This window comes from Cibotium barometz, chromosome 24 (genome assembly GCF_041138505.1).
Source record: "Cibotium barometz isolate CiBa-2024 chromosome 24, ASM4113850v1, whole genome shotgun sequence".
Lineage (NCBI taxonomy): Eukaryota > Viridiplantae > Streptophyta > Polypodiopsida > Cyatheales > Cibotiaceae > Cibotium > Cibotium barometz.
Genome location: NC_141069.1, coordinates 50058111 through 50130199, shown reverse-complemented (window position 1 = coordinate 50130199; position 72089 = coordinate 50058111). Strand labels below are relative to the sequence as shown.

The 72089-nt window shown below is 41.8% G+C and overlaps 3 protein-coding genes and 1 pseudogene across 5 annotated transcripts; 3 read left to right on the top strand and 1 right to left on the bottom strand.

The window, feature by feature from the left end:
* Window positions 1-2626: 2626 nt before the first annotated feature.
* LOC147625410 (uncharacterized) lies at window positions 2627-7384 on the bottom strand. Its single transcript, XM_086817975.1, has 3 exons — window positions 7257-7384; window positions 6241-6566; window positions 2627-6123 (listed from the first exon to the last, which is right to left on the bottom strand). Exons 1-3 carry the CDS (start codon window positions 7382-7384, stop codon window positions 5774-5776), a joined length of 804 nt encoding a protein of 267 aa, XP_086674101.1. The 3' UTR covers window positions 2627-5773.
* A 7664-nt stretch (window positions 7385-15048) lies between these two features.
* LOC147625409 (uncharacterized) lies at window positions 15049-21710 on the top strand. The gene is made up of 5 exons (XM_086819013.1): window positions 15049-15123; window positions 20866-20916; window positions 21003-21075; window positions 21170-21426; window positions 21529-21710. The coding sequence occupies exons 2-5, from the start codon at window positions 20868-20870 to the stop codon at window positions 21669-21671; spliced, it is 522 nt and encodes a 173-aa protein (XP_086675139.1). The 5' UTR covers window positions 15049-15123; window positions 20866-20867; the 3' UTR covers window positions 21672-21710.
* A 39361-nt stretch (window positions 21711-61071) lies between these two features.
* Window positions 61072-62517, top strand: LOC147625408 (endoglucanase 17-like; annotated as a pseudogene).
* A 1360-nt stretch (window positions 62518-63877) lies between these two features.
* Window positions 63878-67115, top strand: LOC147625407 (uncharacterized). Of its 3 annotated transcripts, none has more exons than XR_015268967.1 (4): window positions 63878-65401; window positions 65484-65642; window positions 65785-66234; window positions 66364-67115. XR_015268967.1 is itself a non-coding variant. In XM_086818750.1 (4 exons), exons 1-4 carry the CDS (start codon window positions 64075-64077, stop codon window positions 66022-66024), a joined length of 1539 nt encoding a protein of 512 aa, XP_086674876.1. In that variant the 5' UTR covers window positions 63878-64074; the 3' UTR covers window positions 66025-67115. The 3 variants fall into 3 exon arrangements, 2 of the variants coding, with proteins under 2 accessions (XP_086674876.1, XP_086674875.1); XM_086818750.1 differs by having other exon boundaries at window positions 65785-65833; window positions 66021-67115; XM_086818749.1 differs by having other exon boundaries at window positions 65785-67115.
* The last annotated feature ends 4974 nt before the right edge of the window (window positions 67116-72089 follow it).

Sequence of the window (72089 nt, the reverse complement as noted above, 5' to 3'; positions counted from 1 at the left end):
TTTTTTGAACTACTTCTTTGTCCATAAAAGTTGTAAAAGACATTGGTCTTTTACCTTCATTTTTCATTAATCTCTGGTGTTTGGTCGCACTCCTCATGTACATACACACTAGTAGTGGAAGGGCAACTTCCATCACGATCACTCTCATAGAGATGAAATATTGCAGCTATTAGACTAAGTTACCACAACCACTCCATTCCATGAACCTGTTTCCATGCTTCTATGCTTCCATGCTGGAAACTGGATTAAAATTCATGTTGAGCATGGATGGAAGTTGACAACCACATTTCAGTTCATATGCACTAATTTTGAAGCACTAGTTGAAATTAGGAAAGTGCAGTCAAGGATGTGGCAGAATTTTACAGCATTGTGGCAGGAAGTAATAGCGCAATCATCAAGAATGGCCCCAAATTTTAGCCCTATGATGGTTTTCAAGGTGGAAGTTTAATATTCTTACTCCTAAAACTAGAAACCAGGTTTCCAACTTTTCCATCCACGGTGAAAACCACTATCACGAGCATGTGGACTGAAATTGACTGTTGAGTGGCCATTGATTTCATCTAATAGGGACAACTGTATGTCATGCTGAAAGAAGCCCCATCATGCTAAGTTACCAAACACTCCTTGCTATACATTTCATCTGATTCAAGTAGGGCACAGTATGACCGTTGGAGAGCTAAATGATCACTTGGTTATTATATGTATGGAAGTACATCATATTTAGTTGAACATGTTGGCAATGGTCTAGTGGATATGAATGCCAAATGTGGCTCACTTGTAGAAGCTTCGGAAGCATTTGAGGAGCTGCCAGTTCGAGATGTAGTCTCGTGGAATGCTCTAATCTCAGGTTTTGCTGAAGGCAACATTGATGACGATGCACTTGGTATATACTCTTGTAAGCAGAGAATGCAACAATTCATCTTACATAAGCCCAACCCCTTTGCAAGGCAGAGGGAAGGTCCTCATTTGCATGGCCAACATTTTCACTAGCTTGTTTGAATGATTTTGTTCATGCTTATGGTTAAGGCTAGTTACATATATGTCTCCTTTCCCATGTGACTTGCAAACTAGCGAATATTTTCCGTCCATAGCTATGGGTTGCCAAGATTTCTCCCCTTGATAGGTTGTAGAGACAACTTAAGCTTAACCCCAACTCATGAGAAGAATTAGCTTCTCTTAGCCTGTTTTGGTATTTGGGTCGATGGAATAACAAGTCCACAAAAAAACTGTGAAATCACTGGCCCTTTCTAGATTAAAAGGCAGCCAAAAGAAGCTATGGTGTTGTTAACAGAGCTGCAGATACCTATCCCTGAAGATGACCTGAAGAGCTCAAGCCATGGAAGTGTGAGCAAAGGGCCAAAAAACTGAAACCAAAGATAGCCATAAGAAAACAAAGAAACCACAAAAACGCAAGAAAACCGGAAAAAAGGCCCTAAAGATCAACAAACAGAAACTGTTTCCCTCCCTCAAGAATCTCAAAGTGAGGGAAAGGAAGCGGGAGAGAACAACAAAGCTTGTGCTCCAAGGAGGCAGTAGAGACAGAAGATGTTCTAGAGCCACCCATCCAAATAACCCTTGAGGAAGAGAAATACTCTGAGTATCCTCCAGATGTGGTGCTAATGGAACAAAAGGACAAACTCCTAGAGATGGCCATGAAAGCTGTCAAAGGACGCTAAAAACCATAATGAAAGCCAGGAGAGCCCCTTCCTAAGAACTTGAGTGACTATCCTAATGCTAGGGAAGAAACCAAAAGATTGAAGGAAGCCCAAAAGCTGATAAAAGAAACTCAAAGGGAAATTGAAAGGCCAAATGGATCTATGTCCAAGAGGATAAGACCAGCCAGGCTTGTACCAATGGATCCTATCCCAGAAACCCAAGAACTGGGCAGAAACAAAGAAATATCAGAGACTAGTGTTCCAGACCTCCAAGAGCCTAACAATGAAACACGGCTTCACAACCCACTCAGAAGAAATAGAAGACAGTATATTCAATTATGAGGATGAGGCTAACTTGATTTGCCTTACGAGAGCACATCCTTAGAGAAAGAGAAGCCCATGCCAAGCTCATGGAAAGAAACAACTCTCTGATGACCTTTGGGATGGAGGAAAATCCTGAAGAGCAAGACAATCCAAAATTCCGATGGATAGTGGGCCAGCCTGCCATCCTTGAGAGCAGTGAAGTAGAAAGATATGGTAACCCTCCATGCCATATTGTCAGCCCAGCCCCAGTGACACTGACTATGGGTGAACTATTAGCTTGCAAACCAGATGCATGGAGAGAGGTCGGTCAATGGCTTCGCCGCCAAGAGCTCAAAACATTGGGAACCATTCATGAAAAGGAACTCATGGAGGAAAACATTGGGTGTCGGTGTGAGCATTGCTACCGAGCACTTGTGGCTGAGATACAGAAAGAGACCCTCATCAACAAAGCTTATCTTGAAACTAGCTGATAAAAGCCTTGATGTTCCATTTCAGTTCAATGGGGAACAAATATGTTAACCTACTCTTAATACTTCTCATGTAACACGCGGAAGCTCTGGGGGTCTTCATTCAGCCCTAAACACCACTGGCAACATGCTGATGCAAAACGCAAACATGAAGAGAGAGTAGAGAGAGAGAGATATATATATGCTGGAAATTCAGTATATTAATATGGTACAAAAAGATACCCAATCTCCAGCCCTCGGCTGTCTTCATACAAAAGGTGAACATCACCAAAATCTAGTCTCTACTTGGACCCTAAGGACCCATCCCCATAATGGAATGAATGACTAACACAATGAGCTCATGTGCCCTTTTATAGGCCCTTTGGACACAAGGAGAGCTGGCCAACTGCTGGTCGGCCAGCCGACCTCCTTATTTTATTCATAAAATTCAGCACATGCAGTCGCCCTGTCTTCTGGTACAGCCGACATTTGTTTGTCCCAGTCGATAGCACCCTGGTCCTCCTCCAAGTCCAAACTTGCCTCTTTTGCACCTGATGCCCCTAAATTTTGGTTCTAACTGTCTTTTCTGGCTGCCTCTTCTGGATACTCTCTGAGAATGTCCATGGCATATTCATGCACATGACATCCCCCTCTGCTAAACTTGATGACGGGATTCCAACGTGTCCTTGGATGACTGTCATCATCTCACTCAAATCCCAGAGTCCCTTTGTCATCCATCCATCCTTGGCAACCCTTTTCTCTGAAAACCCGGCCCGGTCTCCAAAACCACTCTGTCTCATATCAAGATCTACGCATCTGTTCCTTCTAGTCCTCAATCCATTCCTGCCTTGACTCTGAACACTATCTTGGTCTTCATTCCTGAGAAATGAGTCTGGCACTCTCACATCACCCCTTGGAGGATAATCCTCCCTTGGGACCGTTGCCTGAGAACCTATCTCGCTCACAGGACTACCATCCCCTCTGGCTCTGCAGAACACCACCAACAAACCTCCCTGGAGATCTTCCCGTTCCTGTGTTCCTTGCCTTGGGCTTCGTATCCATGTACTTTCCTGTACCTTGGACCTGTACACCTTCATATGGGACTGAATCAGTGTTTAGCTTTGCTGAGCCTAATGCTCTGATACAAATGTAACATGCGGAAGCTCTGGGGATCTTCTTTCAGCCCTAAACACCACTGGCAACATGCTGATGCAAAAAGTAAGGCCCCTCTAATATAGAAAGTGCTGTGTACATATCTACGATGCGTACATATACACGAAAGCAATGCCAACAGTAGACCGTAAACATAAAGCTCATCAAGCACTTGTAAAGCTTTTGTAAGTGCACCACATTTAGCATACAAACCCATCAAAACAGTGCTAAGTATTGGCGTGCAGCCCCAAACATGAAGCTCGTCAAGCACTTGTTAAACACCTCTTCATACTTGTGATTGTCTACCCCTGTCAACCACTAATGTGCAACCCCAAACATGAAGCTTGTAAAGCACTAGCTGAAAACCTCTTCTCACTGGAGTGCATCCCCAAACATGAAGCTCGTCAAGCACTTGTTAAACACCTCTTCATTCTTGCAATTGTCTACCCCTGTCAACCACTGGTGTGCAGCCCCAAACATGAAACTCGTAAAGCACTAGCTGAAAACCTCTTCTCGCTGGAGTGCAGCCCCAAACATGAAGCTCATTGATGTACCTATTGAGCTTTTACATGTGCTAACAAGTCTAGCCGATCATGTAAAACAAACCCATCAAAATAGTGCTAAGTACTGGTGTGCAGCCCATCAAAACAGTGTAAGTACTTGTTAAACACCTCTTCATACTTGCAATTGTCTGCCCCTGTCAACCACTAGTGTGCAGCCCCAAACATGAAGCACGTAAAGCACTAGCTCTAAAAGCCTCTTCTCACTGGAGTGTAGCCCCAAACATGAAGCTCATTGATGTACCTATTGATCTTTTACATGTGCTAACAAGTCTACCCGATCATGTAATTATCTGAAATTCAAAGTAAGCCTTTTCCAAAGGGTGAAGAAATTTTGCTAGCGTGTCTCTCATGGCTTCAGCATCTGATGTTGGTTCTTCCATGATGATGTCATCAAATTGATCAAAACATGGTGCCATCTCCTCTATATCCTCCTCATAGTCCAAACACATGTTGTGTAACATGCAACAGACAACAATAGCCCTTGCCAACTGACATGGATATGGTTTCATCACTTTGCCATGCAAATATCTCCACTTCATTTTAAGCCAACCAAATGCACGTTCCACCACAATTCTTGTAGATGAAACCTTATAGTTAAAAAGCTTTTCAATTGGAGTGGAGGGGGTCCCGTAAGGTCTCATAAGCCATGGAAGCAAAGGATAGCCAACCACCATCTGCCACAATGTACTCTCTTATGGAGAAAGAACCATGTACATACTTGGGACCACTCAAAACCAAACCAAGATTTGCACAATAATAAAATGCTCAGTTCTTAAGTAATCTAGAATCGTTGACAGACCCTGGGAAGCCAGCAAATACATCCAAGAACCGCATCTCACTGTCCACCACAGCTTGGACCAACATGGAGTAGTTCTTGTTTCGATCATACCAATCCAAGCCCAACTCACCTAGCGGCCTCTCCTTCACAATGTGTAGCATCCATAGCTCCACATACATTAGGCAAGCCTTGTTTAACAAAAAAGCCTGCCTTGATCTTTTCGATTTCGATTGTGCTTTTCAGCCAAGATATAAACTGGCGTCGATGCACCAATAAGGCTGCCATAAATCTGTTAACAGTCTCCACAACAGTCGACTTTCCAACACCAAACAGCTCACTTATAGCCAACATTGTACCTGTTGCCAAACGAAACAACCCCATTGCCACTTGCTTCTCAACAGGAAGAATTCTCCCCTTCATACTTGCAAATGACCCCGGTATGTTTCCATGTTCTCACAAGTTCCACGATGTTGTGAAAGAGGGGCAAAGTGTTCCACCATGAAGCATCCGTGGTTGAAGGCTTCCATGCAAAAGTGCTCAATATACGCATGCAACAAAGGAATTAAGAGATTGCACTCGTTGTTTTGTGCACAGACTAGTCTCCTTTGACCATAACGAACAAGCACTTGTGATACATCATGAAGGCTTTTCAGTTGTTGCCTATGCCGAAGTATGAGTAAAAGTGTGAAAATCGAACGACACATGATTGGAAATGACATCTGCTCCTACCAAATCAACCTGCAAATGGCAATTGCAAATCAGCACCAAGCAGTGCCAAGTGCTGCCCCAATCAACCCCACTTGGGCATATCCGCCGGTTAGTGCATTCAACTTGTCGAGTACCTGCTGAGCTATTTTAGGTGCTCCCCACTACATCCCAAACAAGAAACATCTGGCATACATTTTCAACAAAGCATTCCCAAGTGCAGTACCTTGGCTCAACAATCCCAGCATGTGGCATATCATTGTCAAGCACCAGTAAAAAATCCCGAGCCTGAACTGCATCAAACACCTGCCAAGCTTTTGCATGCACACCACATTTGCAAATTAACATATCCATTTGCATCATTTTTGCAAGCAACATATCCACCGGAGCATGCCAATTGCTGCCCTGTCCTGCGATGAGTGCATTCCAAGAGACCACATCCAACATAACCAGCCCGCCCAGCACTCCTTGACTTTTGCGAATGCACCACAATGTGCTATCTGTGTTGGGCATAACCTGCAATCAGGGAATTCACTCCAGACTGCATAAGCTCGTCCAGTATGCCAAGAAAGAGATCTCAGAGAAAGAGACCTACTTTGTGCTGAAGAGAAAGAGACCTGCACTCCTTGACCTTTTGCGAATGCACCACAATGTGCTATCTGCTATCTCCAGTATGGCGTAGGCGGAAGGGCCGAAGGAAGCTACCTGCCCTGCATAGCTCCACGTGCCACCTGTCTGAGGATGCGATCGCCGGTGATCTGCAGCACACAAGGGGGAGAAGCAGGTTACGGGTGCTCTGTGTTTCAGGCTCTCGAGTCTCTCCTCTGTTTTTTTTTCAGGATTTAAAAAAAAAACTTCAAAACAAAAAACGTGGTCTACGCGACCACTCTTTATGCCCTGCCCACCCTGCCCGGCTGGGCGGGCGGTCCCACGCGACCAGGCTCTATCTCAATGGGGGGCACGGTGCACCCAAACAGGTGGCTTATGATGCCCTTGTTGTCTATCTAACCTTGAGGAAATTCCTTTTGGGGCTATTGAGAACAGGGTTGTCATGTTACTGTGGTGAGAGAGAAGGGTAAGTCCCTGTACTCAGAGGCCTGTGATACCACCCCCAGGTAATGGTGCAAGCAATCAATGGGGTGCAGATACAGAGGATCCGTCACGCCAGACCTACTGTGCCTTGGGGCAATGACACTCTTAACTCCTCTGGGTGGCCACACCTAGAATAGAGGGTCGGCTGGCCACGAACTGCCAGCAACAACCAGACACTGCTACAGAGGCCTGTGCTACCACCCCCAGGTAATGGTGTGGGCGGGTGCAGATACAGAGGATCCGTCACGCCAGACCTACTGTGCCTTGGGGCAATGACACACTAAGAAGCTCCTCTGAGCTATATGCTTCCATGGCTGGCGGTTGTCACATAGTTATTTCCAAAAGTCACCAAGGACATGTGCAGGGATGTCCTGAGCTTGCCAATGAATAATCATCTATACAAGATTAAGGGAGACTGGCCCTCCCTCCACGTGGGCAACGGAGGGGGGCCTATTTCAAAGTGGCCAATTCTCCTACAAGCGTGAAGTTCACGCTTCACGCTTCACGCTTCACGCGAGGTGACGTGACGTGAGTCGCCTACTGTTCCAGGCGTTCTGCTGTTGCAGTCCTTTCATCACCTCCGGCTGTTCCAATCGTCTCATCACGTTCGGGTCGCGTCGAGCTCTCACAGGTATCTTCGTACTGCCAGTTTCTCTCTGACAAGTGCATTTCACTTCCTAGGCGGTGTCCGTCCTGGTGTCAAGGGTGCCAGACTGCGTGGGGGGGAGGCCGGGGATTCCAGTGGGTGTTGCGCACCTAGGACACCGAGGCCCTGGGCGCGGACAGGTAGCCATGCAGCCCGAACAGAGCAAGGTGGCGGACACCGCCCCCAGTTTCCCACCTTCTTGCTGCCAAATGTTGAGCGTGCCATCGACAGAGGCCGAGAGGAGGCCATGACAGGGCCTGTGTGGGCGCAACGGCCGGTGGTGAGGTCCCAGAGCCTGATGCTCCCGTCAGCTGAGCCCGAGAACAAGAGTTTTCTGTCGTGGGGGGGAGGCCGGGGATTCCAGTGGGTGTTACGCACCTAGGACACCGAGGCCCTGGGCGCGGACAGGTAGCCATGCAGCCCGAACAGAGCAAGGTGGCGGACACCGCCCCCAGTTTCCCACCTTCTTGCTGCCAAATGTTGAGCGTGCCATCGACAGAGGCCGAGAGGAGGCCATGACAGGGCCTGTGTGGGCGGCAAGGAGACTGTGTAGGCTTTTCACTGCAGGTGAGCGTAGGCATAGGCCGGCTGAGCAGGTATCGCGGAACAGAGACCGACGACGACGATGCGCACGATAGGGAGGGCGCAACAGAGGTGAGTAGCTGTACGCCAGTGTTGACAGGGCCTGTGTGGGCGGCAAGGAGACTGTGTAGGCTTTTCACTGCAGGTGAGCGTAGGCATAGGCCGCCTCAGCATGTATAGCGGAACAGAGACCGACGACGACGACGATGCGCATGATAGGGAGGGCGCAACAGACTGGACGTCGCGGCCGTTTGCATGAAGATCTGGCGTTTGCATGGGAGATCTACTAGACGATTGGACCTGCATGAAGATATGCCGTGTGCTACCGTTGGATAGGAGATCCGACTGTGCAGCTGAGCCAGAGAACTACAGTTTTCTGAATTCGAGCCATTCCACGTTTCAAGCCATTCCACGTTTCAAAACAAATGATTTTTTATTTAAAAAATCTAAAATTATATACACATGTGTGTGTGTGTGTATAAGATTTAAATAAAAAAGATTTCGATTGTTCGGAGAGCCCCCCGCGATGGATACCACGCGAATAGGACTACAGCCGTGCAGCTCCGGGGAGAGCCCCCCTCCGCGATGGATACCCACCACACCCACGAGCTCTGGGCATGACCTTCTTGGCTCTCTTCAGAAGACGTATCAATTAAATGGAGAGCGCCCCACCCACCACACCCACGTGCTGATTGCAAAGCTGGCTTTAGAGCCATGCAGCTGGGAGAGCCTCTGGACCTTTTTGGCTCTCTTCAGAAGACGTATCAATTAAATAAGCCGCAATATATATATTTCTAAAAACAAGTATAAAAGTATTTCATATACACATGTGTGTGTGTGTGTGTGTGTGTGTGTGTGTGTGTGTATAAGATTTAAATAAAAAAGATTTGGATTGTTCGGAGAGCCCCCCGCGATGGATACCACGCGAATAGGACTATAGCCGTGCAGCTCCGGGGAGAGCCCCCCTCCGCGATGGATACCCACCACACCCACGAGCTCTGGGCATGACCTTCTTGGCTCTCTTCAGAAGACATATCAATTAAATGGAGAGCGCCCCACCCACCACACCCACGTGCTGATTGCAAAGCTGGCTTTAGAGCCATGCAGCTGGGAGAGCCTCTGGACCTTTTTGGCTCTCTTCAGAAGACGTATCAATTAAATAAGCCGCAATATATATATTTCTAAAAACAAGTATAAAAGTATTTCATATACACGTGTGTGTGTGTGTGTGTGTGTGTGTGTGTGTGTGTGTGTGTATAAGATTTAAATAAAAAAGATTTGGATTGTTCGGAGAGCCCCCCGCGATGGATACCACGCGAATAGGACTATAGCCGTGCAGCTCCGAGGAGAGCCCCCCTCCGCGATGGATACCCACCACACCCACGAGCTCTGGGTGATAGGAGATCCGACGGTGCTAGATTGTTGCGTATTTTCCACGTTTCAAAACAAATCATTTTTTATTTAAAAAATCTAAAATCATACACGTGTGTGTGTGTGTGTGTGTGTGTGTATAAGATTTAAATAAAAAAGATTTCGATTGTTCGGAGAGCCCCCCGCGATGGATACCACGCGAATAGGACTATAGCCGTGCAGCTCCGGGGAGAGCCCCCCTCCGCGATGGATACCCACCACACCCACGAGCTCTGGGCATGACCTTTTTGGCTCTCTTCAGAAGACGTATCAATTAAATGGAGAGCGCCCCACCCACCACACCCACGTGCTGATTGCAAAGCTGGCTTTAGAGCCATGCAGCTGGGAGAGCCTCTGGACCTTTTTGGCTCTCTTCAGAAGACGTATCAATTAAATAAGCCGCAATATATATATTTCTAAAAACAAGTATAAAAGTATTTCATATACACGTGTGTGTGTGTGTGTGTGTGTGTGTGTGTGTGTGTGTGTGTGTGTGTATAAGATTTAAATAAAAAAGATTTGGATTGTTCGGAGAGCCCCCCGCGATGGATACCACGCGAATAGGACTATAGCCGTGCAGCTCCGGGGAGAGCCCCCCTCCGCGATGGATACCCACCACACCCACGAGCTCTGGGCATGACCTTTTTGGCTCTCTTCAGAAGACGTATCAATTAAAGGGAGAGCGCCCCACCCACCACACCCACGTGCTGATTGCAAAGCTGGCTTTAGAGCCATGCAGCTGGGAGAGCCTCTGGACCTTTTTGGCTCTCTTTAGAAGACGTATCAATTAAATAAGCCGCAATATATATATCTCTAAAAACAAGTATAAAAGTATTTCTTTGCATTAATTAATTGCTCTTCTCAATTTTAAATTTTGACGTACTCATACCCCCCCCCCCAAAAAAAAGGAACAGCGGATTGATGTGGCCTTGGGCCGGATAAGGAATGGTGAGGACATGAAAATCTATACAAGATTAACCACATCCCCACCTCTTTCCACGTGACCGGTTGAACACCGGTTGAAAAGATATTATTTTATTTTATATAGTTAATAAAAAGGCCCTAACATTGGCACCTTTGACCGCTGGGTCGTCATCTATCTATACAGGATTAAGGAGAACCCCACCTCAGACTTATTTTCATCCATCTTTTTAAATTAGTTCCCTAAGAGTTCTAAAAGTGTATTTTGTAAAATGATTTTGGACTTTTTAAATAAAAAATGATTTGTTTTGTTATATATATATATATATATATATATATATATATATATAGAGAGAGAGAGAGAGAGAGAGAGAGAGAGAGAGAGAGAGAGAGAGAGAGAGAGAAAGTGTAGAATAATTCAGGTTTTTTAATTAAAAAATGATTGAGAAAAAGTGGTTGCATTTTGGCTAGCCTTCAAATTTTTAAAAATTTTGGTTATTCTATGTATGCCAGGCACCTCAGTCTGCTAGCTTTGAGCTCCACGTGGTCGTGCCTTCGCCTCCTCGAGCTCCTCGACCGCCTTTGCCTCCTCCAAGTGCAAACCAGAACTGGTACTGCGCTGTTACCTTGAACTCGATGCAATTGTATACATGAGTGTTGTAATGAATTGTTTTATAATTAATGATTCAACCTAATATAAACATCAATTCAAAACCTTCCTAAAAAGTCGAAGATTGATGACTTTTGATTAATGTTTGATAAAGATTTGGATTGTTTTGTTTTAAATAAAAGATTTATTTATATAGAATATATATATATATAGAGGACTACCTAAAGATTTCAAACAAAATGTATTATATATATTTATCTATACCTTGAACTCGATGCATTCATGGATGGGAGAGGAGGCTATTCACATGAACGGCTTGATGTCAACGGTGTGGCCAACGGCAGCCCCTTCGCCATGGCAGAAGGAAACGATCGATCACTGTCTTGGTTTTTGTTGTGATACCTGAGAAGCCCATGGGACCAAATCCCTTCTGCATTGCATTGCCCCTCTGCTCGAATTATTGACATGCACGCCTTCAAGAACATATTTCTTTATGAAAGTTGGCACAGTATGTGTCCTCTACATGGGGAACACCCACGTGCTGACTGGCTTTAGAGCCATGCAGCTGAGAGAGCCTCTGGACCTTTTTGGCTCTCTTTAGAAGACGTATCAATTAAATAAGCCGCAATATATATATCTCTAAAAACAAGTATAAAAGTATTTCTTTGCATTAATTAATTGCTCTTCTCAATTTTAAATTTTGACGTACTCATACCCCCCCCCAAAAAAAGGAACAGCGGATTGATGTGGCCTTGGGCCGGATAAGGAATGGTGAGGACATGAAAATCTATACAAGATTAACCACATCCCCACCTCTTTCCACGTGGGCAAAGGAGGTGCGCAACCCCTATGCTATCGATAGAGAGCAGCTGAGGCAAAACCTAATCTCACCAAAATCCTAGCCTATTCAAACCCTAGGTTGTCCAAGCCCTAATCTGTTGATCCTTGGAGGTCGATGAGAAGAGCTGCGGACAGCGACGATGATAATGTAGAGAAAAAGACGACAAGGAGGGCCAGTAAAACTAAAACTAGGAATTGAAGGGCATTTTGGTTCCCCAAAGAAAAACATAGAATAGCATTGGAAATGTCATGACGCCTTTGACCGGTTGAACACCGGTTGAAAAGATATTATTTTATTTTATATAGTTAATAAAAAGGCCCTAACATTGGCACCTTTGACCGCTGGGTCGTCATCTATCTATGAAAGTTGACATAGTATGTCTCCTCTACATGGGGAACATACATGTTGTTCAAACAATATGTGTCCTCTACATGGGGAACATGCATGTTGTTGAGACAAAGAGAGTGGTTCTCACGATAAGTGTAAGGGAGTTCACTAAAGGAGTAGTTTAAAACTCTTTGATCTATGAAGCTTGATGTTTTAAATATACCCATTTTGTTAACTTCAAGGTAATAAACTACGGTTAAGCTTAGAACTTTCTTCATTCTTTGTATTTAAAAAATCGAGGATGTATGTAAAACTTTATGTAAGTCGATGAAATTGTAAGCGCCTTTTGTTTAACTCACATGATATTTTACATATTCCTAGGTGAATCCCTTGGGCCCGCACTCTCAGCCATCTTTTTCAATGAGTTTCCCAAAAGCTAAAATTAGGTGAACCGCCTTCAGACATATATAGATATATATACAAATACATATACATATATATATGTATGTATATGCATATACATATATATATACATATACAAATACATATACAACCATATATGTATGTATATGCATATGCATATACATATACATATACATATACATATACATATACATATACATATACATATACATATACATATACATCATGTGGATACCTTTTTACCATTCATTCACTTGAGCGTAGTTGGGTCTTAATCTATTCTACGTACGTGTGATTTAGTTTGTGATTCACCGTTTCGATTATTTTCATAATCCATAATTTCTTCTAGATTAAAAAAAATTTAAAAAATATTTCATTAATATATTTCTTAATGATGTACAGTATGGATAACGAGGGGGAAATTGTGAGGTGTTCCATGGACGTTCAGGATAGAAGCCATTGTGCAGAGTATTCAAGACCTCAACAATCTGAGGTAAGAGAAGATAATGAGAAGACTCAACGAATAATGCATGCTTTTAAGCAATGCCGGAGGAAACTAAAAACCTCTACTAAGTGGGTGCGACGTAACCATGGTAAGAAGACTCGAAATGGAAAGAAGACAATAAATGTAACATCAGAGAATATACTCGATTTGGTCAACGACACAAACTCCCATGTGTTAAATGTGGAGAGCTTGATTGCTGGTCTTGGTCAGTGCATAAGAAATCATGGAAGTGGGGAGAGCAGTTCAACTCGAGAATCAGTTTCTGCCATTATAAGTGGCAATCACGAGATCAAGGATATTGTCGAAGCTACCTACCTCCGCATAATGGATACATGTGGTGCTTTCGGAGCACACCTTTGTGATATTGGTTGTCGAAAGACAATTGATGCTATAAAAGAGCAACAAGACAAGTTAAGTGCCCATGTTGATAGGCTTGGAATGGAAGTATCAAGCCTTAAAGTAACATTGAATAGGTTTGGGGCTTTACTTACCCAAATGAGTCGTAGATTGCAAACACGTGGAATGTAATTACTCAATTGGTTCACCAATTAGGAGTTGATCTTATGATCCTTTTGTAATGCTTATGACACTATTATCTTTTTGAAAGTTTGGGCTCTAAGTACTCTAATGATAATGATTACCAAAATGAGTTATAGATTGCAAACACGTGGAATGTAATTATTCATTTGGTTCACCGATTGGAAGTTGATGTTATGATCCTTTTGTAATGCTTATGACAGTATTTTCTTTTTGTAACTTTGGGCTCTAAGTACTCGAATGATAAGTATGGTTCTTTTTGTCTCTCAGATATCATTGTTGTGAGAGAGAGAGAGAGAGAGAGAGAGAGAGAGAGAGATTGATTTATATATGTGGATATAATCTCTTAGTATTTATATGGAGATTATAGAGAATGTCTCTTTTAATGGTTTTTTTATAGAAAATTCTCTTTTTATGGCTTTTTGTCTCTTATATGTACATGGGGGGAAGAGAGAGAGAGATTTCTAAGCTTGGTTTGGTCATTGGAAGACATTGGATGTTGATTTTATAATGTTTTTGTAATATTTGTGACATTGTTATTGTCTTTTTATAAGTATATATGTAATGTTTTAGGATTATAGATTTTGTCTGTTATTTTTATATATGTAAGTTTTAAGGAAAAATGTGAAATGAAGTTAAGGGGATGGAAAGAGCTCTCATCTATTCTACTTTGTGGATCAATGTAGGTACATTAGCTTTTCATAGGGCTGCCATATTGTTGATTTGTCATATAGTTTGGGTCTTCCTTAGTCTTTTGAGGTAAGCTACCAAAACTTTGCTTTATTTTTGTTTTTCTTCTTAATTGTATGTTTATTTTTAGAATTTATGATTTTTAAATACGAATAGTTCGATATAGTTTGATAAGAGCATAAGGATTTTAATGCTCATGAGAAAAGATGAAACTTGGCAAAGATCAAATAAGTTTATGACATTTACTTGCCTGCATATAAGCACAATCTAGCTTGAGTCAAAGGGATGGATATATATATAGATATATATATATGTATATATATATATATACATGTACATATATATATACATGTATATATATATATATATATATTCATGTATATACATGTATATATTCATGTATATACATATATATATATACATGTATATATAGATGTATATATACATGTATATACACATGAATATATAGATGTATATATATATATATGTGTGTGTGTGTGTGTATATATATATATATACATGTAAATATATATGTATAGATATATATATACATGTATATATATATATATATATATATATATATATACATATATATACATGTATATACACATGCATATATAGATGTATATATTCTACTTTGTGGATCAATGTAGGTACATTAGCTTTTCATAGGGCTGCCATATTGTTGATTTGTCATATAGTTTGGGTCTTCCTTAGTGTAATGTTTTAGGATAATAGATTTTGTCTGTTATTTTTATATATGTAAGTTTTAAGGAAAAATGTGAAATGAAGTTAAGGGGATGGAAAGAGCTCTCATCTATTCTACTTTGTGGATCAATGTAGGTACATTAGCTTTTCATAGGGCTGCCATATTGTTGATTTGTCATATAGTTTGGGTCTTCCTTAGTCTTTTGAGGTAAGCTACCAAAACTTTGCTTTATTTTTGTTTTTCTTCTTAATTGTATGTTTATTTTTAGAATTTATGATTTTTAAATACGAATAGTTCGATATAGTTTGATAAGAGCATAAGGATTTTAATGCTCATGAGAAAAGATGAAACTTGGCAAAGATCAAATAAGTTTATGACATTTACTTACCTGCATATAAGCACAATCTAGCTTGAGTCAAAGGGATGGATATATATATAGATATATATATATGTATATATATATATATACATGTACATATATATATATATATATATTCATGTATATACATGTATATATTCATGTATATACATATATATATATACATGTATATATACATGTAAATATATATGTATAGATATATATATACATGTATATATATATATATATATATATATATATATATATATATATATATATATATATACATATATATGTATATATATATATACATATATATATATATATACATCCCAAGAGAGAGAGAGAGAGAGAGAGAGAGAGAGAGAGAGAGAGAGAGAGAGAGAGCTTTATAATCTTTTAGTATGTATGTGAAGATTGGAGAAAATCTCATGAGGGATTTGTATATTATGTGTATACACAAATATCATAGAAAAAATATTGTTATTTTTATTCAATGTTTACTATTTTATAATAAAGAAAATGACTTTACTATTTTATGATGGAATTAGGTTTATAGCAAGAATGGTAGAGACACGTAGTTTGAGGTGTCCTCTTCAGACCATTTCCTTGAATGCTCCAAGGAAAAGAAGAAGAAATGAAAAAATAAAATGTGCACAGGAGTCAAGGGATAGTGAACCTCATTGTTGTGATGCAAGGATGCATAATGTTACCTGTAATACCGGTGATGTATTGATGCAAGAGACTCATAGGATTCTTGCAGAAAACGATACCTTTTGTGCACAAAGACAAGTAGCAAAAGAAACTTTGATGTGTTTACCTCAATCTAGCACTAAGAGGTCTCAAATTGCCTTGGGTGGAGATAAAAGGATATCTAACAAGAGTGCTAGAAGTGTTCGCCGTGAAATTGCTAGGAATAGGACTCTTTTGAAAGAAATAACAAGGGAAATGGCAAGTGGAGTTTATTCAGGGATATCACTGGTTCAAAGTTTGAGACTTACAAGAAGGTACCGTCGCTTCATCGCTAGAAATAGGACCTCTTATAATGCAGCTAGAAGAGTAAATGAGGGTAATGCAATTACAATGTCTTCCTTTTTTTCCCATGAAGAGAGAGAAGTACCATTTGCTAATACAATAAGAAGGGAGAGTATCGAAGAAATTACCTCTTATGTATTTGAAAAAAGAAAGGGAGGGATTTTGTCTATCCTCCATGAACTCCCGCCCGTACAAGGTACACATGCAGCTACTTGGCCTTTGGTATATTCGTGCACTTTAAGTCACTCATTAGGAGGGATGACACATGAGTGTCGGTTTTGTGGAGCACAGTTATGGGCAAGTGAAAAGAAGATGAGTTGTGGACAGGTTCTTGGCAAATATTGTTGTAAACATGGGCGTGTGTCTGTTCCTTCACTTGCTGAACCACCTGAGCCATTAAGGTCTCTTTTGATTGGTAGTGACACTACAAGTAAAAAATTTCGAGAAAACATCAGGGCTTATAATAGTGTGTTGGCTTTTTCATCATTGGGTGCACAAATAGATGACTCTCTCTTTCACAATAGTAGTGTCTATACTTTCAAGGTGCATGGGACTGTTTATCATCGGATTGGGTCCTTGGTCCCCAATAATATGTACAATCCTAAGCCACAGTTTGCACAGTTGTATGTGTTTGATACTGAGCACGAATTACAAAATCGACTAGGTGTCATGAATGGATTGGAATCCACAACCCTAGAAGCACTTCAATCGATGATGCACACTTCTAATCCATTTGCACAAGCTTTTAAGTATGTGGGAAGAATGTTGAGTGACAATCCAAGTTTGGATTTGAAAATGACTATATGTGAGACGAAATCCACATCTAGGCAGTACTCAATGCCAATAGCTTCCGAGATTGCTGGTATCATGATTGGTCAAGGTGATGATCATAATGTTGGTCGTCGTGATATTTTATTGCATACTCGAGAAGGCACATGCAAACACATCTCTAATTTGCATAGGTGCTATATGCCTCTTTTGTACGTCATGTTATTTCCAAGAGGGGAGGATGGATGGCACTTGAGAATCCCTTATGCTGATGCACAAGTGAGTGCATTGAGAAATGGTCATTGTGTGACTCAACGACAATACTATGCTTATCGATTGCAAATTCGCCCAGATACAAATGCATGCTTGCTACGTGGTGGAAGGTTGTTGCAACAGTTTATGGTTGATGCCTATTGCAGTGTTGAAGAGTCACGATTATCTTGGCTACGCCATAATCAAAAAAGTTTGCGTTCAGAGGTTTATAGTGGTTTAGCAGACATGCTTCATGTGGAAGGAAGTGGAAGTGGTATTGCAGGAAGGACAGTGGGAAGTAGAATAGTGTTACCTTCCAGTTTTACTGGTGGGCCACGACAAATGTATCAACTTTATCAGGATGCCATGGCAATTGTTCGTTCAAAGGGCAAGCCCGATTTATTCATTACTTTCACCTGTAACCCAAAGTGGCCAGAGGTATTAGATGCTTTACTCCCGGGGCAAAGTGCATGTGACCGGCCTAATTTGACTACTAGAGTATTTCACCAAAAACATTCAGATATGATGAAAAATATCGTGAAGAAGGACCTCTTTGGTAAGGTGATTGGATATGTGAGTGTCATTGAGTTCCAAAAAAGAGGATTGCCTCATTCACACACGTTATTGATCTTGGATAGTGCCTATAAACCTAAGACTGTCCAAGACTATGATAGATTAGTATGTGCCGAATTGCCTGACAAGCAAATGTTTCCTGCTCTGCATGATGTCGTGTTGCATTGCAATATCCATGGGCCCTATGGGCCATTCAATCCAAGTGCAATTTGTATGGATAAAGGGAAATGCACAAGGAACTATCCACGAGCTTTTGCACAAGAGACTACTGTGGATGAGAGTGGTTACCCCGTGTATATGCGTCGAAATGATGGAAGAACTGTGGCATTGAAAAAGTGTAATGTTGATAATAGATGGGTTGTGCCATATAACCCTTATCTTTCAGTCACATATAATGCTCATGTAAATGTGGAAATATGCTCAACAATAGCAGCAGTGAAATATCTTTACAAGTACATATACAAGGGGCATGACAGAGCAACAATAAGATTTAGCACTGTACAAGGTGGGGATGTTAATGCTGCTTGCGTAGTCGATGAGATTCAGAGGTATTTGGATGCACGTTATGTCTCTGCATCAGAGGCATGTTGGAGACTCTTTGAGTATGATTTACACAATGAGAAGCCTGATGTGCAACGGTTGTAGGTACACTTAGATGGGGGTCATAATGTTATCTTCAGAGATGATGATAATATTGCAGATGTTTTTCAGAGGGAAAATGTAGGCAAGACTACTATGACTGAATGGTTTACCTGTAATCAACAACATCCTGAAGCAAACAATACATTGTATAGTGATTTCCCTCAACAATGGGTTTGGAACTCCAGGTTGAAGAAATGGACCAAAAGAAAGATTGGAAACACTATAGGGCGCATGTACTTTGTAGCTCCTTTGGCAGGTGAGGCATACTATGTTCGCCTACTTCTTACAATATGTAAAGGATCTAAGTCATTTGAAGATTTGCATTCGCTCAATGGTCACATCTATCCTTCTTTCAAGGCAGCTTGCATTGCCAGAGGGATACTGGAAGATGATTCTGAATGGGTTGCATGTATGGAGGAAGCATCATCTATGCAAAATGCCTTGCAATTGAGATGTCTTTTTGATACTATATTGCTATTTTGTGAGCCTTCCTGTCCAGGAATATTGTGGAAGAGATTTCGAGAAGAAATGATAGAAGATTTTCTATACCAGTTATCAAGAAGCAGGGGTCAGTTTATTGGTATTGAACAATTAGCTGAAACTCATGCACTACTACATTTGGAAGAAATTCTTCGTGCTCAGAGACGGACATTGGCAGATTTTGAAGGAATGCCTGAACTAAACAGAACTGATTTGGAAGTCTTGGGTGAAAATACATTGCTTTTGGAAGAGAGATCTTTTGATACTGTGGAACAATATAACCTGTCAAGTGCTATGGAGTCAACATTAACAGATAGCCAGCGTGTTGCTTTCGATGCTGTAATGCATGCAATTGCGACAGATGCAGGTGACATTTTTTTCCTGGATGGTCCGGGGGGATCGGGCAAGACCTATTTGTATAATTGCTTGCTTGCGCGAGTACGTGGACAAGGGTATGTTGCTTTGGCCACTGCATCGTCAGGTATTGCTTCTCTACTCTTGGCGAATGGACGTACTGCACATTCTAGATTCAAGATACCTCTGGAGCTAAACAATTCTTCAACTTGCAAAATCCCTGTACATGGACAACTTGCTGAGGTTTTGAGAGTTTGTAAGCTCATTATTTGGGATGAGGCTCCAATGATTCATCGTTATGCTTTTGAAGCATTGGATAGGAGCTTACAAGATGTATTATTCTCAGATAAGCCATTTGGTGGAAAGGTTGTATTAATGGGAGGAGATTTTAGACAAATCTTGCCTGTTATTATGAAGGGAAGACGTGAGGATATTGTTAATGCAGCATTGTGTCGTTCCTTTCTATGGAACTCTATCAAAGTTCTAAAGTTAGCTGGAAATATGCGTATTCAATCAAGCAATACTAATGGATGCAATGAGTTTAAACAGTGGGTCATGAATATTGGGAATGGAGTGGATTGTAGCGATGATAATACGATGGTGACACTACCAAGTAATATGGTCTTGCAAAGATCGAGTCTTAAAGACTTGGTACATTGGGTATACTCTGAATTGGCTATCACTACGACATATGCTTCATACTTTAGTGAGCGTGCTATTCTTGCTCCGATAAACAGTCAAGTGGATATTGTGAATAAGACAGCTTTGGATGCAATGCCTGGTGACCCTAAGCAATATTTCAGTGCAGATTCAATTCTTGAAAATGATGAAAATTCATTCCTGTATTCCACAGAATTTTTGAACACAATCGACCTTCGGGGCGGATATCCACCTCACTGCTTGGTTTTAAAGTTAGAAGCTCCTGTTATTTTGCTTCGTAACTTGGATCCAAGACGTGGACTCTGTAATGGTACACGGATGATATGTAAGGTCTTTCACTCTAAAGTCTTGGAGACTGAAATCATCACTGGTACTAAAGTTGGTGAAAGAGTATTTCTTCCACGGATTACCTTTATATGCAGCGAGGCCCAACTACCATTCACCATGAGGAGGAGACAGTTTCCCGTCCGGCTGGCATTTGGCATGTCAATAAACAAATCACAAGGCCAAACCCTAAATGTCTTGGGGTTGTATTTGGTGACTCCAGTGTTTACTCATGGACAACTGTATGTCGCGTTGTCACGAGCACGGTCTCCTCATGCTGTGAAGGTGTTACTTGAGGATAACGCTAATGTGGAGTGTTCATTTGATGATCTTCAAAGTTATACACCTACAACAAACAATATTGTTTATAAGGAGATCTTGATGACTTCAGAGTGACAAGTCAGGTTTCTTATTTAAGTTCTGCAATTTGATTAATTTTGTTGTGATTTCTTTTTTTATACATATTTGTCCATGGTAAAAGTACCTATTTTTGTTGTTTACAGACATGTCTGAGATTACCTTTACATTGGACATGCCTTTGTCGAGGATAGAACGTGAGTTTTTCTCTATATTTACTTAACTTTTCTTGATTACAAAGTATGGAACATGACATTCTATACTAATGTCTATCTGTATACAGAGCCACCGCTATGGTCAGCTCCTATTACTGCAGGTCACGTAGCAGGGATTATGATTGATGCTTATAGGGATGGGTAAGTATAAGTGTAATTGTTAGGCATTGTATGAATATTTTTTGAACCTATATATAAATAATTGTATAACCTATTTGTTATGCTTTGATTTTAGGATATTACATGACATTGATACGTTTATGGTAAGAGTTGTCGACGAAGGCATCGAGATGTACGGGATTGGTGTTCCTGATGAGGAGTGGGGTGTGTATTTGTTTTGGAGAGAGATGGACAGATGCTTTGCATCATTTGAGGGGTATTCAGTACCCGATGAGTGGGTGTTTCTTACATCCATCATGGCCATTGGTATTCGTTATGCGTTTTATACTAGAGCTCCTCATGTACCATCCACTCGATGTTCTATTGTACGAGGTAATTTTGATTATGTTTTTCTATTATAAGATTTTTTTGAGATTTTATTTATCGATGTGTCGTTATGTGCAGATTTGATTTATCATTGTTTTGTTTGTGCAGGTCCTTTGCATTCATCGATAGTAGAGCATGTGCGGGATGGATCACCGCTTTACAATAGAGAGCGTATTGTGATGAGGAGACAATTGAATGATCCTTCTCACAAGAGAAGAATTCAATTTGTTGATTCTGACATTACTGACTGAGAATACGTATTTTGTGGTGCATTTTGAGAATATGTAATATTGGTCCTTTTTTGCATCTTCGTATGCTACATTACTATGATATTTTTATTTTCGCCATAAATCTACGAGACATGGATGTTATTTTAAGATATATATATATAGTCACTTGAAATAATGTATTGTGTTTACTTAAAACATGACCTAAATTGGAGAAACTGAGTTTATTTTTTCTAGAACTCTACCTGTCGGCCGCAGCAACGCGCGGGTCCAATACTTGTCTCATTGGTGTCCTATCAAACTTTGGCATACGAATCCTACAGCCTAGACGGACTGTATACTCAAAAAAAGGAGGGATGTCGGGGGCATCCTTTGAGGCGAAGAGATCGTGCCACTGCAACTCACCTAGATCGTGCTTGTGGTACCACCTTCTGGGGCTGTTGAGAACAAGGTTATCGTGATACTGTGGTGAGAAAGGACTCAACGGGTGTATTATAACATGGTAGTGCCCTCTATGGATGATCTCCCACCTTGGACAGGTGCCTATGGTACTCCTACCTTTTGGGGCTATTGAGAATGGATCTGGTGGATACGACAACAATCCTACCACATGAACCCTACCTTTTCACTCTTGGTAAACCAAGAAATTGATAAGATCCTTAAAGTTGGGTTTGTTTTTAGGAACATAAAAGTAGTGATCCAAAAAGGCATAGTAGAATAAGAACTTATATGGGATAGTCCCTAGACATGAAGGCAAAAAGGCATAGTACCATATAAGAACTTATATGGAATAGTCCCTTGACATGAAGGCAAAATCAACTAGCATCTATATCCTCACTGAGGGGATGCATATAAGAACTTATATGGAATAGTCCCTTGACATGAAGGCAAAATCAACTAGCATCTATATCCTCACTGAGGGGATGCATAATGACTCAATAAGAAAAGAACCATAAAATCCATGGTTAAAAGGAAAAATCAGCCATTAAATGGTATTCTTGCTAAGAACCATGGTCAAAAAGGAAAGAACCATAAGAACCATGCATAAAAAGGCAAAATCAACCAATAATTGTAGTAGTCCTCACTCAAATTATTGTAGTCCTCACTCACAAGCATGCTACATATACTAAGGATATAATACCAGACTAGAGTTTCAAATGAAAAAACAAGTTACATCTAAAGTTCCACATGCCTTCAAAAGGACAAAAAAAATTAATTTTCAAAAGTGTCAAGTTTTCTAAGTGTGAAAATACACATACCAAACCTTAAAGTGCATGTATACCAATAAATTGTACACTGTACATCACGATAATGTATGTTGTATGTGGATATGAGCGCACTTTTTTGGCGAGCTTATTGAGGCAAGCCACTCATAATAGGTGAAGGTAAAATTTTGAAGCATGTGCTAGCTTTTCGAGCATTTATTTACACTTTTAATGAGCTTTTCTATTAACTAGTATATTATGGTATAGCAAGTCACATAGTGTATGTCTTCCCCTCATGCAAGATGATCTGATTTTCCAAGTCATTGTATCTCAAGGGGGTGAGGCTGTACTTTCAATAAGATGGACATAAGCATTTACATGCCTTTTACAATCAACATGTGCTAAAAGCCAAAACATTAAGCAAATATGAGGAATAATACTCCTTTTCACTAAAAGTGCCACTAATGTTTGTGCCTGTACAACCCTACCATCCCACTTGGCTTGTTTTGTTGTGTAGGAAGTGTGCAAAGGCAGATACCACAACTACATTATTTGAGCTAGTGTCACCATCAAAGTACCTAAATTATCATGTGATGGTGAGATAAGGTGTGCCTCAATGCCAATGATGACATTCTAAAGATCTTTGGTAACCAATACACAACTCAAATAACTAATCCCTGACATGGAATGTAAATATCCCAACTACCTGTAAGTACTATCAATGCTCATTGTAAGTACTATCAATGCTCATTGATGATAATGGAAATCTGTAAAGTGTATGAAAAATTACAATGTAGAGAAACTTAGTAGGAAAGCAAAAATCGATGATAATTTTGACAATATTGTTGAAGGCATTAAAGATGAGCTTGAAGATGCAATGTCAAAGATGACGACGGCCCTATCTGTACTCAAAATGTTGCTTCTGTTGTGAAGAATACCCAAAATTAAACAATACACTCCCCCAGGATGCTACAAAAAGCTTAAACATGCAAATGAGTCCCAAAACATGCCCAAAACACTTCAAAACATGCAAAAATTCTATAATCGTAGTTAACTACTATAGGGAATACCTTCTCCACCTAAGAGGTTATCTCAATCTAAGATAATCAAAAGAGTAACGTAAAGAGAAGATGACAAGGTGGTGAGATCCAGAGAGCCTAAACCTACTATGAGAACTTGCTTTGATACCAATTGTTAGAGTGGGACTCAATGTAGCAACCTATGTATAGATGCAATAAAAAGGGAGAGATATATGGCAGCACAACACTCAAAGTAAATTGATTGGAATGAGTAAAGTATGAGTGAAGTGACATGATAAGGTCACTTACACACACACTCATTAGAGTACGTACATATGCTCGGGGAAAAAATCTTCGAAAGAGGGAAAAATTTGCCTGGGCTATGATTAGCCTACATCCACATATCACTACCATATAAATGTCTACAACTCATTGGTCATTGCTAGAGTTGGCACATTGATGTGCCATTTTGTCAAAAAGTATTATTTACATAGGAACCTACTCATGTTTAGCATATTATATATCTTCGCGGGATAATACACTTACAAGGCTAATAATGCATGTTAAAACACATCTACATGATGAGGTTCAAGTAGCACATCAAGAAAGGTATCCAAAAAGTAAAGATCCTTGTTGAGGATGTTGTTAAAGAAGCGAGAGGATGTTGAAAGAAGGTATCCAAAAAACTAAAGAGCCTTGTTGATGATGTTGTTAAAGAAGAGAGAGGAGCAGGCCCATGTAAAATTCAGATATCAATTACCATAAATATAATTAAGGTCATTGTTATTAAGGCTAGGTCAAAAGGAGGAACTCTTTGGAGACAACTTCCTTGATGAGCTATGCCCTTAGTGTAATCGAAAAGGTTGGAAAAGTTCTTATCTTCTATGTCTTTATAGAGCCTTATCAAGCAACCCTTGATTAATTGAATGATTGGATTTATAGTTTAGAGAGGATGGTCAATAAAGAAAAAAAGTCTGCACTACCTAGAGAGGATCCGATCTTGATGTAATTTTAGAGTTGAAAAAGATTTGTATGTGTGTTTTTTTTCCACAATCACTTTCCTTGCCAAGGATTTGAAGAGAATCGATGCTTGGTTTCCAAAAATGTCTACAAAGGGATCTACATCTAGGTGTTGACTTGGTGAGGTGAATGGATCGGGATGAAAGTGGTGATCTTAACATTGCATGGGTTATGTTTAACCACACATAAAGAGTAGTCGGGTGGTCAACACTTACGTGTCATGTCTATAATCCAAGGTATATTACAAGGTATATCTTAACATTGCATGGGTTATGTTTAACCACACATAAAGAGTAGTCGGGTGGTCAACACTTACGTGTCATGTCTATAATCCAAGGTATATTACAAGATTAATCATAAATATGTCCTAAGTGTGTCTATCGGTGTTAATCATGTAGTTTACTATTGGAATTAGTAGCTATAACAACATGTGAAATGAAATAAGAAGACATTGAGGTATAAATTATTTTTTGTGACATGATGAATGAGGTGTTGTTGCATGTTGGTGGACACTCACAAGTAATGCGTGGTCTTGAAAGAACTTGTTTATTTCATTAGGAGAAAAGGCTACAAAACACATTGTCGGATGTGTACAAAAGGACTTTCAAGAGAAGCACTTGCAATTGTGTGAGTCATAGCGGACATTGACAATAAAATAAGAAGCTCAGGAGAAGTATAACATGATAAGAAGATGGTGGCAAAATAGGGGGACTAGTGAATAAGAGAGATATACATTACATGTAGAGTTGGCTAAGTTGGTGGCACATAAGAATAGCACATTGGGGTGACATTATGGGTGTTGTATGTATCTTTATATATTCTCCACTCCTATCTATGTTCCATGTATCAACTTTTAATTGGATGATTTATTTCATTTTTGTATACAAGAGACCATGGAGAAAGGCATGCTCACCATTCATTCACCATCCCCAGTACCCCCGTCGGAGCCCAAGTTTGTGTTAGGGCTCACCCTAACCCCCCTCAAAATACATCCAACAAGAGATTACCTAATGAACTGCAACTGTCGTGAGGATCTTTCTAACGGCCAAGCTCGTAACCCTTGAGGTCTCCAAGCTCTAAAACTCCTTGAGAAACCACCGTGTCTCTTGAGAGCGTTGTCACACCGCCGCGTTGCACTACGTGTACTCGTCCCTCCTCTCACCTCACTTCACTCACACACACTCACTAGCATGCATTAGAGAGAGAGATTAGCAAGAGCAAGACTCTATTGCACAATAGGAGAGTTATTTGTATTATGAGAGAGATTCTCTTATATACATGGCCATAAGTATGGATTGGCACAATGTTGGCACTCATCATAACCTTTTACAAATAGTGCATAATCCTTGAAAAGTGTGGGCCACTAATACCCTGAGTGGATTATTTTCTTGGCTATGATTTTTATCATAAAATGTCCACCCGCTACCCCCTCGTGTGCGCTTGTTCCATTATCATAAGATATTCATCCTCCTGTGTGGGTAGCATCTAAGAATATTGTCCTTACCTCTATAAAGAGTTTTGGCAATTAGTTGGTAAGGCTTGCTCTCTTTTAGTTCCTAAATCTTTTCTCAATTCCTTTCCTTCTGAAACAAACCATTAGCTAAAAAGGTAATGATTTTCTTGCTCCACTTGAAAATAGCCTCTACCTTTCTCACTCCACTTGAAAATAGCCTCTACCTTTCTCACTCCACTCTAGAATAGCCTCTACCATGAATAGCATAGCATAACATCAGCTCCAATCGGTGCTTCAGCTATGTAGGATAGATGATCTGCCATGACATGTTTCTAGCCAAGCCTAACAATTATTGTAAAATAAAATTCAAGAAGAATTAACCACCACCTTGTGATCCTTCTTGTGGATCATGGCTTGTTTACAAGATACAAGAAGTCTTGATAATTGATAAAGAAAACAAATTTGTTAGCAAGAAGATAATGCTGAAATTTCTTTATAGCATTGTTAGCTAGTAACACACTGCCTTGCACACACAAGAGAAAGAAGAAGAGAAAGGTGCATGTTGCAAGGGTTGAAACCGGTGAATGGCACTTAGCCAACCCTATGAGGGTTGACTCTTTGACGTGAAGCCACTAGGGGCTCACTCCACACCCTCCTTGTGTAACCCAAACAGAGATCTAATGCTAGGTAGAGAGCAAGAGGAAAGGAGCTATGGAGAGCTCAACCTCTACCTCATGCCATACGCATGCAAATAAGACACGGTAGATAGGAAGGAGAAGGTAGAGAAAGGAGAGCATTACCATTCCTACTCACATACACCAACAATCAAAGCAAATAAGACATGGTAGATATAAGGACAAGGTAGAGAAGGAGAGAAAGGAGAGCATTACCATTCCTACTCACATACACCAACAATCAAAGCAAGCAAGAGATAACACAAGCATGCAAGTATAAGCTCAAATGAGAGAGAGAGAGAGAGAGAGAGAGAGAGAGAGAGAGAGAGAGAAGGCAAAACTCAATTGAGACAAATGGGATTGCCCCCCTTTCATATTTCACAAAATGTCTTATATACATGAACTCATATTTACAATGTCCAGCCACCCAATTACAAGTGGGGGCCCAAAAACTAGTCTTCCTAGCTCTATGTACATGAAATCCTCATGACCGGCGTTTTACTAGTCGTAAGCTCAGTCATCCCATATGTCATTTACAATTAGTGCATTGTGCAGTTACAAAAAGATGAGTTACAAAAGGGCATAGTAACCGCATATGAAGGTCATGTTAACCGGAGTGGTTACCATACCCCTCTCCCTAAAGCAGGTCCATCCTTGAAACTGGTTGGATCTATCGATAATAGATGGAATAAGTTCGGATAAATCCCAACAGGAGATAGGAGCGAGAGGGACTTGATGGAAGATGCAGTAGCTGGTCCAAAAAGTGGTCTCCATCATGTCTTAAAAAGGTTTGGAGCTGCCAAGCAGGCATCCACATGATGCACTCCTAATATCCGAAGAGCTGCTTGAGTGTAGGCCCTTTGTTGATGTCGAATGCAAGGCATTGGGTGCCTTCGTAGTAGTAGTTCTAGTTAGGAAGAAACGACTCTAGTAGTGTGATAATAAGGTTGAAGAACCGGATGGTGGTGATCACTGCTGGGTCAAGAACTTGGTCATAGCAGTGGATAAATTTGTTAAAGCACCTGACCATATTCTCCTCGGTTCAAGGATGTTGCGCGGATGGGGGCACGAACCATGGAAAGTTGAACTGGATTTTGGGGTTCTTTAGCCGCTCTTCATGGAATGTCTTCTAGGCCCACCATCGTAGAATGGGGAGGACGTTGGGGCTTATCCTCAAGGTGTGTGGCGCGTTATAGTAAACTTCCCAGATGAAGGGCTTCGTGAGGAACGGTTACCGCCAAGCCGGCTGCTCGAGCGCCCATGAGATCAAACGTTATGGGACGAGCAACGACTGATGGTAGCCACTGCTGCGGGTTCAAGGTGGGTGGTCACACTGCCAGTATTGTGCTTTGCGTCTAGGTATGGGCAAAGAATCTGGACGTCCAGGCGGTCGATGACGTGGCTAAGAGGCTCAGCTTGGAGTTGTCGACTGAGCAAGATGGCTATTTCCTACTCAAACTCCATGCGATCTAGGGGATCATGGCAGTTCCGGGGATACTTCCTCTTGCTTAGAAGGTGGTGGTGGCGGTATTTCTCCTTCTTCAAGTGTTTGAGTGGAGGGTTGCCGAGCTGGCGACGGGGGTGCAAGGGCTGATGATGATGAGGGTCGTGTGGAAAGGCCAGCATCGTGCAATGGTGGGGGCTTGGCGGATGTAGAGGGCATATCCCGGAATGCGGTGTGCATTCCTAAGTGAAGGGATAATAAAGGGGGTGAGGGGGGTGTGGGCAATAATAAAGGGGGTGAGGGGGGTGGGGCGATGGGGGTGGAGTGGGAAAATGAAGGGGGTGAGGGGGTGAGGGGGGTGTGGGCGATGGGGGTGGAGTGGGAAAATGAAGGGGAGGTGAAGAAGCGTGTGCCTGAAAAAGAGCGAGGGTCGATGTGCCTGAGGGGGGTGATGAGGGTGGGGGTTGGTTAGGGGGAGATGTGGAGGATGAACGTGGTGGAGGAGGTGGAGGTGGGGGTGAAGAAGATCTTGGGGGTGGAGGTGGCAAGCTGCCCTGCCCATCATTATTGTCGTCATTGTCGTCCTTCAGCAACAACAGCCTGAGGACCATTAGCATAGAAAAAATGAACAGCCGCACAACAGCCTCAGCTTCATTGTACTCCTATAGGGAAAGGCAGCATACGTATCATCAAACTGGTGGATGCTAGTGGGCTTCCATAACTTCTATATCTGTAGGAAGCATCTGTGATACAGAAGGAGCAATCCACTGTGGAGTATGGTGGTAAAGGTTCATACAGAAGAGATAGGTATGCATCATTGACCACGTGCCACCTAACGGTGCGAAAGTACTCCAGTGCCCTTGGGAGATTTCAGAGGGGTACAGGTAAGGGCATACGTCTTCGGGGATAGATAAATCGAGCAAGTCGGCGAGGTGGGCGGGGTCGGATGGAAAGCCATAGCGGAGGAGAAGGCTCAAGCCTGTTAGGATGGCTTGAAGAGGGTGCATGGGGAGCTCAAAAGAATCATGTGGGTGTTGGAATGAGAGAAGCCCCTAGACAAAGAAGTGTGGGATTAGGGTTAGGTTGTTAATAGGGAGTTTGGTGAGGGCATAGGCGTATTGTTGGTGAGAGAGCAGCTTGTCAATCTAGAGGTTATGTTGCAAAAGGTTGAGGTGTATACTCCTGAACTGGAGATCGACGAGCTGATAAGGGGTTTACGGAGGGAATGTCAAAACTGGTAGCTCAATCTCTGTCTCCATCAAGGTATCCACTTTCTTGTCTCCATGGTGCTAGATGAGGCAGGAGAGGGTGAAGGGGGAGGCACGGCTGCCCTAGCTTAGCATTGCCCAGCTGCTCTTGTAAGGTGTGGATAGTGGCCTCAGTGAGCTCTGGATGCTTCGCAAAATCTACTTGAGTGCCGGTAAGGAGATTTTTTGCTGTCGGCCCACCGACTCATGGCTTCCTGATGCAGGCCTTCAATGATGGTGGTAAGCTCGTTTTGTTGATGAGCTCTCTCAACCGTTGCATGGGCTTGGGTGACTTGCTGCTAGAGCTCAGTGATGCGGGCAATTGCAGTGCCCAAGTGCTTTGTTTGCTGATCAAACTTCTTCTACAGCTCCATAAAGTGAAGGCTTGTCGACTTGATGGTCTACGAAGAAAACAAACTTGGTCGCCAAAAGATAATGGCAAAACTTCTTAATTGTGTAAACCATTGCTAATCCCTCCCTCTCAGTTGTGGTGTAATTCCTCTCAGCTTCGTTCAGTTTGGCGGCTGGCAAAACTGATGGGGAAGTCCATCTTGTGTTTGCCTGGTTGGGTCAAGGCATCAATGTGGACATGGAAGATGACATCCCAGTTAGGGGATCTGAGGATTGGAGCGCCTTCCAAGGCTTTTTTGAGTGTGGTGTAATCTTGTTGGCATTCTTAAGTCCATTCAAAAACAATAAGGAGTCCATAAAGGGGTCGAGCAATATCAACGTACATGAAAATGAATCGCCTATAATGGCCAACATGTCCCATGAAGAGTTGGACACCTTTGAAGTTTATGGGTGGGGGCACCTCAAGAATGAGCCACACTTTGTTGTCATCAATTTGAAATTTCTTGCCTGGAGACAATGTGTCCTAGGATCACACTGTGTCGAACCCAAAATTGACATTTGATAGGGATCAACGAGATGCGATATAACATGCCTCTTTCTAGCACTTTGCGGAGACATGCTAGGTGCTCCTTCAAAGAGGAATTGACACAAAGTTCATCCATGAAGACTTCAAGGAACTTCCGAAGATATTCCTTATGTAAGCCGTACACATGAGGTGTTGGAAGGTTCTAGGGGCATTGGTCAACTCGAAGGGCATGACTCGGTATGCATATGTACCCCATTTAGTGGCAAAGGACATTTTGTGCTGGTCTTTCAGATCAATCAGCACATGGTTGTATCCTGAAAATCTGTCAAGGAAGCTATAAGTTCCTTTCCCACTACTCGTTCTAGCACATGTTCGGTGAATGGTAGGGGATAGTGGTCCCTAATGGTGGAGGCATTGACCTTTTTGAGGTCAACACACACCACCTGACTTTTCCATTCTTTTTGGGCACTATCATGATTGGTGATACCCACTCCGTATGCTCGATTTCATAGATGAATCCGGCATCGATAAGTCTTTCAATCTCTTCACAGTTTGACCATCTTGGAGTACTTAGGGTTCATGGGATAAGCTCGCTATTTGACCAGCCTGGCTCCATCAACCATTGGAATGGTGTGCTAGACCACTTTTGGAGGTACACACTTTATATCTGTGTACTTCCAAGCGAAGGAGGCCTAGAATTCTATCAGGAGAGCGATGAGCTCGGTCTCTTCTTCCTTTAAAAGGTCTTCTATAATAAATACTGGCCTCAAGTATTCACACGAGCTTGCTAAGTTTACTTTCTTGATCTTAGTTGTGGGACCATCATATGAGGTCCCAGGTTGCCCACTATCAGACCTTTAAGCCGAATCATATTGGACAAATCAGTCAGCCATTTGGAAGTTCTTAAAGTGCTTGGGCACCTCTCTTGCCTCTTCTGATTTAGCACTTTCCTCATCAATTAGATTCTTGGCTTCTTTTTCATCAGAGTGCTAACTTTTTATTGCGTGCCTTGTGTGCGGAGCGGCAAAGCTCTTTGAGGGCTGGTTTGGGTTCAGCTAGATGGTAGTTGTTAATCCCAGTTTGGATGATTAACAACATGATCCTCAATTGAGGACATTAATATGTGTGATGAAAAGCAGTATAAAGGTTGTACATTATGAGATATTGGCCACCCAAGGCCTAGTAAGTAAGTTTTAGATGCCCAAGTGTGAATAAGGGCCAAGTGTATATAAGGCATTTTCTCATAATGTAAAGACACAATCCCCTTCCTGCTATTGAGAGTTCTCCCCTTGTGACGAGAGAGATTGAAGGAGTGAGAGCATTCTAGCATCGTGCCTTTTTCATGCTTGTGTACTTATGGTTGTATGAGAGAGTGTGAGAGAGAGTGATTGGCCTATGTGATGGTGTGAGTGACTCCACAGTGAGTGTGTGGAGGTGGAGCTTGGAGTTTGGAGCTTGACAAGCGAGCTTGGAGGCCTCAAGGGACTTGAGATCAAAGCATTGGTAAGTATCCTACGATGGTTATGATCTATTGCTCATCCATTAGGTGAATGTGTAGAGTTCCCTCTTGGAGGTGTGGTAACCCATAACACTTTTGGCGCCGCTATCGTGGAAACGCCTTTGTTTCTTCTATTCTCTTTGAGTTTCAACTCCCATTGCATAGGATTCATTATTGCCTTTGCATTTTGGTAGTGCATTGTTGTGTGGAAAATGAAGGGATAAGGTATGTGTGGCAATACGTTTAGATGACAACATGCTAGAAGATGATCACGCTACAAGATGTTACTCATCTAAACCAAATGAAGCAATGGCAAAAGAGAGATCGATCTCGGAATTGACATTTTTAGAATTTTATGCAGCCTTGCTTAAAACCTTAGCCAACATCTCGAAGAGAGGATGAAAACCTTCAAAATATCATATGGTTGCCAAAATCGAACAATGTGAAGAAAACCTCACCACCGATAATTCGACAAGAATGGAGGCCCAAGAAACAGCAAGCAAATCCCTCAACCACTCTCATGCATCCAGCACCAACACAAGAGCTTGTCTGTTCAAGCAAATAATCACAGCAGCAGTCTTCCCTACTGTCTCGACATCATTCCATTTTGATTTTTATAAGTGAATATATTGCCGGGTACTATGAGCAAGGAACTATCGAAAAGGCCCCTGAGTGGACAGGTGGTGAGTGTTCTGGTTGCCAGTGATGCCATATCCAGCTAGGGGTGTGTAAGTGGTGTGACTAGTTTTAAGTTTGCACGAATATCCGGCTAGGGGACCTGGGAACTCTTTTCCCTGGTACCCAGGACAAAACCTAACCAAATTCTTAAATGGATCTCAGCACTACAGTGTGGGCGATTGGCTAACCCACGGGACTGGATGGGGTTAGATGGGATTAGACTGGACTGATGGATCCCTAAAATGAGATTCAATTCTATTATGGTACGATAGATGGAGTAAATCCCGAATAAAAATTGTTCTATGGAAAAGAATCAACGGATGTGCCTCTCAATGAGAAAAAAAGCATTGGTCTCTATGATCCAAGTGCAAGTCTTTTCCTTGATCTGACTATGGGACTTACGGGTTCGGTCAGATTAGTTCAGTTAGTTGAGGCTCATGACTACGTTAGAGTAAAAATATCTTGGAGGAATTGCCCGTGCTTTCTAGGCAAGGGAAGTTTTTCGGGTTCGGTTTTGGAAGAACCGAGGGATTAGTCTCTTGTCCGGATATACGTGGGCGAGCCCCTGAGTAAGGAACCCTGCCCCATGCAAGAAGTGCTACTTCCGCTGCTAGCACCCCAAAATTCGTTACAGCAACAAATTCAAGATCAAATACGAAGACTTAAGAGCACATTAAGAACAAAATAACAATGCTCTTGTCACCCCTCTAGAAATTATAAATGATCCATCCTAAGCAAGTGCAAACACAATTGTAAAGTCGCGGCCCATGTTAGTCCCTACAGTTTCACGTCTGCACTTTCACTTCATGACTTTCACGTCTGCACTTTCACGTCATTTGCACTTTCACATCACGACTTTCACATCTGCAACTTCACTTCATGACTTTCACGTCTGCAACTTCACGTCATGACTTTCATGTCTGCTATTTCACGTCTGTAACTTCACGTCATGACTTTCATGTGTGCTATTTCACGACATGACTTTCACGTCTGTAACTTCACGTCATGACTTTCATGTCTATAACTTCACATCATGACTTTCACGTCTGCTATTTCATGTCATGACTTTCACGTCTGCACGTTCATGTCTGCTATTTCACATTTGTAACTTCACGTCATGACTTTCACGTCTGCTATTTCATGCCATGACTTTCACGTGTGCAACTTCACGTCTGCACTTTCACGTGTTGGATCTTCACGTCTGACTTTCACGTCTGCTATTTCACATCATGACTTTCACGTCTTAGATCTTCACGTCACGGCGTGAAAAACCAGTTCACGTGAAAAAAAAGAGGTCAAAATTTACAAAATCAAGGAGTTCCATCTCAAGTCTTAAGAACCTACACTTTTCATGATTTAAGTCATCAAGGATTAAGCCATATCACACAATAGCTACTATATATTTGTTAAGCTTATTGCTTACTATTCTTTTGGCTAAATTAATGTAGCAACTACTCCATGTGAGTACGAATCCATACTCATGCATTGGAGAACATTTGCACTAATGCCTCACCATCAACAAATTCCAGATACATCTCTGGGATGGGGGGGCCATGGTGGGTGGAAGCTTGGTCAATGGTACAACCCATCGCCTGGAATTTTCCTTCAAATTACAAACCTCTCCAATCGAGGCCACCATCTTCACAAATCAATGATCTTCAATCCTTAGTGAAGATATTTATATTAGCCTCGCAAGTCGACGTAATTCTTTCAATCCTCACCAACAAGTGGCTACTTCAACACAGAGCAATTCAATAAGAGTCTATATGACTCAATTCTTGGACTTCATGTAAATTTGCTTCTAAGAGCACTTAAATATATATAAAAACATAAAAAGCACATGGACAGAGAAGAAAATAGGATCAAATCTTACTCAACAACATTTGACAAGAATCCTGTCACACAAAGGGACATCATCACAAGCCAATTACTTCAAATGATGAATGTCGTTTAATGAATCAAATGAGGAACTGAGAATGACACTCGTTTTCCTGATGATGAATTAGGTCTACGCTCCTCCGGATCCCTCTCTCTCTTATCTCCCATTATTAACGTCTCTTAGTGTCACATGTAACCTTGCCGATGATTACCAAAAACAAAGTGAGCAAAAAAAAAAACGCTCACACAAATATAAAAATGCAATCATCGCAAAAATCTCCCACCCCGTTAGGAATTCCCAATATACCACTAACCTCTTCATTCATCAACTAGCTTTTCTTATTCCTTTCGAAGGAACAAAGACCATTGAACATCATTCAACATCAAAGCCATCGAGACAAAGCTTGTACATTCTCCCCACACAAAGGTCTTCAACACGATCATGAGGACGTAATTGTCATCAGGAAGGGGGGGATAATAATCCAATTCTAGGATTAACAAGAGCTACCATCATTATCTTACATCAGGGAGTCACGATAGATACACCAAAGGGTCATATATTCAAGATATCAAGCAATAGTGTCCAAAGCTATAACTTGGACGGGCGCTTGTAATGGTGACGGAGTATTTATGACAAATCCCGCTTCAAGAACCTTCATGGATATATTATGAGAGTAGTCATTGTAATAGCATTAGGTCTCTTACGAGCCTAAAGTGCCCGGCCAGCCACAATTTAAGTGAGTGTGAACACTTATGGCCATGTATATAAGTGAATTTCTCTCATGATACAACATACTCTCCCATTGTGCAATTGAGTCTTGCTCTTGCTAATCTCTCTCCCTAAAGCATGCTAGTGAGTGTGTGTGAGTGAAGTAAGGTGAGAGGAGGGACGAGGACCCGTAGTGCAACGCGGCGGTGTGACAATGCTCGGAGAGACACGGTGGAATTGCTTCTCAAGGAGTTGTAGAGCTTGGAGACCTCAAGGGTTACGAGCTTGGCCATTGGAAAGATCCTCACAATAGTTGCAATTCACCAAGTAAGCTCTTTTTAGATGTGTTTCAAGGAGGGTTAGGGTGAGCCTTAACAAGAAGCACAGCCCGTATACATTGTAAAGATTTGACTTCTGTAGAGGAAGAGGAGCTCATTGTTCTCCTCAAGGAATATAAGGATTTTTTCACCTGAAATTATAAGGAAATGAAGGGGGTGCCGCCTGAGGTGGTACAACATATGATTCCAATCATGGAAGGTTCGAGACCAGCCAGACACAAACCATACCAGATGAATCCTAAGTATGCAGCAATTATAAAGGAGAAAATTGATAAGCTCATTGCTGCGTACTTTATCTATGAGATCGAACATACGGATTGGTTGTCACCAATTGTGATACTACCTAAAAAGAATGGGAAAGTGAGAGTATGTGTCGATCTTAAAAAAGTAAATGTGCAGCCACTCGGAAGGACCATTTACCCACCATTACCTTATACCGAACATGTTTTGGAAAGAGTGGCTATGGCAGGGAAGCGTACAACTTCTTGGATGGTTTCTTTGGTTACAATCAGGTGTCCATAGCTCCAGAAGACCAACATAAGACAACCTTCAACACAATGTGGGGGACATTTGCTTACAAGGTTATGCCGTCCGGTCTCACAAATGCCCCTGCAACCTTTCAACGGTTGATGTGCACAGCTTTCAAGGACTACTTGCAAAAGTGGTTGGAGGTATTCATTGACAATTTATGTGCACATTCTCATGGGAAGATCATCTGTTCTGCTTGAGGAAAGTGTTCCAGCATTGTCGATTATATCGTATATCACTAAACCCCTTGAAGTGCCAGTTATGGGTCAAGCATGGTGTGATATTGGGGCACATTGTCTCAAGGAATGGTATATCCACTGATGATAGCAAGGTCAAACTGATCTTGGAGCTGCCACCACCTATACCAACTACAAAGGAGTGCAAAGGTTTATGGGCCATGTGGGGTATTATCGACGCTTCATAATTTTTTATGCTGATATTGCCAGACCCTTGTACAAACTTCTCATTGTCTTTGAGTGGACTGAGGAGTGTCAAGAAGCATATGATCATCTGAAGCAAGCATTAGCAAGCACGCCTATTTTGCGACTCCCTAATTGGGATCTCATATTTCATGTGCACATCGATGCATCAAATTTTGCTATTGGTTACGTGAAAAGATACAGGGGCACACACACACACTCACAAAACCCTAATAGAGAACACACTAGGTGAGAGGCTGAAAATCTTCTTCTCTACTCAACACTCAACACACCATATACAAGAATAAGAGTACACACAATATGAAAGGTACTCAACCAAATACATACACGGGTTCTCTATAGTGTGAACCCGACTAAATGAGCTGGCGCTATAACTATGCCAGTCTCTAGAGTGGCTGTCACACAGCCTGTCATCCCACTGGCCACATATCACCCAAGATCTCACCAACCATGCCAGTGACGTAAGTGTGGGGCCTATCCCCTAGGCGGGTCATCAGTGTCCACCGCCTCACTAGACGAGCTCGATATCTCAACACTCCCCCTCGAGCTCAATTCCATCTCATGTACACCAAGCGAAGCCCTGAATCTGCGGAGCTTCTCTGTACCCAATGCTTTGGTGAAGATGTCAGCTACCTGATCCTCTGTGCTGACATAAACAAGGTCAAGATCTCCTGCCAAGACCTTCTCTCTGACGAAGTGGTAGTGGATCTCTATGTGCTTCGTACGAGCATGAAAGACTGGGTTCCTAGCCAACTGTATACTGCTAATGTTGTCACAGAAAATGACAACTTGTCTATCCACTGATAGACCCAAATCTACAAGTAGCTTTCTCAACCAAGCTACCTCACATGCTGCCATAGCAGCTCCTCTGTACTCGGCCTCTGTACTCGATAGAGCAACTGTAGGCTGCTTCTTGTTGCTGCTCCAAGTCACAGCAGCACTCCCCAACGAAAACATGAATCCACTGGTAGATCTTCTGTCTGAGATACTACCAGCCCAATCAACATCTGTGTACCCATGTACACATATCTCTGTCCCAGTCTCATAGAATAGTCCACAATGCAAAGTAGACTTCACATACCTCAGTATGCGTCTCACTGCATCCAAATGCGGTTTTCGTGGAACCTGCATAAACTGACTCACCAACCCAACAGCATAGCTCAAATCTGGTCTGGTGATTGTCATGTAGATCAAACTTCCTACTATGCGTCTGTACATAGTAGGGTCCTCCAAGATCTCTCCTGAATCTGCACTCAAATCTGGTCTGGTGATCGTCATGTAGATCAAACTTCCTACTATGCGTCTGTACATAGTAGGGTCCTCCGAGATCTCTCGTGAATCTGCACTCAACTTGCCATTCTGATCCAATGGCATAGAAATAGGCTTACAGCCTATCATACCATACTTGGACAACATGTCCGAGCTATACTGTCTCAGCAGTAATCCAATACCATGTGGTGACCTAATCACCTCAATGCCCAAGAAACCTCTATCACCATGTCTCACATACAATGATAAATCTGCATTGGCTACATGAAAGCCAATAGTGACAAGATATTCAGAAATCTTGTCAGACCATGCTCTTGGTGCTTGTTTTAAGCCATACAAGGCTTTCTTCAACATGCAAACATGCTCGGGGTGACCCACATCCTCATAACCCAGGGGGCTGCAACATATACACCTCTTCTTGCAAATCCCCATGCAAGAATGCATTCTTTACATCCATCTGATGTAAAGACCATTGCTTTGACGCAGCCACTGCTATCACAACTCTCACCGTTGCCATCTTGGCAACTGGGCTGAAAGTTTCCTCATAATCAATCCCATATGTCTGCGCATATCCTTTGGCTACCAATCTAGCCTTGTACCTGTTTATGCTTCCATCACTGTTATGTTTAACTTTGTACACCCACTTGCATCCAATGGCTTTCTTGCCTTCAGGCAATAGCACTAAATCCCAAGTTTCATTTCCATATAGTGCATCCATCTCCTCATCCATAGCTTTCTCCCAACACACATTTCCAACAGCCTCATCAATGCATGTGGGCTCAACAACCTGCACAACCTTTGCCATATATGCATAGTGATGTGCCACATAACCATCATAGGTAAATCTCTGCACAGGATTTCTCACTCTCCTAGATGGTGTTCTCATAGCTAGGATCCCAAGCTCCTCATCAAGGCTCATATCTGAGCCACTAGACTCTCCATCAACATGAGCATGCCCTGCAGAAATGTCAGGCATACCAAGGGGCTCAACCACTTTCTCTTTTTCTTTACGTGATGTAGTGATCACATTTGCAGGACTGGTATTATGACGCAGCCTGCCACTCCATGGTCTATCAACAGACCCACTAGATGAGGACTCTCCTGGTCCACTCAAAGACTGTGATTGCTGACCTGCATTCTGTGCAACCACACTTCCACTCACATCAGCCCCAACAGCTTCTTTTTCAGTAGCATACCAGCTGCTCATCTCATCAAAGACAACATCCCTGCTTACCCTCAACTCACGTGTAGCAGGGTTATAACACCTGTATCCCTTTTGCTCAAGGGAATATCCAATAAACACACATTTTTTAGCTTTCGGATCCAGCTTAGTTCTCAGCTCATCTGGCACATGCACATATGCGATGCATCCAAAGACTTTCAGATGAGACAAATCTAGTTTTCTGCCAGTAAACCTCTCCTCTAGAGTTACATCATGTATGGCTGCAGTTGGAGTCCTGTTCATGATGTATACTGCTGTAGAGACAGCCTCAGCCCAATAGCAATGCGGCATATTCTTCTCTTCCATCAATGCCCGCGCAATCTCAGCAATGTGCCTGTTTTTCCGCTCAGCAACTCCATTTTGCCGCGGAGTGTATCTGCATGTAAACTGTCTCCGAATACCATTCTTCTTCAAAAATTCAGAGAACTCATTGGAGAAGTACTCTCCCCCTCCATCTGACCTTAGGCACTTCACATATTTCCCTGTTTGCTTTTCAACCAAAACTCTGAAATTCTGAAAGTGAGTGAACACCTCACTCGTTTCCTTCATGAAATATACCCACACTTTCCTTGTGTGGTCATCAATGAAAGTCGCATAGTACCTGCAGCCTCCCATAGATATGGTCTTCATAGGACCCCATACATATGAATGCACAACATCTAGTGCATTTCTGCTCACATATCTGTTACGTGGAAACACATGCTTTGTTTGCTTCCCAAATTGGCATGCTTCACATATTTTCTGCATACCTTTCACTTTAAATTTTGGCAGCCCTGTCACAATTCCTTTTGTCTGCATAGACTTCAATCTCTGCACATTCACATGTCCAATTCTTTTATGCCATATGTCTGTGTCTGCAACAATTCCTGAACCATTTGCAAATATCGCAGCACTCATTTCAGGTATGTCTACATTCAACGTAAACATTCTGCCCACTCTGTTGCCTTTTGCAACCAACCTGCACTTGTCTTTGAAATCTTCAACATAACACCCATCAGGGTTAAACCGAACTTGCAAACCCTGCTCAATCATTTGGCCAACTGAAACCAGATTCTTTGTTATGTTCGGTACATGAAGTACATCTGCAAGGTACTTCACTTTGCCATCCTGCATAGACAATGGCACATCTCCAACGTGGGCAATTGGATGAGCAGTGTCATCCCCTGTTTCCACAAAACCTGGTCTTTCCGGGTTTTTCATCTCCTTGAACCACTCCCCATGACTCGTCATGTGGTTTGAAGCGCCTGAATCCACATACCATACATTATCTTTTTGTGCTGCATCAATATTTTCAGACATGGCATTCACAACATGCTGCATAACAAACAACCTCTCATTATCCTCATTATTTCTGCTTGAGGATGCATAGTTGTTTTGTTGCACTTTCCCATTTTGCATGTCAGCCTGCTTCTTATAACATTCTGACTGCACATGTCCAGGCTTACCACAATAATAGCATTCACATGCATCATTACATTGCCTTTGCCAATTTCCACGGCCTCTTTGACTCTCCTTGCCTCTGAATTTGCCTCTTCCACCTGCGTGTTGTTGTTGTTGTTGATTCTGGGACTGTTGCTGCTGCTGCTGCTGCTGGCCATAATTTTGATTACCTGTTCGGCCACCTCCTTGACCGCGTCCACGGCCTCCTCTACCTCGTCCTCTTCCTGAACTCGTGTAGAAGGCCTGTTGTTCTGAACTGTTTTTGCTTTGTGAAGACAGTTGGTCTTCACCCAAGTTCTTCTCTTCGATAATCAGCATAGACACCAAATCTGTAAAGTTGGGAATGTTTTCCCGAGTCTGAATAGACGTCTTGAATGCCTTGTATTGTGGCCCGAGACCACGTAGACAGACTTCCACCTTGTCATCATCATCTACTGACACACCAATAGATGCAAGGGATTCCACAATACCCTTTATCTTCAACGCATAGTCATTCACAGACATGCTCTTTTTCTCCACAGTATGAAGTTCATTCTTCAACTGTATCTTACGTGCCTTGGTATTTGTTTCATAGAGCTTTACCAAGGTGTCCCACGCCTCCTTGGGGGACTTGGCATCCTGAATGTGCCCAATCATGGTGTCCTGTATACTAATGGATAGCCAATACATAACCTTCCTGGCTCCTTGGTTCCAGTCTTTAAACTCTTTCACATCTGTAGCAGTTGGATTTATATCCAGTATCTCCGGTGCCTCTTCATGCTCACCTTCTATGTAGTCCCAATAGCCTTTTCCCATTAGGAAATTCGTCAACCTGAACCTCCAAGCATGGAAGTTATTCTTATCCAGCTTCTCAGCCACAATCTGTGTTATGCCATCATTAGACATCTTGCCAAACACACAATTTTACCAGAAACTGCACTCTGGTTTTTCTGCACAAACTGCTGTATTTTCTGCACAGCAGTACTGTAGTACTCTCAAATGTCACAACCAGTGACTTCAATGTGCATACATACACCCAATGGCAACTGTAGACCTCTTTGTAGCACCCACAGTGTTTGCACAGTCAATCTGTCTTCCTGCAGTTCTTATAACAGAGTTCTGCAGAGAATCGATGACTTACCCGCAGTGCTCGAAATCGCATGCTTTCTGAAAAACGGAGGTCCAGACGCGCCCGAAACGCGTTTTCGGCCCAAAAATATCAGTCCGACAGTCTGATTGTTCGATAGGACTGAATAGTTGCCCTATAGCTTTACTCCCGCGAAGAAAGCTCCTCAATCAAAGACCGTTTGCCGGTGCCTCCCGTAGAGCTCCCGACAAGGGTGTAGTCACCAACACAATAGGGAAGAGTAGTTAATGCTCTTACCCTCGTACCGCTTCCTGTGGTTCTCTTGCTTGCAGCTCAGCCCTTAGCACGAACCAGGCTCTGATACCATGAAAAGATGTAGGAGGAAGAGAGCTTGAGCTCTTGCAAGCACACACACACACTCACAAAACCCTAATAGAGAACACACTAGGTGAGAGGCTGAAAATCTTCTTCTCTACTTAACACTCAACACACCATATACAAGAATAAGAGTACACACAATATGAAAGGTACTCAACCAAATACATACACGGGTTCTCTATAGTGTGAACCCGACTAAATGAGCTGGCGCTATAACTATGCCAGTCTCCAGAGTGGCTGTCACACAGCCTGTCATCCCACTGGCCGCATATCACCCAAGATCTCACCAACCATGCCAGTGGCGTAAGTGTGGGGCCTATCCCCCAGGCGGGTCATCAGTGTCCACCGCCTCACTAGACGAGCTCGATATCTCAACATTACGCGCTAGCATGGTGAGTTCAAATTGGACCATCCAATTTGCTTCGTTAGTCATCAGTTGAATGATGCAAAGGTGAACTACACCACTATGACGTGAAAAATTGATATCTTTCATTGTCAATTTTGTGCATATTTTGATGGTTTCTCAATGGTAATAAGGTCGAAGCTTGTCCAAGAAGATTGCAGCGCCCACAATGGAATAATGGCGTGGTGATGCGGCGGCTTGGCGGCTACCCCGATAACAGCATTCTATCTTCAAATATAATGGTTTTACTAGATTTAGGGTGCACACATTGTAAATGCCACAAGTATGCTTGATAAATACTTTGGTATGGTAGATAGGCTAGTGATGTGGAAAATAAAAGTGGGCCTTCATGCTCACATGGATTTTTATTGTATTATTAATATGGTATTCACCATAAGGCTACAAGTTGGGGAGTGTGGAAGGCATGTGGAGGAGTGTGTGTAGGTGCATAATTGGGAAAGATTCTTCTAGAATGCCTACATGGAAGAGGAGAATTCCGCCATGTGTAAGTGGGATCTCCACCTATACGCCACTTAGGCTTGGCTATTATCTTATCACACTCTCAAAGTCAAAAAGTCTTCAATTTAATAATCAATAGAAGACTTAGCCTAAGAGGACAATTGATGGTGACATCTACCCTTATGTCACTGAAGGGTTGAAGATTTTTATGTTGTAATTTGTAACAATGGAAGAGAGGGTGATTCTCCACCTATAAAAGGAGCCCTCCTCTCCCTTTCAAATCAAGGAATGAGCCTCCTCAATTGAGCATTTTGTGTCATTGCCATTCTCTTATCTTTCAAACCCTTATTCCAACACTCTCTTTACATGTGAATATCTCATTTAGCATTAGCTCCTCATGCTTAACCCAATTTTGGACCTCTTTAATGATTCATGATAAGTGGGATAAGGAGTTATTATCTTGGCGGGCCTGTGACTTCTCAAGGTAGCCCTTGCCTTATTGCCACCCTCCTTTGGAGGTACCAATGGTTTTAGCGGTAATGAGCATGTGGAAAGACTTTGGGGACCATAGGTAAATCTTTACGATTGTCCTCTGAGCAATGTTAACCCTTACCCTCTAGCTTGAATCATGAAGGAGATGAAAGGCAAGAGGCTATGTGAAAATTGAGGTTTCATGCAAAGAGAGAGAAGTGCAGTTTTTATGGTCCAATACCCAAATTTCAACCGGTAATTACTCATCACTCGGGTATTGGTTTCTAAAATTGATCATATGGCTAGGAAGCTCTTTCTATGCTCTTTCCACTTATGTAACTAATTTCTTAATCCCTTACTTCATTGATGATTAGAATTTCTCCCAAAGTTGCTAATTTTTAGGCGAATTTTGGCAGTTTTATAGTCTTGTAGTAAAATGCTCATAACTTTTCGCTCGGTTGTCCGTCTTTAAAAGTTTTTATATGGGCGCGAAGCTCTCTTCAAGCTCTACGCACCTATCTAATCATCTCTTGCACAGCCTATATGGATTTAAAACTGTAATTCTATGTGTATCTCTGTTTTTATAGAATTTTGGCAGTTTTATAGTCTTGCAGTAAAATGCTCATAACTTTTCGCTCGGTTGCCCGTTTTTGAAAGTTTTTATACAGGTGCGAAGCTCTCTTCAAGATCTACGCATCTATATAATCCTCTCTTGCACAGCCTTTATGGATTTAAAACTACAATTCTCTGTGTATCTTTATTTTTATAGCTTTTTGGTCATTCTTTCTTCTTAATCATGATTAATTCCTCCTAATCCCTTATCAAAAGGCAAACCCCATGTGTCTTATTCTCTTGTAAGTGATTGTCATATTCATTTTCTTTAATATATTCTGTCCAAATCGCCCAATTCGAACGGATGAACCTTACCAATATTCCCCGTATGTTTCCGTTCACATAATCCTGAGTCGGAAGATTTTCTTCCAACAAAGAATCGCCCTTTTGTTTGGAGCTGCAAGACTGGCAGAAATTCTTGCTTCTCCGGAGCCTTTCATCTTTCCTTCCATGAATTATGATCTCACCTTTGATGTGTTTATCTTTATCCTAATCTAGGGAGAGAAAGGGAGGTGAGGAGGCTGTGAGGTTTCATACAAGTGTGTTTTGATTCTGAGAAGTGACCGAAGTCCAAACCCCAACTTCGTGTCACATCTTTTGGTGGAGGCGGCGGGTAGGTTTTACTTAGAATTATTCTATTTTAACCTCAAGGTCCCGCATGATCAAAGGAAAGTTATTTTGAAATAAGCAAATTTCCCTTGTTGCTACTCATCTTTTGGTGCAAGATGTTCAACATTCCGGTGTTCCGAGGATCGGAAGGAGAAGACCCGGGGAGTTATCTCCGAGAGTTTAACCGAGCATGTCGCTTGACGGGTTGGTCTATGAAGGAGAGGGCAGAAATACTTCCAGATTTCTTGGCGGGTGTGGCCTTAACTTGGCATGAGGCTTTGCCAGAGGAGTCCAAGAATGATTGGGAAAGGTTGACCAAAGCAATGAAGGAGAGATTTGGGACAGTGGAGTTGCCAAATGCTTTACTATTGCAATTGGATCAAATTTTCCAAAAGGATGGAGAGTCAGTTTCTGCCTTTTCAGTGAGGTATGAAGCCTTATTCATCAAATATCAACAAGCTGCTTTACATGTTGCTTCTTCTTCTTCACCTTCTATGGAAGATTCAAAGAGTTCTTTAGCAATGGAGCATCTTAAGATGAGCAAGTTTATCAGGGCTTTGGATCCCCGCTTGCATGGAAAAGTTCTTAGCAAAGATCCCACTAGTTTTAAAGAGGCCCTTCGTATTGCTTTGAAGAAGGAGGCCACTCTTCATATTGAGTCCATATTCCAATCTTCTCCAAGTGTGCCAACCCCACCACGAGTAGAGATAGCCTCAACATCTCAGGTACAAGCTCCATCCTTGGATCATAACATTGCATAACTTATGGCAGAATTTGCTGATTTGAAGTTACACTTAGTCAATGCAAGGCCACCTAGGGTTCCACGAGCTGAGGATAAACCTAGGGATAGAAGTAGTGTCACATGCTATGAATGTCAAGAGAAGGGGCACTATCGCACTGAGTGTCCAAAGTTGAGGAAAAGTGAGGATAAAAGTTTAGCACTTTTAGAGGAAATATGCTCAGAAGAAGAGGAAACATTGATGCCATTAATGGCAAAAAGGGGTCGTAAAACTAGGAGTCAGGAAGAAGAACAAGAAGATAAATCTGAAGAAGAGGAGAAAAATAAGAAGAAGAAGAAGTCATCTAGGAGAAAAATTAGACAATCTGATTTTCCTCTTGGACAAGGATCTCTTAGTTATGACCTCTTAACGGATCTTAGGGAGAAAACAACACAAATCGCATTTGGGCAGCTTTTGGCACTCTCTCCAAAGCTTAGAAAGGAATGGGGTAAGCTGGCTAGCACAAGGGAATCTAAGAAAAAGAAGAAGAGAGATAATGGGACTCCTATGGTTCAAAAAGTGGATATTGATGTAGGAGATGATGTGCCTGTGATTGATGTCATCATTGAGGGGCAAACAATTTCTAATGCATACATTGATGGAGGTGCATCAATCAATGTCATGAATGAAAAAACAATGAAAGATGCTGATTTAAAGTTGTCTTCTACTAACTCTCCCTATCGCATCAAACTTGCTGATAATACTAGGGTGAAAACCTTAGGAATTGTCAGGAATTTGGGAGTGGATGTATGTGGTATTTGTGTGCCTACAACGTTCCAGGTCATTCCTACAAAGCCTGATGCTAGGGCTTACCCATTGATATTGGGTAGGCCATGGCTTCGCCAAGTGAAGGCAATTCAAAAGTGGGAGACAGGTGATCTTATTCTACAAGGTGAGAATAAGAAGGTCCACTACAACATCAAGAGTCGTCACAAGAAAGTGGTAAGAGGTGAACCTTCACCTTCCGAAAGTTCAGAGTCAGAGTCATCCGATGAAGAAGAGACAAGTGGTAGCTCCGAGGATTCCATCTCAGAAGGAGAGGTGGAGGGAGTTGCATTTGGTCTTTCCCTGGGAAGGGATTGAGGGGATGCTGAAGACAATGGAGCCTTGGAAGGGGAAGCTTCTTCAACCATGTGCGAGAAAGGAGATGTGGACCTCACTAGTCTTCACCAACAGAATGAACTTCTTCTTGATGAGTCCATAGTAGCAGGTACTGAAAGGGAGAATTACTTAAAAATGTTGGATGGATTTCATAACCTTTTTGCAAACAGCTACTCACAAGTACGCCAAGTTACCCTAGTAGAGCACAAGATTGATCTCAAGCCCCAAAGTAGGCCAGTGGTGCAGCGGCTAAGGCGTTTGGGAGTCGTGCAAGCAGAGGTGCTTAAGAAGGAGGTAACTAATTTGCTTGAAGCTGGATTTATTTTTCCAGTAGAGAATTCAGAATGGATTTCCCCAGTTGTAGTCACTCCCAAAAAGGGTGGAAAATGGCGTGTGTGTGTGGACTTTCGCCCTCTGAATGCATGCACAAAGAGGGATTATTATCCTCTACCCTTTCAGGATGAGATTTTGGATCAAGTTGCAGGTAATGAATTGTATTCAGTGTGTGATGGATACTCTGGATACTTTCAAATCCGGATTTGTGAAGAAGATCAAAGGAAAACCTCATTTATCACCCCTTGGGGAGTGTATGCCTATAGGGTGATGCCATTTGGCTTGACCAATGCACCAGCAACTTTTCAACGCTTCATGAGTCAGGTATTTGCACCTTACTTGGGGAAGTTTATAAGGGTCTTTTTGGATGATTTTTGCATTTATTCAAGCCGCATGGATCACTTGGAAAAGTTGAGGTTGGCCTTGCAAAGTATTGATGATGCAAAAGGGTGTCTTAATCCTGGAAAATGCCGCTTGGCACGAAGGAAGGTGGTTCTCTTGGGACATGTTATCTCAGAAGAAGGCATAGAAATGGATCCTGAGAAGGTGCAAGCAATTGTGGCCCTCCCACCACCTACCAATGTAAGGGAGGTAAGGAGGATTTTGGGTAAAACAAAGTATTACCAACGCTTTGTTGACATGTTCTCTGAGAAGATGTATCCTATAAATTTGTTGACAAAGAAGAATGTTTCTTTCCAATGGGGACCCGATCAAATTCAATCTTTTTGTTTGCTCAAGGAATGCATGAGTCAAAGTCCAATTGTTTAGCCTCCTAGGTGGGGGGAGGACTTTTATGTGAACCCAAGTGTCTCATCACATTCAGTGGGTGCTATTCTCTTGCAAAAGGGAGAGCAAGGGCGTATGCAACCAGTGTATTATGCAAGCCGACAACTCACTGATGCCGAGGAGAGGTATGGTGAAATGGAGAAAGGTGGTTTGTCTCTTGTTTTTGCAGTAAAGAAGTTCAGGTCATACTTATTACCTCGCCCTTTTTTCTTCCTCACATCTCAACCTTATTTACAATTCTTGGTCCGCAAGCCCAATCCTGCAGGAGGGAAGTTTGCAAAGTGGATTTGTGAGCTTCAAGAATTCTCTTTCACTTTTATTACAGAAAACACCACTAGGGCCTCTCTTGCAGATTTGCTTACCAGGAAGGAAGAGGAAGAAGGAACAGGAGCAAAGAAAGAGGTATATGAAGATTTGGAAATGCCACCAACTGCTTTCACTATGCATTTCGATGGAGCCTTTAGCCCTTCCAGGCAATGTGGGGCTAGGGGGATAGTTTTATTCGATCCAGAAGGAAAAGAGGTATGGGCCAAGGGTAGGGAATTTCCAAAGGCTATATCAAATAATGTGGCTGAGTACAATGCATTAATTTGGGGATTAGAAAATTGCATAAAAGATGGAATTGAAGAGATAGAGGTTAAAGGGGATTCACAATTGGTCATCCGACAAATGAAAGAAGAGTATAAGGCAAGGAGTCCTAATCTCCAAGAATTGTATAAAAGGGCAATGGAGTTGAAAGAAGCTTTTGAGTTTTGTAAATTTGTGCATGTTAACAAGAAGGATAATCAAAAGGCTGATGAATTGGCTACTAAAACCTTGGCTTCTTTCAAAGTAGCTACTCTTACATTAATGGATACCGGTTGGCCTGAGCTCCAAGATGTTCAACACTATTTAGATACAGGATACTTCCCTCCTGGATTGAATCCTCAATAGAAGCAAAGGCTTACCAGGAAAGCTCATCCTTACACAATTCTAGGAGATGTTCTTTACAAGCAAGGTAAGGATAAGATTCTTAGGAGGGTAGTGAGCCTAGAGGAGTCTAAAAGGATTATGGAATTATGTCATGAATGTTCAGGTCACTTTGCCTCAGCTAGCACAGCTTGGAGGATCCTTAACACAGGGTATTATTGGCCTCAACTCAGCAAAGATGTCCATGAGTGGTGCAGAAGCTGTGAAGTATGCCAGGCATATGGGCACAAGCAATTGGTTCCCGGACCCTTAAACCCTATCCCAGCATATGGTCCATTTGAAAGGTGGGGATTAGATTTTGTGGGTCCACTTCCTCGTTCCTCACATGGGAAGTATTACATATTGGTGGCCACAGATTATGCAACAAGGTGGGCAGAAGCAAAGGCCATGGTCAATAATAAGGCAGTAGTTGTGGCATCCTTTCTCAGGGAATACATATGTGCCCGATTTGGGTGTCCATTGGAAATCCTTACAGATGGGGGGAGGTCTTTCAGGAATGACTTGATTGAAGCTTTGGTGCAGAAATTAAAAATAAAGCATGCTATGTCAACTCCCTATTATCCTCAATGTAATGGTTTAGTAGAAAAAACTAATGGACTGCTTTGTGGATCTTTGTCTAAGCTAGTGGATACTATGAAGAGAAAGTGGGATGTGCACTTGCCAGAGGTCCTATGGGCCTATAGGACAACTCACAAACTCTCTCTTGGTTTCACACCTTTTCAGTTAGTTTATGGAATGGAGGCTATTTTGCCAATAGAATTGGAAATCACAAGCCTTCGCACATCTTTTGCACGCTTGAATAATGAAGAAGAAACACATGTCCAACGCCTAGCACAACTGGAGATCTTGGATGAGAGGCGACTTCAGGCACTTCAAAATTTGGAGGCTGCACAACAACGATGCAAGGCAAGGCATGACACTCTCACAAAGAAGAAGAAGAAGCCAGAACTCAAGCAAGGAAGCTTAGTCATGAGGTATGATGGCCGTGTGGAGAAACGGCTAGATAAGAAGCTTCTTCGACGATGGGAAGGTCCCTTCAGGATAAAGAAAAAGTTCAAAAATAACACCTATCTTCTAGAGGATGCAACTGGCCAGGAGGTTCCCGGACGTGCCAATGAGTACCGGCTAAAGATATTCTACCCTTGAGCACCATGGCTAGCAGACCCCCCAGACAAGCCTGGAGGATTTGCTGGGGGGGGAAAGATGTGACGTGAAAAATTGATATCTTTCATTGTTAATTTTGTGCATATTTTGATGGTTTCTCAATGGTAATAAGGTGGAAGCTTGTCCAAGAAGATTGCGGCGCCCACAATGAAATAACGGCGTGGTGATGCGGCGGCTTGGCGGCTACCCCGATAACAGCATTCTATCTTCAAATATAATGGTTTTACTAGATTTAGGGTGCACACATTGTAAATGCCACAAGTATGCTTGATAAATACTTTGGTATGGTAGATAGGCTAGTGATGTGGAAAATAAAAGTGGGCCTTCATGCTCACATGGATTTTTATTGTATTATTAATATGGTATTCACCATAAGGCTACAAGTTGGGGAGTGTGGAAGGCATGTGGAGGAGTGTGTGGAGGTGCATAATTGGGAAAGATTCTTCTAGAATGCCTACATGGAAGAGGAGAATTCCGCCATGTGTAAGTGGGATCTCCACCTATACGCCACTTAGGCTTGGCTATTATCTTATCACACTCTCAAAGTCAAAAAGTCTTCAATTTAATAATCAATAGAAGACTTAGCCTAAGAGGACAATTGATGGTGACATCTATCCTTATGTCACTGAAGGGTTGAAGATTTTTATGTTGTAATTTGTAACAATGGAAGAGAGGGTGATTCTCCACCTATAAAAGGAGCCCTCCTCTCCCTTTCAAATCAAGGAATGAGCCTCCTCAATTGAGCATTTTGTGTCATTGCCATTCTCTTATCTTTCAAACCCTTATTCAAACACTCTCTTTACATGTGAATGTCTCATTTAGCATTAGCTCCTCATGCTTAACCCAATTTTGGACCTCTTTGATGATTCATGATAAGTGGGATAAGGAGTTATTATCTTGGCGGGCTTGTGACTTCTCAAGGTAGCCCTTGCCTTATTGCCGCCCTCCTTTGGAGGTACCAATGGTTTTAGCGGTAATGAGCATGTGGAAAGACTTTGGGGACCATAGGTAAATCTTTACGATTGTCCTCTGAGCAATGTTAACCCTTACCCTCTAGCTTGAATCATGAAGGAGATGAAAGGCAAGAGGCTATGTGAAAATTGAGGTTTCATGCAAAGAGAGAGAAGTGCAGTTTTGTGGTCCAATACCCAAATTTCAACCGGTAATTACTCATCACTCGGGTATTGGTTTCTAAAATTGATCATATGGCTAGGAAGCTCTTTCTATGCTCTTTCCACTCATGTAACTAATTTCTTAATCCCTTACTTCATTGATGATTAGAATTTCTCCCAAAGTTGCTAATTTTTAGGCGAATTTTGGCAGTTTTATAGTCTTGTAGTAAAATGCTCATAACTTTTCGCTCGGTTGTCCGTTTTTGAAAGTTTTATATGGGCGCGAAGCTCTCTTCAAGCTCTACGCACTCATCTAATCATATCTTGCACAGCCTATATGGATTTAAAACTGCAATTCTCTGTGTATCTCTGTTTTTATAGAATTTTGGCAGTTTTATAGTCTTGCAGTAAAATGCTCATAACTTTTCGCTCAGTTGCCCATTTTTGAAAGTTTTTATATAGGCGCGAAGCTCTCTTCAAGCTCTACGCATGTATATAATCCTCTCTTGCACAGCCTTTATGGATTTAAAACTGTAATTCTCTGTGTATCTCTACTTTTATAGCTTTTTGGCCATTCTTTCTTCTTAATCATGATTAATTCCTCCTAATCCCTTATCAAAAGACAAACCCCATGTGTCTTATCCTCTTGTAAGTGATTGCCATATTCATTTTCTTTAATATGTTCCATCCAAATCGCCCAATTCGAATGGATGAACCTTACCAATATTCCCCGGATGTTTCCGTTCACATAATCCTGAGTCGGAAGATTTTCTTCCAACAAAGAATCGCCCTTTTGTTTGGAGTTGCAAGACTGGCAGAAATTCTTGCTTCTCCGGAGCCTTTCATCTTTCCTTCTATGAATTATGATCTCACCTTCGATGTGTATATCTTTATCTTAACTTAGGGAGAGAAAGGGAGGTGAGGAGGCTGTGAGGTTTCATACAAGTGTGTTTTGATTCTGAGAAGTGACCGAAGTCCAAACCCCAACTTCGTGTCACACCACCACACACAGAGAGAGAAGGATTAGCCATGGTCTACGCCGTCAAGAAATATCGACATTATCTCCTAGCCAACAAATTCATATTTTTTTTAGACCATCAAGCCTTACTATACCTAGTAAATAAACCTTGCACCATGGGGAGAATCACCCGATGGCTACTATTGTTGTTGGAATTTGACTTTACTGTCATAGTGAAGGAAGGGAACACAGCATGTGTTGGCCGACCACTTGTCCAGAATTCCAAATGGGGAACCAGCAAAACTGGTTTCGATTGATGACCTTACTGATGCTTGTTTATTCAAGTTGGACATGGTACCTAGGTGGAGCGAAGAAATCTCAAAGTATCTAGCTTATGGTTTTTCAGGACATACCTTTGAACAAAGATAAGATGCGGTGGCTTATCAAGCTTGCGGCACCTTATCAATTGATTGCGAGAGAACTATATAAGCTAGGAAAAGACAATGTGATCAGACGGTGTGTAAGAGAGGATGAATTCGTAACCATATTGGAAGAGTCTCATTCAGGGATAGCAGGGCGGGCATTTTGCTGGAGAAATTACAACTCGAAAAGTTCTTCAAGCAAGACTATGGGGTGGCTTACGTTATTCGGGGACGCCATGGAGTTCGCCACCACCAAAAGATGCAAGGAATGTCAACATTTCGCTATTCCACAACATAAGGACAAGATGCCGCTAACCCCCATCATCGTAAGGCAACCATTTGAGAAATGGGGGATAGATTTTGTGGGACTGATTAGTCTTGCAGCACATCCATCCCAAGCCTGGTACATAATCGTGGCCACGGACTATTTCACAAAGTGGGCGGAAGCCAGAGCTTCAAGGACATCTAATGCGCAAACAACTGCAAGGTCAAGAAGAAAGTTCTTCTTCACTTTCAAAATCCACTTACCCCCTATATATTCTAATATAGCTTGTAAGCTTCTTAACTTCTATCCTAACGCGCCACCTACTAACTCCTCCCAAGCTGACTGTATTTTCTCCTCTTTCTCTCATCTCGAGATAGATTTTCCCACTAACACCACTCTCGCCCCCGACGAGGTACCGACACCTCACCCATCCCCACCACGGCAACCTCAGGAGGTACGCAATCTCATTCCACAAGATAACCTTGAGCCTTTCACTTAATATAATCTCTTGGATTCTTTGACAGTTGCCGAGTACGAGGGATTCATTCGCGCAGGCAACCCTCTTTTAAAGCCAAAGCTGATGTTCAAAGTTCTCATGCAGATTACTCCATTTGATCCCACCCGCCAAATCATGCCAGAGGCATACTCACAGCAGACACACCAACAAGGCAGCATAATGTACCATACCCTCTTCGTGCCACACGCCCTGACTTAGAAGAATTACTTCCATTGGCTCGAAAGGGTGCATTGTGGGTTAATGTAGCAAAACACACAAGGCTCGTAAATCCTTAGTTGACTTGCTCAAAATTCGCATTGTAACATTCATGATCAGCTACTATTTTAGGAGATGGAGAAGGACACATCCTGTACACACTAGAGGTGGCTACGCCACTATCATCACTAATGAAGAAAACCCACAACTGACGGATTTTGGAATAAATCCAACCCGACTAGAGGAAGGAGTACTGTCAGTTCCAGAATACAACCAAGTATACATGAGCGCGCCACAAATAATGAGGGCCAATCCATTGTACATGCCCATCAAGAGAAGGTGGACACCGCTGGAATTCCAAGAGGCCAAAAACTGGGACTCACATGTGTGTTACAACTTCCCTATCTTAATACCAGCAACTTTTGGCCACATTCAAGAACAAAGACAGCAAATGCTAACATGGATCAGGGCATGGTGAAGAATAACAGATCCCGCCATTGTAGCAAGTGTCCGCTTTATGAAATTGTTGGTGGTGCTGATAGATCAACCCAAAGAAGCCTACGATGGCTTTGAAGTAGAGAACCTGAAGTTCGACATGAATCAAGGGCCGTCGGACAGAGGTATCATGCTGTACTACCACCGACTACGATGTCTTCCAGCATACATGCATGTTACATTCCAAGACATGGTGGACACTGGATTTTGGAACACTCAGCATTCTGCTGCACACTTCAGAAGCTCCAATCTAGGAGAAATTTCTACCGACATGAGTTCAGTGACCAGGTCTTCCGACCTAGGTAACAGGTTCTGAGGACAGAACCTACATCAGGAAGAAGGGGGGGATGTTAGTCCCATTTTGGATTAACAACATGATCCTCAATTGAGGACATTAATAAGTGTCATGAGAAGGCACTATAAAGGTTGTACATTATGAGATATTGGCCACCCAAGGCCTAGTAAGTAAGTTTTAGGTGCCCAAGTGTGAATAAGGGCCAAATGTATATAAGGCATTTTAGGTGCCCAAGTGTAAATAAGGGCCAAATGTATATAAGGCATTTTCTCATAATGTAAAGACACAATCCCCTTTGTGCTATTGAGAGCTCTCCCCTTGTGACTTAAGAGATATTGAAGGAGTGAGAGCATTCTAGCATTGTGCCCTTTTCATGCTTGTGTACTTATGCTTGTGTGTGAGAGAGTGAGAGAGAGAGTGATTGGCCTATGTGATGGTGTGAGCGACTCCACGATGACAGTGTGGAGGTGGAGCTTGACAAGCGCGCTTGGAGGCCTCAAGGGACTCGAGATCAAAGCATTGGTAAGTACCCTAAGATGGTTATGATCTATTGCTCATCCATTAGGTGAATGTGTAGAGTTCCCTCTTGGAGGTGTGGTAGCCCATAACAGTAGTGTGGACCAAAAGAGAGTTGTTTGCAAACTCTTTTTGCCACATTTCATTGAAATGCTCATGTGCTTCCACAACGTCAACATATTTCAACTAATGGGTTTCTGAGAGTCATCTCGAAAGATGTATTGCTTTGGCCTAGGGAATCCCTCACACATGTGAGTTCTATGGGAGCGTGCACTCCTTGATGGCTTTGCTCTAATGGCCTGTTCAAGACCTTGGGTGGCTACATTAGGCAGGTACGCTGAACTAAGCATGTATAATGATGTAAGCTCTTACCTATTTTCCATGGCAAACCTCGTACAAGTGCGTCGAGGTAAGATATCTAGGGTGGCAAGGATATGCATCCAGTTCTCAGAGTCTAGAGACGAGAAGCAGGGTTCTGATAGGGATTTGGACTAGAGACGAGAAGAAAGAAGAGAGACCTGCAATGTCTCTTGTTGGAACAGAGGCTGTTCCTTGAGGAAGGTTGGGTCTACTTTGTCTTAAGCTTTTTGAAGTGTATGGAATGGGAACAGGGATTTCTACATTTGTTCCCTTATAATGTTCATCTCCCAAGTTTCTAAGATATTCAACCACCCTGTCTCCCTGCTAGGGGGTAGCTTCTTCTTCTGTTAATGCTTGCAGCAATGGTCGGCGGACTAGAAGCTCGCAAGGATATACCTGAGTAGCATCATCTGCAAGTCTCTGGTTGTTTGAGACCAACGGGCATGGTTCAAGGTAGGTAGTAGGAGGATCAGCTTCCAACTAAGCTTGGCACTCACAGACTAACTCTTGGGTTGTCAGGAGTCTCTCCTTTTCCTCAATAGGATTAGGGTACTCAGTGAGCTTTTGCAGTAACTGGCAGGGGGTGTCCATGGGTTCCCTGGCTCGGGCGGCAGCCCGTAACAGTTCTTCTTCTTTGAAGGAAGAAGTCAACAGATGAGTTGTTGTGCTGGAGTCTGAATTGCTTTTGATAACACTAGGATTTCTCCCTTCCTAACCTTGGTGACTTTCTTTTGTGAGCGCTGAGTTGCTCATGCTTGTTCAGGGGCTCTTGCTTGACCTTGATTTTGTGAGGTTGATGCCTCTGTTGTTGTAGCATGTGCAGTAGCCCTTTGCCTATTTTGTAGCGTGGTCACCGCGTTGAGGGAATGCTCTAATAAAACCATCTCTAATACTCAGTAGGTTAAGGCTGGTTCTGGGATTAGCTTCATGAGCCTTTCCACTTGATCTAGGTCTCAATGAACAGTCTTTATAAAGGTGATCAATACCGCACCCTACACACAATAGGGCTGGGGAGGGAACACCTACAGAGGCACTCGCCATAACCTTCCTGTTGGGACACTTAGCCACTCGGTGAGGTCCGCCACAATCGTAGCACTTTATGGGTGTTATTTTAGTTGTCCGATTCATGTCCCTAGCTCATGGTATCGGGGCTGGTAAGTATATAGGGTACATTTGATCACCCTCCATGATATAGTGACTTAGGATTTAACTTGATCTCATATGAGACATGGGTAGCTCGAGGTAGCAACAAGTGCTTCCCTTTGGGAATAAGAGCAACGTGTATGGTGGTGCCATCTCCTTACAACCCATATGCTTTATGACCGAAATGCAACATTATGGAAGTTGCAGAAAATGTTGGCTACACACCAAAAAGCAATGATGCAAATAACACAACAGCTCCAAGCAAGTCAAAACTTGGTCACGTAAGTACTTCACAAGATTACAGAGGCTGCAGCCAGACAAGCACAAGACGCAGCAACAAGGCATTTTGAAGAGCTGAATGCCAGAAGGATGGTAAGAGAAACCACTATTTCTGACCTTCTCACCACCAAGGACTCGTGCATACAAGAGTTGGAGCGCTAGGCCATCCAAGAATGCAACCAATGACAAGAACCAATGGAAGAGATGTGACTACTCCTTGAGTGAGCCTTGGAGATAGGTTTGTTGCTAGTAACTCCTCGGGACCCTCCTCAAACTATGACTCTCTTTTTGTCTACACTAACCCTCTCTTTACTTCAATATGATATCAACGTGTCTGATGACCTGAGCCTAGGAGAACTAACACTTATTAAAGAAAATACAGAACGTGATGCTGATCCTACCATCATCATGGGAATTTTTTGGGGGGACTTAGTACTGACTGATCCTGAAGATATTTTCTTCTATCCTTTGCACCCCATTGTGCTCAACCTTCGTAGTTAGTATTGGGTGCTACAAAACTCCGACATCCTGGACAACAGCATCGATAACTTAGACCTGTTTGTTCTAGATGATATTCCTGAAACACCGGCCAACTACAAGCTTGTAGCCCGCAGTTATCAATGGATCATAAGCCATGGGTGGTTAGAGGTATATAATACTCACCAACATTTAAATCTGTGTGAGTATATGCTATATCATCCTTTTGGTATTCTCAAACTATATCAAAATATACACAAACATCTAGAAGCCATGTTAACCACCACTGTACTTTATAATTTTGATAAAACACATATTGAGTATCCTAATATATCTCAGGAGGATATCACTGAGCTACAAGAATTTATGAAGCTCCACAAACCCAGCCACCCACCCCTTAGTTCAGGAGAGGGTCAAGAGGAAGCATCAAGTTCATCACCTAATCCTACTTACCCCGTATATTTAAATGTTGCCAGTAAATTACTTAATCCTACTTACCCCGTATATTTAAATGTTGCCAGTAAATTACTTAATCCATATCCAAGCGCTCCACCAATTGACAAATCTCAGGCTGATTGTATATTTTCTCGACTTCTTTCTCAACCCTTAGAATTTCCCACTAACACTCTAGCCCCCCCAAGGAGTTGCCAGCACTTGACTTGTCTCCACCACGGCCAATTCAAGTGGTTAGTCACACTATACCAGAAGATTCACTTGAGCCATTTATTGATGATTCTATTCTTGAGTCCTTGTCTGCTGTGCAGAGTATGAACGTTTAATAAGATTCGAGAATCCTCTACTCAAACCAAAGCTTATGTTTAAGGTGTTAATGCAAATAACACCCTTTTAACCTACTGGGTGGATTCTACCCAAAGCCTATTCAGATGTCACACCAATGAAGCAATCGTATGTACTGTACCCTCTCTGAGCACCAAGACCAGAATTAGAAGAGCTGTTGCCTTTGGCTGGAGAAGGCACATTATGGTCCAATGTAGCACGACATACAAAGCTGGCAAACCCACACTTGGCAGATCTACTGGAAATTAGAATTGTTACATTTATGATCAGTTTTACTACTTTCGCAGGTGGAGAAAGGCTAATCCAGTCCACACAAGAGGGGGTTATACAACGATTGTCACAGATGATGTCAACCCCAAACTGGAAGATTTTGGTATACAGTTGGATTAATAGAAAGAGTACCTTGCAATTCTAAAATATAGCCATCAATATATGTGTGCACCACCAACACAGAGTGTAGACCCTTTGTACATGCCACTGAAGAGAAGGTGGACACCATTGGAGTTTCAAGAGGCAAAGCAAAGAGATTCACGTGTCTGCTACAACTTCCCTATATTCTTGCTAGCAACATTTACAGATATAGGAGAGCAAAGAAAGCAAATGCTGAATTGGATACATGCATGGCGCCGTATTCCGGACCTGACAATTGTGGCCAGTGTTTGATTCTTGAAACTGATTGTGGTCCTTATAGATTTAACCCACATAAAGATATGATGGATATGGTGCTGATCAGTTACAATTCAACATGAATCAAGGACCTAATGATAGAGGCATGGTGTTATATTATCATCACCTAAGGTGTCTACCAGCATACATGCATGTCACATTCGAGGATATGGTTGACACTGGGTTCTAGAGATCACACGCTGCATTTAGAAGAACCCTTAAAAAGCTTCAGTCACACCGGAACTTCGATCATCATGAGTTCAGCGAGGCCAGGTCTTTCGACCTCGGTAGTAACAGATTCTGAGGACAGAACCTACATCAAGTAGGGGGGATGTTAATCCCATTTTGGATTAACAAATATGCTCCTCCATTTGAGGTTTTTAATAAGTGTCATGCAAAGGCACTATATAAAGTTGTACATCATGAGATATTGGCCACCCAAGGCCTTAGTTAAGTAAGTTTTGGGCCCCCAAGTGCGAATAAGGGCCAATTGTATATAAGGCATTTTCTCATAATGAATGGACACAACTAGAGAGGCTTTGCATTGAAACGCTACTGAAAACAATCTTTTGAAGTCATATTTGATTACAAAGTGTCCTATAAAATACAAGTATGCTATGTAGTCTGTTGCACACTTGAACTCCAAGCATACTCTTTCCATTGATAGGGAAACATGTGCTTTGAGGGCTTTCTCGCTAACAAAAGCAAGGGGGTGTACTTAGTTCTCTCCTTAGTGGCCTTGAGATCTGTAGCCACCGACTCATGAAGATTGTGCACGGTATTAGCATCCATAGGGCCAAAGGACAAAGTGTGAGGATTATACGAATGTGACCCATACATAGGGTTTTCTCTCTTAAAAAGAGCGGGTGCTAGTGAAGGCACTAGGGAGTTTTTTGTGGCGTTTCAATGCATGCATGCATATCTTTACCTACCAGATCTTCATCATGTGCTCACACCAAGTGTTCGGTTGCATGCTCCAATGTTATATCAGATGGGGTGCCTCCATGCTTACCACACAAGGAGAAACGAAGCCTCTCAGGTGACATGCAACAAAGGAGGTGGCCACATAGCTGTAGATTCCTGGTTACGGCAGTCTTGCCTCGAGGACTAGTGCAACGGAATAGTGGTTTGTAAAGCATGTAGTTACAAAACTTTTGAAAAATTCAATGCCTTGCTACTCATTAGTAGGCTTAACAGTCTTATAATAACCTTGTCAATAATCATAGGGTTACTTTTAAAGATAAAAAACACAACCTTATCACCTATGCTGCTTGCACCACATTTTAAAGGCGACCTTTAGAGATTTGATGCCGTTTATTTCTTCGGATGAGTGCCACACCACCATAATCCTCGGATGAGTGCCACATCACCACATTCCATGATGTGCCCACAATCCACAAATGAGTAGAATTGTGGACTTTTAAAAGCCTAAATTGATGGACAAAAAGCTCTAATTAATGACACTTGAGTTTTGCTAATCAAATAATCAAACCTAAAGCTAAACCTTTGCTAACCTAATCTAGACTACTTGATACCCAATTACTATGAATTGGGTATCAAGTAGTCTAGATTAGGTTAGCAATTACTATGAATTGGGGAAGAAAATTACTAAAAGATTCAGCTACACCTAAACTAATTATTAAACCTATTCTAGCCTGCTCGATACCCAATTATTGTGAATTGAGGGAGCAAACTATTAAAAGATTCAGTTACACCTAAAACTAATTGCACACTAATCACTTAGTTTGTGAACAATATTATAATTATTCAAGGGGAGGAAAAGGGTCTTTTTTTTCACATTTTTCTCATCCTTTACATGCACTACTTGCATCCTGCTTCAGAAAAACACTCCTAGAAATAGATAACTCTAGATTTATCATATGCACCTTGTTCAGAATCTTAGCACCACTCAATTTATTCCATGATGAGGATTGTAAGACTTTACAATGATGTGTTCTACCTTATAATCCTAACATGCCTGACCTATGCACACATGTTCTTTATATATTCACATTGTTAATATAGTTTTCACAAGTATGGGGGAACACCCATACCACTCACTACCTTTATATATTCACATTCTTAAAATAGTTTTCACAAGCATGGGGGGCACTAAAAGAACAACCCCCTACCACACTAACTTGATAGTAGCTTAAGAAATTAACCTATACAAGAACAAAAAATGGATGACTTGTTTTCAAGCCATTGGTAGAAAATCCAAACCTTAATCATCCTCTAATGTTCTTGTTTAGACTCCAAGCTATTTGTAAAGTTATATATTGAGCAACAATCTTCCTTGTTAGAAATCAAGCATTTGGATTAAGCAATTTCACAAGGTGTAGGAGAGTTCACGAAACCCATTTTTTTAGGAAAAAACTTCACGTAAAAGGGATTTGCTTGAAAAAATAAGTCATGTAAGCTTTTGGTGTTTGTTTGCTCACGGTTCCCTACCCATCAAGCCTTTAGCTTACAAAAGATTTCCAGAACCTTTTGGTGTGTCTCATAAGGGACACATATCTACTTGATTCGAGTAGTTTTTACCTTGGGTAGCCTAAGATGCTTGCAGCAAAGTAAGAATCCAGAGTAGCCCACCTAAGCACGCTAAAAACAACTGAATTGTTCACACACGCTTTTCACTTTTGCTTTGTTTATTATTAGTTTGCCAGCGGTTGGATGACTTCATAACGTCTTTCCCCCTGGTTTCCACCACCACTTCTGACGCAACGGTTTGTACAAACAATAGCGGCTTTCTTTTCTACTCCTCCTCAACCATCACCCCCTCGTGCTCCGAGAGGCCCAACTCCTTTCGATATATACAGAGGCCGGCCTTGAACTTTCCACAACTCATTATAATTACCTCTTTCAACTCTTACCGTATCCACCGGCCACAGCTTTTCTACGCAGCACGCATGCCGCGCTTTGCAGAATCCCATCACCTATAGTAAACATTGATAGCCAAGCCCTTTCTATGCTATAATCGCTTGTGTTGGTTAGAGAGAACCACCTGGCACTAAGACACTATGGCCATTATCATCAGCACTGCCACTTTAGATCACCTCGTTGATGCTAGCTTATATGTTGTTTCCTCCGTGTGTTGTTGTGCCGCAACCAGTACCTCTCTCAACTACGACGACACCCTCTCTAAATCCATCCTTTTTTTGGAGTGCCAACACTCAGGGGAGCTTCCACCCAATCAGAGAGTAACGAACTCAGCTCTCCTTGATGGGGCAGAGATTACAACGTAAGCATAAAGGCATCTCCGTGCTAGGTGCAGCATGTTACTCTTCATTAAATGCAGCTATTATATGGTCATGGTACTACATAATTATGTACAAATTAACAACAGAATCACCTAATTTGGAATTATACTTGATGTAGGTGAACCTGATGGGATGGTACTACGATGCGCATGACAATGTTAAGTTCGGGTTTCCCATGGCCTTCACAACTATAACGATCCTTTTGTGGGGGGGCTTGGAGAATGCAAGTGCCCTCGCGGATGTTGCAGGGGAGTTCATTCGGTGGGGAACAGACTACTTCCTCAAGGCCAACACAGTGCGCATGCGACTGTGGGTGTAGGTGGGTCATCCATATTCTCGTGATGTGGGGGTTGGGTCAATTGTGATATCATAATTTAACTAATGTCTACACATACATAGGTTGGCGGACCACGAATGCTGGGAGAGGCCCGAGAGCATGAACACCCCCCACACTGGCTCGCAGATCAACGCCTCCAACCCTGGCACGGAAGTGGCTACACAGACTGTTGCCGCCTTAGCCTCTGCCTCCCTCATCTTCAAAGCTGTCGATGCCAACTACTTCACTCTGCTGCTCGACAAGGCTGCCATGGTATCATACTTATGTGATCCCTCTCTCTGTCTCTCTTTACCTTGGGTAGCCTAAGATGCTTGAAGGAGAGCAAGCATCCAGAGCAGTCCACGTGGCTACCTAAGCACGCTATAAACAATTGAATTGATACAAGTAGCACGCTAAAAACAACTGAATTGATGCAAGCGGGACACTACTCAAATTAGCAAAGGCCATTACATGACAGATCAAAGGAGCGAGGAATCATCGTTGTATCACCTAGCCATTACACTGGTAAAGCATGTGGGAGAAATTGATGCAGTTTGGAAGTGATCATAACTAATTTCTAACTGTATGTGTGTGTGTGTGTGTTCATGTTCTCTCTCTTTTAGTTTGTGTTATGACCGCCGAGCTCACGCAGGAGTGATGCCTGGCTTATGGTGTTGTTGTGAAGAGGGTCTCCTAGATGAGGGGTCCACCCTATGTCCGGGGTTGCTTTGAGTCCTGCAAGCTTGCTGGACTAGCGCTCCTACAGCTACTTCCATCACACTGCAAATACTGGTTAGTGTGGTTTTTTTCATTAAAAAAATATAAAGTTTGCAAATTGCATCCCTCATTCTAGGCCCTTTTATGCTAGTGGTAATAGCGTAGAGGGTAGTGGGCTTAAATGAGAATCTTATGTAACACCTAGTTAGTCTAATCCATGGACTAGAGAATAGATTTAAGAACATCACACACACACACACACACATTATCATCAAAACTAGGTGCACTCCATGCTTTGAAGCTTGCAAAACAAGATTGTTTTTTTTTAATTCTTTTGCCATGTTTTGTGTGAGTGCTTGGGTAGCATATTTCGTGTAGTGTAAAGCATATTTGAAATGCTCAAATGAACATGAATTTGATAGTATACTTGGAAGCAATGCTAGACTAACATCCGCAATCGATGAGCTTGAAGCTTGTTCTTATGTTCGTCGATGGGGATTCAAAAGTACCTCACAAATTAAAAAATTACAAATTCATTACCACATTTGAAAATGAGTTTTGTATCATGAATTAATACGTAGGACTAATGGCCGCCTTCAACATTGAAGGTGTTTTGGTCCACTTTCGATATCGAAAGTGCTATTTGGGAAACAGGGGAAGGGCGCGTTCTCCTATGTTTATTAAATTTCGAGGAGGACTTTGTTAACTCCCCGCCATACTTTATGTATGGTTTTTTTAAAAAAACTTCACTCACACAAACGAGCATGAAAATCCTATGACTTGTTGATGAATGATGTGTAACTTAGATTCAAATCTGGTAATGAATTTGGAATTATCTACCTTGCGATGTACTCTGAGATCTTTGTCAATGTTCATTGATTCCTCATGTCAAATATAGTCATAGGCTTGATGTTCGTGCTCGTTTGAGCTCTATAAGCTATTCATATAAACTTGAGAAAGACCCGTATACGAAGAAGATATGCTGCATAAAGGGTTGCAGTGTCCATCTTTATTCAAGTGCTTCAAGATGTTTATACGTGAAAGTAAGGACACAGGTTCTTTTAAAGTACGTTGACAATGCACACGTGCAAGCAATCAAGAGAATAAAAGTAGCCAAGCATTCTAGTATTTTAATAAAGTGGGTATTGAAATTACATGCCAACACCTCCACTTTAAGAGACTGACTAGATTTGAACCCAACAACTCCACTTCGGAGAGGGCATTGCTCTTTGTTGATTGCCTAGGATAGTGAGAGAAGTCTTGGCCTGAGAATGGCCTTGACCCCGCTATTTGATGTCAGCCCGACTTTTGTAACTTGTCTAGATTTTCTTCAATAATAAAAATGCCTTTATTGAAAAAAAAAATAAAACAACTCCACTTCGGAGAGGGCATGGATCCCTTATGCATGTATGAGCGTATTATACAGTGTGCATCAGCCTTACTGGTCTTTTCACGGTGTCCCTGCATTCCCTGTGTGTTTTCGAAGCAAGTGTTTCCACTGAGAATAATGGCAAGGCTTTGATGAGAAGGAAGCATTTCTGCAACTGAGTTGGGTCGTGTTTGGTGGATGGTGGGTATTGCTTCCCATATGCCCTCGATGCCTCTACGACGCAAGAAGTGGACAGAAGAGGAGGAGGAAACCCTAATCTCCAAGTATGGGGAGCTGATGCAGTCAGGGTTTCTGTCCAAGATGAAGTCGAGGGAGCGCAAGTTCGAGCCCATCGCCGCCCACGTGAACTCCCTCTTCCACGCCCAGAACCCCGTGGCCTATCCTTGGCAGTGGACCTGGAAGGACGCCTCCACCAAGGTCCAGAACATGCGCCACCAGTATCTCGGCGTCAAACAGAAAATCAGAAAAATTGTCGCCTCCATCGACTCTGGTGAGCATGAAGATTTTGAATGGGAAGATGGCCTCTCCCATTGGTCTAACTTTCTCAAATACAAAGAAGTTTTCGGTGACCAAGAGCTTGATGTGAGTGACTTCTTCACACATCCATCTCCTAACCCTAGGATTCTGCCCCACCGACACCATCGCCCCCGCCCACACCTGGCCCCACAACAGCAGCATCTTCCAACCCATCCCCCAACGACGCCCTTTCAGCCCACTGGCAGCAGCGGTGTCCACTCGCTTTCAAAAGATTTCATTGATAATGGTGTGGGAATGGTGAATCAGAATGGGGGTTTGCTTCTAGGATCTGTGAAAGACTCGGCTGCTGCAGTGGTGGATCATGTTGTCTTGGATGGGGAGCCTGGTGATCTGACTACTGGTTTGGGCTTTGAGTATGATGGTGATGGTGATGAACATGGCATAAAGGATGGGGGTGAGGACTATGAAGATGATGATGACGACACCATGGAGTACAGTAGGCGGAAACGGAGAAGGCAATGGGGGAGGCCGGGCACAGGACTGGAGAGCAATTCAAGTGAGTCACAGATTCTGGCTTTCATTGCGGGCCAGTTTGCGGAGCTTCGAGAGAGGGAAGCCAGAAGGGAGGAGAGAGACATGGAAAATGAGAAAGAGAGGGAAAAGAGGCAGGCCTTTATCGAAGCAGAGAGAATGAAGCAGAAGCAAGAGTGGGAAAGAGAGAAAAGGGAGATGGAACTGAGGGAGGCCAAGAGGTGGGATGCTGAGCTACAGGAACGGGAGCTGAAACACGATTTGATGGAACAGCAGAGGAGAGAGATTGAAAGAGAGCAGGACAGGGCAAGGGACGAGAAGATGGATCGTGACAAGATGGAGTGGAGAGAGAAAATGGAGACCCAAGCCATGCAGCACCAAGCCACCATGATGCAGATACAGCTGCAGATTGCTCAGTGCCAGCAGAATTCAATAGCTATGTTGAGTGGGGCTCTGTTGCAGTTGGCTGGTCAAGGGAATGAACTTCCAGGACAAGGTAGCTCTGTCAACCCGTTTTTCTCTCAATTTCTGCAAAACTTGCAGACGCATGGTAATGGTATGGTTCAGTGTGGCATCAGGAGAGGTGCTGGTGAAAGTAGTGACAGCCAGTTTGATGTTGATGGATAGTTTTGGGCCTGAGCACACTTCCTCATGGTTAAGCGGCATTGGTGTTGGCAGTATCACATTTTTTAGAAGATGTGCAGGCATTCTACACCAATTTGAAGAGACGGAATACTGTATGTAAGGGATTCTTTACTGCATGATTGATAGGATTTTTTGATGTGCATATGGTATCAACATGGAAGCATTCATGTGTCTTGTGCAAGCGCCAAGAAATGCATGCCTGCAAGAATCTTATTTTTGATGTCTCTTTTGAAGACAAGATTTGCCCATGTTTGGTTTGGGAGTCAAGCCGAACTTCCCACTGGTATGTATACATTTATATTTTCCTTGCTTTTAGTTTATGTCTTGGCTGTTTGTTTGTATGTGTATGTGGGTTTTTTTTTTTTTTTTGGTGGGTTCGTTGTGGGGGACTTCGATCCCTTCCCCAACAGCAGGGCGGCTGCCGTGTGACTCTGCTGCTACATCTTACCCTCTCTGCCACGTTGCCACAGGTAAGCGTTCCAATGCACAGTTCCCCAGATTTTTTGAAAGCATCCTTGTCTTGTTGAATTGCCTCTTCTCCACAGCCCAGAGCAACACTGGTTGATCCCTGCTTAAATACTGTTCAAGGCAACTACAAGCAACCATCAATCCTAGCTACCCCAAGTTATAACCCTAGGGTTTTCTCTCAATAACCTTTTAAGTCTGTCATTGAAGGGTAAAGTTGTAGCTTGAAGCCTTCAATTAATAATTCAAGTGTCTTAAGAGTTATCTTGTGGTCTCACTTGTGTGTGCATGCCTTGTGACATTGTTGGTAGGAGGTGAAATATCTTGTTGGTTGGGGGTGTGGCAAAGGTATTCATGTCATGGACTGTACACTATAAGACTTGTTTCACAATGAATTGCGTTTTGTTGATCACCTGACAGTGGTGAGCCAGTCTGTCATTGAAGGGTAAAGTTGTAGCTTGAAGCCTTCAATTAATAATTCAAGTGTCTTAAGAGTTATCTTGTGGTCTCACTTGTGTGTGCATGCCTTGTGACATTGTTGGTAGGAGGTGAAATATCTTGTTGGTTGTGGGTATTCATGTCATGGACTGTACACTATAAGACTTGTTTCACAATGAATTGCGTTTTGTTGATCACCTGACAGTGGTGAGCTTTTTCTTGGTAGTCAAACTACGTGTAGGCAATGTGACAACAGTTTCATCAAAGGCATCTTGATTGAGCACATCACTTTAAAGTGCTTATCCTTTCCAGAGAAGAGAGATGCCAACCTCTGCTTACGTGCAGAGGTACACTTGGCTCTTTGACTAGGACTTCATTAGTCATTGTAGGGTGTAGTATTTCTTTAAGGTGGACCTGAGGATTTGGCATCATGTCATTTGAACACGTGAAGCTATTGGCCATTAAGAGTTTTTGGCTATGCGCTTTGGCAATAGAATCATAGTTTGGGAGGTTTATGGTAGGTGTACTTTTTTACAATAAGAAATTGGAAGAGCATCAAAAAGCATCATTAATTTGCCAAGATGAGATGCTATGCAAGTTTACCAGAGTAGATTTGTATGCCATGATTGGACTGGTGAATTCAAAGATATCTGAATTCTTTTTTTGTGGTGTTACATACATTTAAGTTTTGGAAAAAAACAAGCTGTCATTAATGCCATTGATGGGATGATGAGTTCCCAAGGCTTACAAATAGGTTGGTGTGTGAAAAGTACCAAATCTTGACGGAGTAATGCCATTCATTGTTGTGGCTTTCTTACAAAGTTTGTAGATTGGTAAATTTGGAGGACAAAGGAATGAAGTGGAAATATCGCAGTTAAGAGTTAAGTCATGGACTATGATAACAAATGATATTCTAATTGAAATCATGTATATACTGAAGTCTTAGATCTACAGTCATGGACTATGATATCAAATGATATTCCAATTGAAATCATGCATATACTGAAGTCCTAGATCTACTATCACCTAGGTAAGGGAAGTAATTGTGCTGTTATTTACTAATGATGTAGAACCAGCTTTATGCTGTCATCCACGTGCTTGCATGATTGCTTGTATGAAAACAAGTTTATGGTTTTAATATATCATCAATATTTGAGTGTCCTTGGCAAGGAGCCAAGGCAATGGATAGAAGAAGACAAGATGACAATAACTTATATTAAGAGTTTGACTTCAAAGTGCTGTGTGAGACATTAGCTTGATGTCATTTGCCATGTACTAGTTTTGATTTGGATTTTTTATCTACAAGGGCTTTGTATGACTAATATATTGTGATGCACTTACTAAAGACATGTTTTTTGAGTGAGTAAAATTTACTAGAGGAGAAAAAATAGGCTATAGGGGTGTTCAATATCATTGTGCTTGTGAAATTAATGTTAGAGAATACCCCACAAATTATGGTACTCCTTTGTGTGACTAAGGTTGCTTAAGTAGGAGGAATAGATTGCATGAAGCTAAGGTTTTGTATGGCAGTCATATCCACACAAAATATAGTCTAAGCTTGGAGCCACTAGCAAATACTTTAGAAAGCGAATTAAAGCTTGACCACCATGCCATAACTCACGAAGTCAATCCTTGAGTGCAACATTTTAAGAGGATGATAGCCTTTCATTGCCGGTGCTAAATTAGCAAAAGAAGTCTTAACGACTAGGAATATCCCCAAGTCACTAACCATCATGAGACATGCAAAATACGTAGGTCAAGGTGATGCATAAAAGTACGTGCAACACTTCAAGATCACATGCTTAATGATTGTGGATGGATGTAACACAATCCTCACCAAAGCAAAAAGGGGAGAGAGAGAGAGAGAGACACAAATGCAAGAAATGTGTAATAAGTAGAGTCAGTGATTGCTATGAGAATCTACTAGCTACTACAAAGGAGTGTGAGAACTGCAGGCTAGCCTTTGCAACCAATTTCTTCTAACAGATAGGATTCTCAGAATAATTAGTTTTTCAGATTGTATAGCTAAGGTTTCAATTCTCATTGCTTTCTCTCTACAAAAGCAAGAAAATATGCATACTTGTGTCAGAAATGTCAGTGTGAAAAGGAATAAATATATTCTTTCACATGCTTTACATTCAATGTTCATATAAGAGCAACACTTTTTTGTGCACAATTTGGTGATTCTGACACCGCAAACGCGTTTGGAACGGCCCAAAACCCCAAAAACGTCACGGGAAACGCTGGAATCGGACATCCGGAGGCTCGGAAACGGCCAAAAAAGGCCCCAAAAGTGGATTTGCTGAAAAACGCGATTTGGTACCTTCTTCCCCCGTGGATTTGCTGAAAAACGCGATTTGGTACCTTCTTCCCCCGGGAAGAAGGTACCAAATCGCGTTTTTCAGCAAATCCACTTTTGGGGCCTTTTTTGGCCGTTTTCGGGCCTCCGGATGTCCGATTCTAGCGTTTCCCGTGCCGTTTTTGGGGTTTTGGGCCGTTCCGGACGCGTCTGCGGTGTCAGAATCTGCCTATAAAAGGGTATTGTACTCTGTACTTCATCTCATATCATTCATAATACAATCACCTTGTGTTGTGTCCTACTTGCTCTCTCTTGTGTGCTCAAGCTTTCTCTTCTCTCTTCTTCACACTCCATAACCATGGAGAGATTTCATCCTCCATAGCTTCATGGTTGATCCTGTGATTGCCAACATGGTATCAGAGCCATGCTTTTCAATGATTCATGCTTAATCCGTGCTTATCATCATATATCCTAATCTTGATTAGTGAGTAATTACCCATTTTTATCACTTTTAAAAAAAACCATGTTTGGCTAGTAGGTTATCTCATTCTGTATCCCCTTCCATTCGACTCTTGATTTCTCCTTAAAGACTCAACCATTGAGCAAACCACCAATTGGAGCCTCTCCCCAGCTCACCCTCCAGCCATCCCAATCGATAGGATTCTCACATAGAGCAACTGGCAATAGGTGATCAGCAAAACGTAGCTATTTCGAGAAAAACGCGGCTTAATCCTTTCAAATTGGAGTGATTCCCAGCATACACGGTGGTTTTTTGAGGATAACAAACACGCTTGTATTATCAATGTTTTGAAAAAATGCCACCAGCTACTATCAGATTTGGCTCTAGGTGTATCACAAAAGCTATTTTGGAAAGGTGAGATTTAATGCACGATTCTAAGTGCTAATCTTATGTTTATGGGGATTCAAACACTTGGTATCTTTGCATACGAGGAAGAGGCTTAAGCAAGACATCACTAGCTAGAAGCTCAATCACATGTCCTTCACACACATAAGAAGTCAAGTTACCATTGAAAAACATATAAACATGGTTCCCTAACCAAAATCTAAGAGAGAGAGGAGGTAGCTTACTCTAATGTTCAGGTGAATTAAGTCTTGTTGTAAAAAAGAGTGATTGTCTTTACCTTTACATTAATATGCCTTATTATACAAAAGAGTGATTGGCTTCAACAAAGCTCATAAAAAAAGTAAATATGCTCATATATTTAGTACAAATAAGAGATTGGCTTCAGAAAAACTCACAAAAATAGGAAAAAAGCTCACCATAGGAAGCTTACCAAAAAATATTCCCCACTACTTTTTAACTATGAGAATAGAGTGTTTTTATATTTTAGGCTTTTTCACTCTACCTTAAAAATAAATTTAGACACCTCCATGCATCATTTCGTATGATGTCTAAAAATGATGGGGAGAATCAAATTTCTCTGCCACTCCCACCCTCTCCTCTCTCTTTTCCCTATAATAATAAATTAAAATAATAATTAATACCAATTTAGGAATTTTGGCACTTATTCAAGTGCCATTTTTTTAAATCCTTATTAAATGCTCTATTTTTTGAGAATGATGATGAAGAATGAACATGACTATAAAGATATTGTTAAAGAGATGACGTGGGTACACTATAGTTGCATGATAATTGTAATTATATGATGTTCTTGGACCTCTTAAATCTATTATGTTTGATGAAATTATCTTTGATGCTCAAAGTCAAATTTGAGCCTCTTGTAGTCTATTTTGTGTGAAAATCATGACATCTTTAGAAGCTAAAACTACTACTTGAGGCTCTTTCATACAATATCTATTTGAAGGCAATCGCCCACAACACACAAAATCTAGTTTGAGCCATGGGAAATAGGCTTCAAATATGATAAAATATGAGAGGCTCAAACTCGAGAGTATCTCAACTAGTATTGCTATGGTATTATTTTAATACTATGAAATCCTACTATGGATTGGTTCATTGGCATACTACTTAGCCACAGTACTGTGTCAGAGGACTATTTTAGTACATAGTATAGTGTACATAGAAAACAAGGCATTATATATCATACTCCTCTCTGTTAGTACTTTTTCTTGATGATATTTTAGTACACAAAACTCCTATGCTATAGGGTTCGTAAATATACTAGTTTTTAATAGTACTTTGTGATAATAATATTTCAATACATAGTACAAAACAGAATCTACAAAATACTTTAATGCCATATTTCTAGGGAAAAATAGTACCCTCATGTAGTATGTATTTACTCAATAATCCCACTACTCTTGGAAATCCTTTGTCATACCATTTTACCATAGTACTATTTGAGGAGAAAATACAGCCAAGGTACTATCTAAGTACAAAGTATTGCCACTACTCCTAGGTCCACATGTTATAGTACTTTTCCATACTAATACCCCAACTTCTCCTAGGTCCACATGTCATAGTACTTTGCCATCTTGTTTTCCCATAGTAATTTGTCTTAACAATATTATTATACATAATACAGTGTGGGCACAATATTTTACTATGCATCATTGCCATATTACTTTTCCTTGGTACTACCTCCATAAGGATTGCCATGATACTATTTTAATACTATGAAATCATAGGACTGGTTTAGTACATAGTATAGTGTGGATTGGTCCACTTACATACTACTTAGCCCATCATAGGACTAGTTTAGTACATAGTAGACAATACTTTATATGTCATACTCCTTTCTCTCAATACTTTCCCCTAATACTATTTTAGTACACAAAAATCCTATGCTATAGGGTTCACAAATGTACTAGTTTTCCATAGTATGTTACAAAGTACTATTTTAGTATATAGTACAAATGAGAATCTACAAAGTACTTTAATGCCATATTTCTAGGGTAAAATAATACCCTCACATAGTATGTATTTACTTAGTACTCTCACTACTATTGGTAGTACAAACAAGAATCTACATAGTACTTTAATGCCACATTTCTAGGGCAAAATAGTACATGTAGTATGCCTTTACCTAGTACTCTCACTAATCTTGGGAATCCCTTACCATACCATTTAACCATATTACTATTTTTGGAGGAGAAAATACAACCAAAGTACTATCTAAGTACATAGTATTGCCACTACTCCTTGATCCACATATCATAGTACTTTGCCATACTAGTACCCCCACTACTCCTAGGTCCAGATGTCATAGTGCTTTGCCATCTTGTTTTCCCATAGTACTTTGTCTTAACACTATTATATTACATAGTATAGTGTGGACACAATTGTTTATTATGCATCATTGCCATATTACTTTCGCTTGGTGCTATCTTAATAAGAAGTACTACCATGGTATTC

Excerpts from the sequence above, each read along its gene's own strand:
- LOC147625407 (XM_086818749.1), top strand. The coding sequence starts at position 64,075 with ATGGTGGGTATTGCTTCCCATATGCCCTCGATGCCTCTACGACGCAAG. Across the intron at positions 65,402-65,483 it reads GAATGAACTTCCAGGACAAG|GAGAGGTGCTGGTGAAAGTA; the intron begins GTAGCTCTGTCA and ends GTGTGGCATCAG. Across the intron at positions 65,643-65,784 it reads ATTTGAAGAGACGGAATACT|ACAAGATTTGCCCATGTTTG; the intron begins GTATGTAAGGGA and ends TCTCTTTTGAAG.
- LOC147625410 (XM_086817975.1), bottom strand. The coding sequence starts at position 7,384 with ATGCACTTGTCAGAGAGAAACTGGCAGTACGAAGATACCTGTGAGAGC. Across the intron at positions 6,567-7,256 it reads ACAGCAGAACGCCTGGAACA|AGCCTGGTCGCGTGGGACCG; the intron begins GTAGGCGACTCA and ends CCATTGAGATAG. Across the intron at positions 6,124-6,240 it reads CAAAAGGTCAAGGAGTGCAG|ATAGCACATTGTGGTGCATT; the intron begins GTCTCTTTCTCT and ends TGCCCAACACAG.
- LOC147625409 (XM_086819013.1), top strand. The coding sequence starts at position 20,868 with ATGTCTGAGATTACCTTTACATTGGACATGCCTTTGTCGAGGATAGAA. Across the intron at positions 20,917-21,002 it reads GCCTTTGTCGAGGATAGAAC|AGCCACCGCTATGGTCAGCT; the intron begins GTGAGTTTTTCT and ends ATCTGTATACAG. Across the intron at positions 21,427-21,528 it reads TCGATGTTCTATTGTACGAG|GTCCTTTGCATTCATCGATA; the intron begins GTAATTTTGATT and ends TTGTTTGTGCAG.